Here is a 60948-nt window from a genome sequence, read left to right as displayed (position 1 = left end):
CAACCAATGTGTCTCTCACATCAATGTTTCTCTCTCTTCCCTCCCTCCCTTCACTGTCTCTGAAAAGCAATGGGAAAAATGTCCTTGGGTGAGGATCAACAACAATCAATGGAAAATATTCTCAGGTGAGGATTTAAAAAAATGTTTCACACTATAGTTCACAAAAAAAAAAAAAAAAAAGGAAACTTTTTCAGGTAAGGAGTCAATGCTAAGAGGGTTCATCTCCCAGAACAGCAAGCCTGCCTTCGTGCCCATGGGTAACCAGCTGACTTCAGCAGCAGTTGGCCTTTGGTACCTTCTAGTATTGCTAGCTGGAAAGTGACTGGGATTGTAGTATCTCTTTTGACACCAGAAATTTTTTTTAGTGTTCTAGAGATATAACTATTTTTTAATGTAGTTTTTTTTTTAACCAAAGATAGTTGTTGAAATTGCCTTCCCAGTTTTCTCTAGGTTGAGAAAGTTATTTCCCTCCTACTTGTCCTCTAATATTCATTTTGCATTATTTTCAAAGTAATCCTCCATCTTCAACTCCATAAATAAATGAAAACCAAGCCACACAGTTGGAAATCAAGTTTTGTTTTTATATGAACAGAAGAAGACCATCTAGAAATATTTCAGTTTATTTAAATTGTTAAGTAGAATATGAAACCGAATTTGTAGCTAGTACCAGAGAATGGACTTAACTGTTTGGTATTTAATGAGAACAGCTTCTACACAGGATCCCAAGAGACTTACAGAAAATGGGGCAACGCCCTATTATTAAGCAAATAAAACTCAAACAGATACAAAAATTGACTTATACTCCATTTCCCTTTTTTTTTGATATTTAGAAAGTGCAGAGTTAACAAAAGGTAGCCATATCCTTTCTATGTACAATGCCAATTATAATTATGCAAACAACAAAACTGTCAGTCTGTTACCCAAAAATCCCAGTGTTGAGCTCTCAAACCTTAAGTCACTGACTGAATTGAATAAGGATTAAAGGTCAAAAATAAAAAAAGCTACTGCCACATTCCAGATAAAGGAAGCAACAAACACATCAAAATTAATCTGACAATAGGTTTACCCAAAGCTTTTCAAGAAGCTTAACATCATTTCATTATTCTTAGTGGAACATCAGGGATTATTTGGCAATGCTGCTTTTACTAGTAAACAATGATAAAATTCAAGTGAGGGGAAAATAACTAAGAACCACCGTCAGGTGAGGCATAGAAAATTGTTTTTAGGGCACTATCTGGAAAATGCATGGGTGTTTGTAGCAGATCCGTCCCTGTGCTGTTTATGAGAGCGGAGAGGGCATTAAAATGCTGTCCACGACACAGAAAAGACTTTTCAATGGAAGCTGCTGTCCTAAACTCAGCCTCTGCTAGAAATGAATCATGCTATTCACAATTATTTCAACAAAGGTATCATCTTAGGATGCTAGCAGCATAGCAAACTTAACTTACCCTATCCTACTGATAAGCAATGAAGCAAAACTAGAAAAAATGAAGTGAAAAAAACCGACAGGGTTAGAGATAGCTAGAGATCTTATCTCTCCATGAAAAGCCTTTTGTTCTTTTTCTGAATCCATGGTAATACAAGTTTTCCAAAGGGATGTGAAGAGAGGACTTAAAATTAATAATACACTAAAGTATTTCTAAATCTTAAGGTAAAGATAACTTAACACTGAAAAAGTGTTCCGCGAAGGCCAAATCTCAATATATTTGGCAAACGTGTTAATAAATTCCACTCCTCCTTCCCACCTTTTAAAAACAACCTTTACTGGGCTACCAAACTGCTAGAGGAGTTGCCAAAATGGAGATTACTCAAATTTAGGTTAAAGATTTATTCTAGGAAAGTGAATAGGCTATACACCTAATTAGAAAGACAAACCACAACACCCTCCAAACACTAGTGCATGCAATTAACTCTTCCATTTCATAAACTCAATAGTTAAGACCGGAAGGGAACAAAGAGGGAAGGAAGAGAGGAACATGAAGCCAAACAGCAAATGAAGGAATCTGGGGCAGCAGTTTTAGGGGAGAGACAAAATGAGGGGAAGACACACTAAATGACATTTGACTAGTAGGCAGTTAGAATTTTCTTTCAGTTTACTTAGCAAGTTAAATCAGTGCTTTATGTTAAACTTGACAAACCTACTAGTTTGCCCCTTTCATTTTTAAATAACTCATACCATGAGGGATGGGGGAGAGAGAAGCAAATAAAGGAGCATGCAGGAAGACAAACAAGGAAAAGTGGCCAGGAGAGGAGAACCGAGGAGAAGGATGGGTGGCAGGAATAGTTTTAAATATCAAGGCCACTTAAAATGAGATTCAGCAAACCAAAGCTATTACTTCTGCATTATCCTTTGTCCTCAATTGATTACTTTGAAAATTGCAGCCAAGCAAACCACAAATATCTTAATGTTTATGTCTGGATGATAACTCCTGCACATGCTTCCATCCAAACAAAAAAGGAAAAACCAAAGAAGTTCCTTTCCACATAAGGCACAGGACAAAATTAACCCATTTACATATTCAAGGCGAAAATGAGTGTTTTCCTGGCTTTTGTTTGTTTCTTTTGTATTACATGTCTATAGATTATAGGGACTCAAGCACATTATCCGTGACAGAAAATTCCACTGTTGTACAAAATAAAATTGTTAATTCTAACGTTTATTCTTATACAATTTGCAGAATAGAGTTGAAATGATTGCTATAAGTTTTAATGTTGACAAGAATTGGACTATAATACAACTGAAATGCAGTGGTGAGCTGAGTAAGTACATTTAAAAATGAAGTCACAGACATGATTTTTCTATACATTTTTTTTGAAGAAAATTATAAAGTCAGCAAGCAGTTACAGATGAAAGAACAAATAAAACAGGTGGATTGGATAGTTAAGATGAGGAACAAAAATATCTGTTTAGAGTTAAAAATGGACAGAGTGGTTTATTTTGCAGCAAGAAGAGAGAACAGGGTGGTGGATGGCAACTGATGGAACAGGAGAACGCTCAGCAGCATTTGCTCTTCCAGCCTGTCACGCCTCCTCCACTGCTGATATCTACATTTTCACTGTTGGGCTCTTTTACAGGGGTCTGGAACAAACACACAAGGAAAGTAACCCATGAAAAAAACATTACCACAGATAAAGCAAGACTCAACAGAAACACTCTCATAAATGTTAATCTATGTAACAAAATGCAATTACAGTCACGAGACCCGTGCAAAGTAAAGATCTGGAAGCGTTCTTTTCCGTCTTCATTTTGCCTGCTTTCTCCAAGCTGTGAAATGTCCAGAGGCCTCCCAGCACTCCTTTATAAAACTTCTGAAATCTTCTCTGCTGCTAACACTTTTGCAGAAAGGTTTGTTATCTTCTAGTCTACAGCCCTGAGTACTTAGGACTTAAAAAGCATTATCATCAAGCATATGCATTAAACCAATGTTAGGTCACGCCTAACTTCAGGAAAGTAAAACAGCCCTTTTCTGTGTAGTTACTTGCCTTTTAAGACTGGAGTTTGTATTACGGTATGACTTTTCTTTTATCAACTCAGGAGAGACAATACTGCAAAGAAAGTTGCTAGTCAAAAATCACTACTGTAGCCCAGCCAGACTGGCTTATAGTGGTTGAGCATCAACCTATAAATCAGAAGGTCACGGTTTGATTCCCAGCCAGGGCATATGCACAGAGTTATGGGCTCCATTCCCAGTAGAGGGCATGCAGGAAGCAGCCGATCAAGATTCTCTATAATCATTGATGTTTCCATCTCTCTCTCCCTATCCTTTCCTCTCTGAAGTCAATAAAAATATGTATTTTTAAAACTCACTACTGTATTTCACATCTAATTTGTTAAGCAAGTTTACGTTTAATGTTTTAACTCATATTACTAGATTTAAAGTGTATGAAAATAATGAATGCTACCTCATATTTGGGCCTGCCTACATGGGGAAGATGCTAAACTGAGAGCTGTCTTTATTGGTGCATCCATACTTTTTAACCTTTAATATAATAACAAGAAAGATTTACCTCATGGGGACAAAGATTATATCATGACTATATAGCACTATTCTGTGTGTTTTTTCTCTAATATGTTTTACTGATTTGAGAGAGAGAGAAACATCAATGTGAGAGAGAAACATCGATCAGTTGCCTCCTGTACTCGCCTGACTGGGGATCAAAACCACAGCTCGTATGTGTCCTGAACGGGAATCAAACTGGAGGCCTTTTTGGTGAACAGGCCAGCGCCCAGCCAACTGAGCCCCACGAACCAGGGCAGCACTAGTTTTTAAATATGCAGATTAATGAGAAGATCAGGGAGCACAGTAGGAACAGAAAGAAATACAAACGATGAAGAAGACCAAAATACCCAGAAAGAGACAAGGGTATTTCAACAAGTTTTGTGGTAAGTTCTGTAAATACTGGAATAATTTTTCACTGTGACTCACCTATCTCTGAAATAGAAAGTACTTTCTACCACGTGGTGATTCTGTCCTATATCCCCCTCCTCTTACTCCCTTGGAGTACTCACTATCCTTCCAGATTTATGTGCCAAACATAACCAAAGATGTGTGAGTGTTCGTGCATACACATGTGTTTGGTATCATACATAATCTTGAAAAATAAGATCACACTACATATATTATATGCTAACTTACTTTCTATTACTCAATATATATTAACTATCAAACTTAATATACAGGATGTTGGCAGATGTGAAAGGGCACACTTTTGTTTTGCAGTCATCCTGAATGGAATAACTGATAACTATCTTATGCAGTCTGAACACTCAATCATAGTTACACATAATATTTCACTCCAAAAAAAAGTATAAAAACAGAAAGGTTACCAGAAGCAATGAAACTTTCTCCTATACAATGTCTGTTTCTCCTTTAGGATTTGTGTCAGATTTTTTCTAATTTTATTTGCATATAAATATACCACACACTGAATAGAGAATTCAAGACTCATAACCAAATCTAGTCATTATTATTTTTTACATCACAGATTGAAATGATTCCCTAATGAAACTTGGGGGTAGATTTAGTCTGTTTATTCAGTATATAATATATGCATGCCCTTTACTGGCATGTCTGAGAATGACTATACAGAAGAATTGTGATTCTGTAGCAATAACTTCAGAATACAGTATTGCCGCTTACCTTAAATTTTAAAAAATAATCTATGGAAATGTAAAAGATGTATAAGAGAAATGAATCCAAAAGTAAATAGAAAGCCACCACATAATCAGACAAAAAAAGGGAAAAAAGGAGTAGGAAATTGGGGACTAGAGAGTAAGCATATGTGTTCAGAATATTAACTGAAGTGACTAGATCCTACAGATTTCTAGATGGCTCTGTTCTTCCAGTTCCTTACTTCACTTTGGAGGATTAGATACTGGTGATGCGTAAATGTTTTGAAACAGTAACACTCAAGCCCAATTTTTGTATGTAAATCTAGTACGTTAGAAAAAACTAAGTATTCAACTATGACACGGGGCACCTTAACAGTAGGTAAAAATAGCAGCTTACCTTTCGAAGGATATCTTCAGCTAATGTGAGAAAGGCCTTTTCAATGTTTATATTTGCTTTTGCACTAGTCTCAAAAAATCTAATACCATGCTCCCTTGCAATCTGAAATAGAAACAAAATGTCATCATAAAATTATCAAGTACCAGACTTAGAGGAAATAGTAATATTATGCTAAAGGCACCAGTTTCAACTAGCTATATAAAACAGATTTAAATGGGTTAAGATTAAAACAGTCAAGCTTTTTAAAAATAAATAAACAAAATAAAAGAACCCTCTCTTCACTATAAGAGTTTACTTCAGATATTCTAAAAGTACAGTTGACTCTAGAACTCAGGTCTGAACTATATGGGTCCATTTACACATGGATATTTTCCAGTAGGTAATACAGTATGCCCCCCAAAATGTATGCACACACTCTGAGTAATTATAAAGGCTGTGTTTATTAAAATACATTTTATTTTCAAAATTGAGCTATCAGCTATTAAAGTATGTATACATTTTTTGGGACATCCTGTATATTTGGCCTTTCAGATCCTTGGGTTTTGTATCTGCAGATGCAGAGGACCCCTATGCCATTTTATATATGGGATTTGAGCATCCTTGGATTTTGGTTTCCACAGGGGGTCTAGAACCAAGTCCCTGTGGATACTAAGGGACAACAGTAGTCAAGTTTTTAGGTGGATTTTCGACTGCACAGGAGTCAAGGGTCGGCACCCCTAAACCCCACATTATTCAAGGGTCAATTATTTTACTCTAGGGGCAAACTTAAGAAAAGTTTCAAGTGACTTAAGCAGTATCTAGTTTCTGCTTGTCACAGGCTACTAACAGTCAAACTGAAACAATTGATATATTTCTTTAATGTCCTAAATTTTAAAAATTGAGATCACTAATTTGTCTTTTCCTCTCTTTGTAGTATAAAGCTGAAAATAGTACTGCCACAGAGCTGGTTAGGTATAGAAAAAAATTCACTCAAACGATATGCTACTGCTTCCAACAGCATTTAAAAATCGATGTGAGCAGCTCAGGGTACTCCAGCAATACCATCTTCACAAATTAAGGACAGTACATTAGTTTCATTCAGAACTTTTTACCTGTTCTCCTTTTCCCTTAGGTACAACTCTTTTATCGTCCATATCACACTTGTTTCCTAGTAACATTCTTTCCACATCTTCATTGGCATGCTGAAATGGAATAAAAAATTTTATTTTCACACTACTATGAATTATGGCTTAATATTCCCCCCAAATGACTTTTTCTCAATTTACAGTGCCATTTCAATAGTCTGAAAGTTTTAAACCAATCACCCTGAAACCATCCCAAGCTGAAAGCCTACATAAATTCTTAAATTACCTAGAAAAAGAAACAAAGACATATTCCTGTCAAATATTATTTTCCCACTATATAAGGCTGTCTAGTTTCTAAATATGTTTTCACCAAAAAAGGATTTACACAAAAGATCTAAAGCCTAAATCTCTTATGCATAATCTAAATTCAAGCTGGATCATGATTTTAGATAATGCATTACTCTATAGGATCATTAATTAAAAATTCTACAGAGCCCTTAAAGTCTCAAAACGCTATACTGCTCAGTTAAAAACAAAGGCTCGCTCCACCTAAAAGAAATGCTCAATAATAATGACTTCAATAATGATAGTACAGTATATCCTAAAGATCAATTAGAACACTTATTCTTCTCAAGCAAGTATACAAATGTGTTTATGAAAGGTTTATGCAATTTCTCCATCTTACCTCATCTATGTTTCTAAGCCATTTGCTGATGTTTTCAAAACTTTTACCATTGGTGATGTCATATACTAGCATAATACCCATTGCTCCTCTGTAGTAGGAGGTTGTGATGGTGTGAAATCGCTCCTGGCCTGCTGTGTCCCTGAAATAAACAATAATTTGTGTTGAGCATTTTGATATTCTATATCCTACATAATAATAAACACCTAATATGCAAATCGACTGAACAGCAGAACAACAGGGAGAATGACTGGTCGCTATGATGCACACTGACCACTAGGGGGCAGATGCTCAATGCAGGAGCTGCCCCCTGGTGGTCAGTGCGCTCCCATAGGAGGAGCGCCACTCAGCCAGAAGCTAGCTGACTGCTGGCAAGCCCAATGGCGGTGGTGGCTGCGCTAATGACCCCAAGGGGGATGTCTGCCTGCCGGGTTAGGCCCACACCCCGGGCTGAGGGATCCCCAACCCCCCAGTGCACAAATGTCGTGCACTGGGCCTCTAGTTATAGATAAAAGGTGAAACAGTAGAATAGTTTGGTTAAGACAGAAATATATGCCACAACACAAAATAGAACCACCACTTATTTAATTCTTAAATGGTTAACCATTATGGTTATCCATAAACATATATGTATATATAAAACTTGTTAGTTAAAGAAAATTAATGACCTACCTATATTGGATGAAAATGTGGAAGAGAAAACAGTAAAAAGTGACACATAAAACTCTTAATGTTATTTTTAAAAGAACGCCAGTAGCCCTGGCCCATGTGGCTCAGTTGGAACGTTGTCCTGCATACTGAAGGATTGTGGGTTTGATTCCCAGTCAGGGCACATACCTGGGTTGCGGTGTATATGGGAGGCAGCCATTCGAAGCTTCTCCCTTTTTCTCCCTCTCCCTTCCTCTCTCTCTAAAATCAATTAAAAAACAGATGTGTGTTTGTGTGTGTGTGTGGAGGGGGGATTAAGATTATGTAGGATCTTATCAGCCTCTGCAAGGATTCCTGCTTTCCCTGAGTGAGATAGGAAGTCTATTGGCACATTTGTGCAAAGAAAAACCTGGGTTTATAAAGAATTATTCTGTCTACTGTGTTGAAAATGGGTGTGTGTGCAAGAAGCAGAGTTAGGAGTAATGCAATAACTATCCAAAAAACTGCCAAAATAAATGCCATTTGAGAAAAACCAACTGGGGGGGGGGGGCGCAGGGAGACAGGAAACATCTATATTACTGTCAACAATTTTAAAAATATTAAAAAGAAAAACCATCTAAGAGACATGCTACCAATTCTTCTAGGTTGTATCCTTAAATCATGTTAAACCAGTAAGAGGACACACACACACACACACACACACGCGCGCGCATATTTGCATTTATATATTTATTTACATTCTTAGACTACAATTTTTATCTCCATTACCTTTAACATTATATCAATTTATTAAGAATCATTATAAAATATAGCTCTATGAAAAATTTATCCTGTATTTGATATAATGCCCCCCACCTTACATTATTTTTGTGGGTAACACCCCCTCCCTGTCCCTTTTGTTGCGTTGGTCGCCAAGAAGTTTATAAGCTGGTTTGGCTCAGTGGATAGAGGGTCAGTCTGCAGAGTGAAGGGGTCCTGGGTTCGATTCTAGTCAAGGGCACATGCCCAGGTTGTGGGCTTGATCCCCAGTAGGGGGCACTGCAGGAAGCAGACAATCAATGATTCTCTCTCATCATTGATGTTTCTTCTCTCTCTTCCTCTCCCAAATCAATAAAAATATATTTTTCAAAAAAGTTTATAGGTGCCGAAACCGGTTTGGCTCAGTGGATAGAGCGTCAGCCTGCAGACTGAAAGGTCCCAGGTTCGATTCTGGTCAAGGGCATGTACCTTGGTTGCAGGCACATCCCCAGTAGGGGGTGTGCAGGAGGCAGCTGATTGATGTTCTCTCTCTCATCGACGTTTCTAACTCTCTCTCTCTCCCTTCCTCTCTGTAAAAAAATCAATAAAATATGTTTAAAAAAAAAGTTTATATGTAAATTTTACAAAAGCAAGCATAGTAAACAAACTGTCCTTTAGAGATACTATATTTATATCTTCCATTTTTTGGAATTACAAATTCTTACTTTGTTTTATTAATCTTACCAATTTAGTTACAAAGTACCTTAAATCTGGTGTAATTTATAAATGCTTTCATAAAAAAAAAAAAAAAAAACTGTGTCTCATCGCAGTAGAACTAGTTTAGTTCTTTTTTGAACTGGTAAAAAGTATAAATTAACTAATTATTCTATAACCCCAAAGAGGGGTTAATATTCCCTACTTAAAACCCAGGTTGGAAATGTACTTATCCAAGACAAAGAGTGTAAGGGCCTGGGCTTCCAGCAGTGCCAAGCAGCTGTAGTGTAGGAGGAATAGAAAACTTTCACTTCAATTTTTGTCATAACTAATAACAATTTAGGGAGACCTAACACTACATTCCACTATGGGCACCACCCCAACACTATGTATTATATGCTTTCTTCTTCCTCATTCATTCACCTTACACAATTAGCAAATAATATACACACTTCAGTGTTAAATCTATAACTAAATTCTCCACCAAGAAAGAACACTTTGCAAAAGCAACTAAGTCTACATCAACAGCCCCAGGAGAGGAGATTTTATAGTATAACTAGAGGCCCGGTACATGAAATTCGTGCACGGGGGAGGGGGGGAGGGAGATTCCTCAGCCCTCACCAATCTGGAAGCCCTCAGGGGATGTCCTACTGACGTCTTAGGCCCACTCCCCGTGGTTCTCTGCTCTCTGCAGGGCCTGCCTGCTCCACACCATGGCGATGGGCAAGCAGGCCCTGCTGGGTGCTGCCTTCAGGCCGCACTTGCCTGCTGGGCTCACGTTGCTGGGGCGATGCCACCAGCATCCCGCCCCAGCTGCTATGGGCGCTGCCGTCTTTGTTGCGGAGTGATGGTTAATTTGCATATTACTATTTTATTAGATAGGATGCTGGTTAGTTATGAAATATTAATATAAGAGACAATGAAACATTAATGGCCCCCTGAAAAGAAAAATAATCACTATTTAAGTTCAAAGTAACTTTCTGTTTTGATACATGGCACACTACTCTGTTCTTTAATTTTGTCTCCTCCATCTTCCAAAATCTCTTACACACAAATATCTTCCCTTTTTATATGCTCTCCCTATTAAGATTTTTAAAGCTTTCTAGAACAGATTTTCATTTATACATTTCATACTTTGACACTTTTCAATATCACTATCCACCCCACAAGATGATTTGGCTCCTTGACTCCTTGATCTCAAATTATCCTTTTCCTGGATCTTCATTATACCAGCCCACACCAACTGTTAAGGCAATCTCCAGAGCCCTTGCCCCACTACTGCTAGGCTAATTGGTGACCCTTTGCCCAGGGCTAAAAATAGCCACAGCTGCTTATTCATCCTCAAATTATTTTTAGGTTTGCCCCCACACACGTACACCCGGGTCTAAGGACAGCAGGTTGGTTCAAATAAAAACAGATGTGAACTATCTGAAGAGCAATTAAACATTGTCTATGTTCACAATATTTCTGTATGTCACCATAATACAGGTTTTTACAAAACTACTCACTTAATTTTCCTCTCCTATTAATTTTTTTCTTCTAAGCCTATGTATAATAATCACATTTCTGAAATTGTAAACCAATGACAATAGAATTCTCCTTACATAAAATGACAATACACAGCTAAGAGAATATTTTTCCCAATGACATATTATAAAAGGAGTGATATGTTCTTAGCAACTAAAATAGCTTATTTCCTTAATTGTTAGTCCCACACACAGGGCCAGGGAAGTTGTGTACTCTAGCTGCTATTATGACAGTTATTTTTAGTCTGGGCACTTACAGCGCTGGAACAGGCCAGAGACAACATCAATCTGCTCTGTAAGCCAGAGGCTCCTAATTTAAATTAGAATGTCAAATTTTTAAGACTGAGTTTTATTTTAACAAGATCTGGATTTCCTCATAGATATGTAATTTCTCTATATCCAAAACACCCTGAGCTTAAATTATTATCTTCATTAAAAAAAAAAAAGTCTAAAACAAAAGAAGTCTAAAGCCCGATTCCAGCCCTGCAGAGCTTACAATCCTATGGGGATAGGAATAAACAATAAATATATAATCCTAAATTGTGACAAATGCCAACAAGGTAAACAAGGCGGCATGATAAGGAATAGGGTAAGGGAGGAAGTAATCTAGATAAAATGATCAGGGTGGTCCTCTCTATAAACGTGATACTTAATGTGAGCGAGAAATATGAACAGAAATTAATGAAAGTCATTTAGTCAACAAATATTTATTGAGCATCTACATTTGCCAGGCTCTGTTCTAGGTGGTTATATAACCACAAATTAGACTGAACCCCACCCTCAAAAAAGCTTACACTGTAGTGGAGGGGGGGGGGGAGACAATAAATAATACATTTTAAAAATATGGTAAGTTTTGCCCTGGCCAGTGTGACTCCATAGTTAGAGTGTCACCCACACACTGAAGGGTCATGGGTTCGATTTCTGGTCAAGGGCACGTACCTGGGTTTTGGGTTCGCTCCCCTACCTGAGTTGGGATGCAAGTGCAATGAAAAAAATATCCTCTGGTGAGGATTAAAATAAACAAATAAATTGAGATCTGAATGAGAGAAGACAGGAGGGCAAAGGTCTGATGAAAAGCATTCTGAGCAGAAGGAACAGTTGATATACAAAGATCCTGAAATGGGACCATGCTTGGCATGGTCAAGGGAGGAAAAAAGTGGCCACAGTAACTGGAGCAAAGCTGATGAGAGATGAGGTCGGAAGAGACAGTAGCCAGAACATGGAGTTTTCAAACTGTATTTCTGTTGAAATGGGAAGCCTCTGGAATGCAGTGGCACTTCAGAATGTTCAGCCTACCTCCAGTCGGAAGGAAGTGGGAGGTTAGGGGGTTGAAGGAGGGCTACAGGGAATGTACAAAAGTCCTAATTGGAAAAGAACTTACCATTTTCATGGAATTAAAAGGAGATCAGCTGGGGCAGAAACTATATATACAAAGGAGCACAAAATGAAGTCAGAAAGGTAGGCAGGACCCTCTGTAAACTGTATTAAGAAATTTGGATTTGAAATTTGGACTTTCATTTGAAATGAAATGGAAATTTAAAACGGTTATAAATAGGAGAAGGAATGACAACCATGATGACCAGATTTAGACTTGAAAAGGTTATTACTCTGGCTGTTCTGTGGAAAAATTACTGGAAGAAGGCAAAAGGGAATTAGGACCTGTTACAATGATTCAAAGAAGCAATAGTGGCTTCTACTGGGGTGGGTAACAATGGAAATGGCAAATTGTATATGGATTCTAGATAAATTTTAAGAGGTTTGCTAAATTGGGTGTTGGGGTTAAAGGGAATGGAAAGAATCAAAGATGACTCCGAAGTCTCTGGCACCTTACGAAGGTAAACAGTTAATTCTTCTACAATGGGACACTAACAATTTTTAGTGACTGGGGCAAGCATTTCTGACCACCCCTCCTTAAAAAAAAAAAAAAAAAAAAGGCTAACTTGAAGCAACTATGGCTGTTTTCCTGACAGGACCCACTATTCCATGGAAAATATAGTGGAACTTTCTAGAGATCTGGGATTTTAAAAGCTGCAGATACTTCTCTATCAGCCAAACAAGCTAATTTTGGGCCTACAGACATGTGCGTTACCAGGGTGAGACCCATCTCCCATTCTTATGCAACAGATAGACTACAAGTCTCCTGGGAAGAAAACAAGAAGGGAAGATCATTTGAATAAAGAAAAAAATAAGACATTAATGAGACATGAATTGTGTGTCTCAACAGAAATTAAATGAACATTTCAGAATAAATTATTGCTGTGTTAAATACACACACACACACACACACACACACACACACACACACACAGCTTTAAGCACAGACTGAAGTTTCCAAACCTAACCTTCAATCACAGAACAGAACTTTTCATGCTGAAGCCAGAATCTGAATATATGCTTTTAAACTAGAAGGAGCCCAGCCGGCATGGCTCAGTGTCGACCAATGAACCAGGAGGTCACAATTCAATTCCCAGTCAGGGCACATGCCCAGGTTGTAGGCTTGATCCCCATTGCGGGGTGTGGCAGGAGGCAGCCAATCAATGATTCTCTCTCCCTCTCCTTTCCTCTCTGAAATCAGTAAATAAATATTTAAAAAAAGGTGGGCAGAGCTGGTTGAAATTCAGAATAACTGACATCCTTTCTTTCCTTGAGATAAGCTTTAGTTATAATGAAACAATATGTTTCATTTGCTGAGTTATTTCTCAAAGTAAGGAAAACTCAATGGTCATCAAGTGGGTTATGTTTCAAAGAGAATCATTAAATTTAGAAAACATTTTAGAATGTTTAAATTTTATTTAAATTTGTATTAAATTTTAGATGTCATAAAGATTTTACTTCTAATTACACCATCAGGTAATGAAGACATTTTGGTTAAAAATAACCTACTATTAATTATTAGCTTCTAATTATTAGCTTCCTTTAAAAGGGAAGTAACTTTTTGAAACTGTCTTTTGGATTCTGAGACATTGTTCTCCCCTTATTCTCCTTTTCACTAAGTATGGCTTTGCAATCTCCTTTGCTAGCTTCCTCCTCTAAAATATAAACCCTAAAATAAAATATTATTCTTAGGGTTCTCTCCTCATAAAAGGTGATTCCCAAATAACAGCTATGATTTATTGATCATTAGCTATGCATCAGACACTGCTCTAAGTGCTTTACATGTATCACTCATCCTAATAACCATTGTATGATAGGTCCTTCTACAATGAAACCCAAGATGAATGCAAACTTAACACCACTGATTTGCAATGAAGAAAGAAAAGGACAGTAACTGGAAGGAGCAGCAAAAGCAATTAACAATGCCACTCTTGTCCGGCTGGTGTGGCTCAGTGGTTGAGTGTCGACCCAAGAACCAGGATGTCAAGGTTCAATTCCCCATCAGGGCACATGCCCAGTTGTGGGCTGGATCTCCAGTAGGGGGCATGCAGGAGGGAACCTATCAATGATTTTCTCTCATCATTGATAGTTCTCTCTCTCCCTTCTTCTGTCTGAAATCAATAAAATATATTTTTAAAAAAACAATGAAAAAAAGAATGCGACTCTTAACTCTATATTCTGAGCAAGTAATGAATTGTAGCTCTGACATTTTCAGGCTATAAGACCTTGGTTAAATTATGTCAAAATGCCTGTTTCATTATCTGTAAAGTAGAAACAATCCAAGAGAAAATAAAGCATATGCTTATACAAAGATTTATAGTGGTTTTATGGTGAATAAACAAATTGTCACATACCAAAAATGAAACACTATCAGAAATAAAAAGTAATGAACTTACTGATACACATAAAATCATTGATAATTTTCAAAATAATTATACTGAGTAAAAGAAGCCAGATAAGTTCCCCACAAAAAGATGAAAAAAACAAAAGAACACTGTATGACTGAATTTATGTCCAGTACTAGAAAATGGAAACTAGTCTACAGTGACAGAAAGCAGAGGAGTGGTTGCCTGGGGAACGGGATTGGGAAGAAGGAGAGATTACAGAAGCTTGAGGAAACTTTTGATGAGTATGTTCATTACCTTGATTGTGATATGTATTCACAGATTTATACACATCAAAACTTACCAATCCACACACTTGAATATACAGTTTATTATATGTCACACTTCACAGGGAAATTGTACTTAATAGGTTAAAACACACATGTAAAACTTAATATTCACTGAAAATTACTATTATAATTTTAAAGTCTATGATTCATACTTGATACAAATTTAAAGGATTTTATTATACTTCTATGGAGGGCTATAAAAATTAATAAAAATAATGCCTATAAAGTTACACGTTAAAGGAAATAAATATTTCAGCTTAAGCCTGTCAAAGTATCAAAAGGATTATATTAACTTTTATATTGAGTGTGAGCAAAGTATTGTGCTAGAGGCTTTATACAGATTATTTCATGAAATCCTTATAACAATCTTTTGAGAATCCATTTTCCATATGAAGATATAAGAGGCTCACAATGGGTATGTAACTTGCTGAATGAAGTTCATAAGGTAAATGGAAAAGGCAAAATACTCAGCTAGATCTCATGGACTCCAAAATCCATGGCAATAATTTTTTTACTTCACTGAAAGGAGGTCACCTGATTGCTGGCTTTAGAAAGGGAAGTCTCACAGAATCTAAACAGGTGACAAGACCTTCAGACTTGGAATTCTACTACATCAAGTGAGTAAATTAGTGTCACTTACCATATCTGTAGCTTGATCTTCTTTCCTTGTAATTCAACAGTTTTGATCTTAAAGTCTATTCCTACAACACAGGAAAAAAAAGGTAAATTGTATCTGGCTCTGAACTGAGCTATACTAAAATTAACTGGAATAAAACATACTTTTAAAATATGTTTGTGTATGTTTGGCTCTAGATAGTCATTAAATACCCAATTCTGAGCAAATGTGTCAAATTTTAAACCGGAGTGGTAATATATAAGATCCAAGATGGTAGAAGAAATAGCTATAGAAAAAGAATGAGTTCTTAAAATTAGGAAACTTTTAAAATGTACAATTTAAAATATCTATTGCAAAGGAATAAAACGTTTCTTACTAGGGAAAAAATATAGACTTCCTAGCTTGCAGAGCAAAAGAAAACCGTAAGGGATAAAAAGGGTCATTTCATAATGACAAAGGGATCAATTAATTAAGAAGGCTTATGCATCTAATAATACAGGGCATCAAAATACACGAAGCAAAAGTACTGCAGGTCCCACAGAATCTGCTATTTAAACAACCAAAATCTCCAGCTTGGTCCCATTATGTTTGCCATACCCAAGGTAAAAAGGGCCACTTGCCTAATATTTATAAACCTCAGATTACAATGTTTACAGCCTCAGACCATGCCTACACTTGCCTGACTTTAAGATATACACCTACCTGTTTAAGATATAAACCTCATTCAAGACTCCGTGAGTTTCCCTCTCCATCTCACCTTGTCTATTTTCAAACTAATTAGCAGTAGTTGAAGCAATTCCTCATTCTTTTCTGCACAAAAATTCTCTTGGTGTGTCTAGCTCCATGGCTATTCATCAATCTTCATTACTGGTTTCTCCTCATCACTCTGACCTTTTCTAAAAATTGCAATGAGCCCTGTCCAGGTCATCCCGATACTCCAAGGCTGCGGGCTCCATCTCAGGTCAGGGCACATACAAGAATTAACCAATGAATGCATATATATCCTCTCTCTAAAAATCATCCTACCTAATAATAGACAAATATGCAAACTGACCATACCTCTGACACACCCACAAGCCACTCCCACCATCCAATCAGAGTATGCAAATTAACCCAACCAAGATGGCTACAGCCACAGAGAGCAAGGTTTCCTAGGTAACAGAGGAAGCCAAGCTTTCCGCCTGCCCTTGCCAGGCCTAAGCCTCCACTCAAGCTACAAAGTTTCAATTATAGAAGGTAAACAAATTCAAACAGAAATGGCGGCAGAACGGAGCTTGAGAGAGCAGGCCAGGGTTGCTCCTGGCAACAGGGGAAGCAAAGCTTTCCGCACACCCTGGCCGGGCCCACCCGCTTAAGGCTACAAAGTTTCAATTATAACCCCAACAGAAATGGCTGCCGGCCTGTGGAGGGAGCCCCAGGATTGCCTCTGCTCCAGGCTACAAAGTTTCAATTGTAGAAGGAAAATAAATTCCAGATACCAGGGCCTCCACTTGGGTTGCCAGGGGGCGTGGCCGGCCTGCAAACCACCACAGGCCCCTCGCTCAGGCCGCCCCACACCCCAAGGGAACCCCACCCTGATCAGGGACACCCTTCAGGGCAAACCAGCTGGTCCCCACCCCTGTATCAGGCCTCTATCCTATCTAATAAAAGAGTAATGTGCAGATTGATCATCACTGCAACACACAATATAGCTTCCCCCATGTGGTCAAAGATCCTGCCCCCATGTGGACACAAGATGGCCACCACAAAATGGACAGCAGGAGAGGGCAGTTGGGAGGCACCCGGCCTGCAAGGGAGGGCAGTTGAGAAGGATCAGGCCTGCAAGGGAGGGCTGTTGACAGGGACCAGGCCTGCAAGGGAGGGCAGGTGATCAACCCTGCAGGAGAGGGCAGTTAGGAGTGACCAGGCCAGCAGAGGAGGGAAGTTGGGGGCAAACAGGCTGGCAGCAGAGTGGTTAGGGGGTGATCAGGCTGGCAGGCAGAAGTGGTTAGGGGCAATCAGGAAGGCAGGCAGGCAAGCAGTTGGGAGCCAGCAGTCCTGGATTGTGAGAGGGATGTCCGACTGCCCGTTTAGGCACGATCCCACTAAATGGGCAGTCGGGCCGAAACCGGTTTGGCTCAGTGGATAGAGCGTCAGCCTGCGGACTGAAAGGTCCCAGGTTCGATTCCGGTCAAGGGCATGTACATTGGTTGCAGGCACATCCCCGGTAGGGGGTGTGCAGGAGGCAGCTGGTCGATGTTTCTAGCTCTCTATCCCTCTCCCTTACTCTCTGTAAAAAATCAATAAAAAATATATATTTTTAAAAATGGGCAGTCGGACATCCCTCGAGGGGTCCCAGATTGGAGAAGATACAGACTGGGCTGAGGGACAACCCCCCTCCGTGCACGAATTTCGTGCACCGGGCCTCTAGTTCAATAAATAAAAGTAAAAATTGCAGTGAACTTCTCTTTTCTATCTGATTCCCTTGATTTTCCCAAATTTCAAGGCTTTAAATTCCACACATACACTGATAACTCTCAAATTTGTATCACAGCCCATATCTCCTCTGAACTTCAAACTTAAGATACCCAACTGCTTATTGGCTATCTCAAATCCCATCTTCACAAAGACTAGCAGAAGTGCTAAAATAGTCGATAAAGCCCTACAAATTTTGACCCCCATCCCCACCCTTCCACCTTGCCCTCATCACTTTTAATATCATCTTGCTCTGATCTAGCTAGCTGTATTGGCTTCCTTGTTGTTCCACACATAGAACAGGCAGGTTCCTACCTCAAGACCTTTGCATATACTTATTCCCCCAACCTGGAATACTCTCCTCTATCATGGCTCCTTCCCCTAGCTCCCCTACCCTAGCTGCAACATTTCCCCATGTCCCCCAACCACATGTCCAATGTCTGTTAATACTTCCTTATCTCTCTTCCTTACTTTTCATCTTTAACATTCCTCAAATATACTATATATATTTACTTATTCCAGTTGTTTATTATCTGTCCCCCTTTGCCAAAATAGAGGATTCTTAAGAATAGGGATTTTTGTCTCTTTAATTCAGTTAAATTCCCAGTACTTAGAGCTATGCTTGACATATAAGCAGGCATTCAAAAAATATTTGTTGAATAAACAGCTAAATGATGTTTTCTAGAGAAAGTAAAAGGGTACCAGAGAAGACATATAGAAAATATGGTCCCATTATGTTTCACCCTCAGGAAAAGAACAGAAAAAATGACATATAGAAAATAATTTTAAAATTATGCAAGAAAACTTAACAAAAAAAAGAGAATATTTTAGACTGAAAGACCCACAGCCAAGTGCCTAGCATCCTATCCTATATAATAAAAGCCCAATATGCAAATCGACCGAACGGCAGAACGACTGGTGGAACCGGTCGCTATGATGTACACTGACCACCAGGGGGCAGATGCTCAACGCAGGAGCTGCCCCCAGCCCGCAGGCCCCAGGCCAGCCAAGGCAGGTGCCAGTGGGGGCCCCCATATCGCCCCACCGGTTGCCCCACAGATCGGCCCTGATTGCCGCCCAGGCCTAGGGACCCTACCCATGCATGAATTTTGTGCACTGGGCCTCTAGTATGAATAAAGTAAAATCTATACCAAGTAACAGCATCATGAAATTTCAAGACATGAGGAATAAGAAACAAACTAGGCTAACAAAACAAACTAAATCAAACAGTCAAGAATGACAACTCTGAAAGCCTCAAAACTTCTTAACAGCAACACTAGAATCAAAAATGCAAAGGCCATCTGGGCCTTGAGGTTTTATTCAGAAAAATTTTAATTAAGAGTCAATTTCTTTTTTCTTTTTGTTAATCTCACTTGAGGATATTTTCCCACTGATTTTTAGGAAGAGTGGAAGGGAAGGGGAAAGAAACATTGATGTGAGAGAGACACATCGATTGGTTGCTTCCCATGCACACCCCAACCAGGGCCAGGGATCATGCCCTTGACTGGAATTGAACCCTGGACCCTTCAGTCCACAGGCCAACGCTCTATCCACTGAATCAAACGAGCTAAGGCAAGAGTTAATTTCTTTAATACATGTCCACTTACTCTATCAACTACTAAAGAAGAATGGTGAAATATCCAACTATGTAATTGTGGATTGCCTATTTCTCTTTCCAACTCTGTCAGTTTTTGCTTCAAGTATTTTGAAACTCTGTTATGCTATACTAGAGGCCCAGTGCACGAGCGCACCGCGGGACCCAGTGTCAAGTCCTACCGGCGCCACGGGACCCCATCAATGCACCTCCTGGTGACCAGTTGTTACGACCACTGGGTTTTTATTATATAGATAATAAAAGCGTAGTATGCAAATTGTCCCCTTGACTGGGAGTTCAGCCAGGGAGCGGGGTCAGCCGGGGGAAGGGAGGGAGGCCCCGGCAGCAGTAGGTGGCCGGGGGAAGGGAGGGAGTACTTGGCCAGCAGCCACTAGGGACCTTACCAGTACACGAATTTCATGCACCGGGCCTCTGGTTAATCTTTGCACTCAGATGTCGAGTGTGACTCAACACGGTTAGCATCGGTAGCAGCTCTTTTTATACTCTTTGAATGTATCAATAATTTGAAATATAAAAAAATCCAAATAAATAATTTGTATGAAAAGAAACTCCAGTTTTTTATTCTACTGCCGTGCTTTGTAAAATCTGGGGTATTTAAAAAATCAAATCCCGAGTAGAATAAAGAAATCGAGAAAAAGCAAGCGAGTGCAAAGGGTTTTAAATATATAAATATGACAAATGGACACATTTATCATTGTCAAAAAAAAACAAAACCCTTCATTCCTTAAAATATACTTTGTCTAATATTAATATAGCCACTTAAGTGTTTTATTAGTAGCTTATTAGATATACATTTTTTTAGTGGTTGTGCTAGGGTTTGTAATATACATCTTTAACACCACCATCTACCTTCAAACAATTTTATATTGCTTCTTATATAAATACTAGCATTCCCGTTGCAGGAAAAATCCTGCAATAGGATTTCCTGCTGCACTCTACCCCGCCTCCGTTCCTCCCTGTCGCCCGCCCCGCCTTCTCCGCCAGCCCGCCTGCTTTTCCCTTCGCCCCCAACCCTGACTTCGCTCCTCCCCCCACCCCCCACCCCCCGCTTGCTTGCTTCTTCGAAACTTTACTCCCTTCTGCAGCTCTTGGCTTCTTTCAATGCTGTCTTAACATGCAAATTAGCCGCCATCTTTGTTGGGGTAATTTGCATACTCGTCCTGATTGGTTGGTGGGCGTGGCTTAGGTGTAGCGAAGGTGCGGTCAATTTGCATATTTGTCTATTATTAGATTAGACTAGAACTTTACAGTAGCATACTTCTATTTTCTCCCTCCTATTATAGGGCTTTTTAAAAAGCTGTACTTCTACTTGTTATATGTCTAAATTTTACTTTTTAAAACATTAATATTTTTGCTTTAAACATTCCATTGTCTTTGAAATAAATTAAAATTTGAGAAAAAATTTTTTTCCTTCTCCAAATTTTTATCATTTCTTATCCTCTTCATGCTTTGTGTAGATTTGAGTTTCTATCTGGAGTAATTTTCTTCAGCCTGAAAAACTTCCTTAAACATTTTTAATAGTGTGCAAGACTGGCAGCAAGAAATTCTCCCAGCTTTTGTTTGTCTGGAAAATGTCTTTATTTTGCTTTCATTTTTGAAAGATATTTTTGTTAGGATTGTTTTCTAACTTGGTAGTTTTTTCCTTTAAATGTTACTCCATTGTTTTCTGACTTGCACTGTTTCTTTCTTTTTCCCCTTTTCTCCCTTTGAGAGAAATGTAAATTTAAGAAACTTTTTATTTTAAAATGATTTTACAGAAAACTTGCAAAAATAGCAGAGTTCATGTATACTTTTTATCGATCTTCTCCTAATGTTAACACTTACACAACCATTTATCAGAAACAAGAAAGTAACACTGGTACAATGCACCTTTTCTGAGCACTTCTTTGTTTTCTGGCATTAACAATGTTCCAGGAACATCTTGCATTTCTCCTACCTCAACTCTGGGAAATCAACCAGTTCTTTGAAGAGCCCTGGTTACTTTTATTGAAGATTTGTAGAGCCCGAGATCTGGACACTAAGCATGCTCTTTGCTACCAGAGTGTCATTACTTTGAGGACTTCCCACAAAACAGAGGAAATATATTTATGTATACTAATCCATGCACATACACATATCTACAATTCCATACCTATCTGTATGTATATATAAGATAATCAGTTCATACTTACACCTCTGATTGCAATCCAATAGCACAAGACTTCATCTAGACTCTCCTTTTCTTGTAACCCTCTTCTTTAACAATTAGAAACCTGGCTCTCAGTATTTAAAATTTGTTTACTTATATATTCAATCCTAGTATACAGTAAATCCTCTCTTAATGTAGTCAATAGGTTCTTGGAAATTGGGACTTTGACAGATGCCATTCTCAGAGGGTCACACCCACTCAGACTTGGACAATTAATTACACACCAATTCACCTAACATGCACATCTTTAGGATGTGGGAGGAAACCAGAGTACCTGGAGAAAACCCATTTAGACATTGGGAGAATATATAAACTCCACACAAGACAGTGATCCTGGATTTTGCTTCTCATCAATGTTGTAATGAAACAATGTTGAACAAAACTTCATTTTTTGAGGACCTGCTACATATATAAAGTAGTTTCAGACTTGCTAACTAACTAATGCCCTATGAGAAACTAGATTTGTTACATACTTGTATACAATTTTCTTTTTATCTTTAGTCTTACAATATCTAATCAAAATACTATTTCCTAAAGTTACTTTGATTATTCCTTCTCTCTCCTCAGTGCGGTTGTTATTAATTTGTAATAGTTTCAATTGCTGACTTACATTGTTTTTTCATGAAAAGTTTATTTTTGTCGTGTGTGTGTGTGTGTGTGTATTTCCCCACCCCCACCTCTGGCTTAAGATTTCTCTTTATAAATGGTTGGATTAGGATATGACCCAATGTATCCTACCTAGGTTCATTAGGTCTATGGAATTATAGCTTTCATCATATTTGGAAAATTTTCAGCCATTGTTTCTTCAAATATTTCTTCTGCAACCATAGCTCCCCACCCCTGAGTCTTAGATCCAAATGCACATATATTAGACTACTTGACAATGTCACACATCACTGAGGCTCTTTTTCCCCCAGACTCCCCCGACCCATGCTTCATTTTTAATAAGTTTCTATTACCCTTTCACTGATCTTTTTTTCTGCAGTGCCTAATCTGCTATTGAGCCCATCAGCTGAATTTTTCATTTCAATTGTATTTTTCAATTCTAGAAGTTCTAATGGGTCTTTTTTACATCTCGTCTTCTCTCATGCTCACATTTTCCTTTAAATGCAACATCTGTCTTCTAAATTTATCAAACCTGTCATTTCTAGGTCTATTTCCATTTACTGATTTTTCTACTAGTTAAGGGCTACATTTTTCTATTTCATCATTATGTCTAGTTATTTTGTCAATGCATAAATTTTTTATTCAAATAAATTTTAAACATCCGTTGCTTTTTAAAAATACATTTTTATTGATTTTAGAGAGAGAAAGGAGAGGGAGAAACGGAAACATCAATTAGCTGCCTCCTGCATGCTCCCCTACTGGGGATCGAACTCACAACCTGGGCATGTACCCTGACTGGGAATGAAATCGGCAACCTCTTGGTACACAGGACCATGCTCAACAGAGATACACTGGCCAGGGCAATGTATGGATTTTTTAAATGTTAAGTTTTGTTCAGGTAGGCAGCTAATTTAGTTGAGAATCACCATAATCCTTTTGAGACCTGTTTTTTCAGCACAGTTTTAGAGTAGGGCTGGAGTAGCCTTTTCTCTCAAGTTACTTTAGCCCTACTCCTAAGGAATGCCATTTCTGGGGTCTCTCCCAGATGGCCCTGATATTCAACGAAAGCTCTCCACTCCAGCTGGTCAGAACTAAAATATCTTCTAACTCATTATAAACCTCAATACTTTTACCAGCTCTCTGGTAATTGTTCTTCCCCCAATAGCTGTTGTTTGTCCAGCCCACGGAGCCCCATGCAGCTTAATATCCAGCCAAAGACTCAAAGAAACTCCTCTGCAGATTTCTAGATTTGTTTGTATAGCCCCATCTTCAATGGTAATTAATTCCAGCCTCCCCAGTCTCTCATTTCTATTTCCTTGGCCCACCAGGCCTGCCTTGCTTTGTTTAGATCCTGCACTGGAATCTAGTTTAGACAGCCAGGGAGATAGAGCTCAATTTGTTTTCCTTCTCTTGGGGATTGCAGTCCTGCCCTGCCTGTTACCAAATTTCTTTTAAAAAAAAGGTGTTTCATGTGTTTTGTCCAGTTACCTAGCTGTTTATGGTCAAAGGGTAGTCTAGTACCAGTTACTCTGTAATATCTAGAAGTGAAAGTTCTCAACAGCTTTACTGTCTTCTAAAGATGAAGCAATCCTTAATCTCTTTTGGAATATGTTCAAAATAATTTGAGAACCCAACGAAAATCATGGATCCTTTGCTCAGTCCCTCTGCCTTCTGTTGTTTCATGGTGTTATGATTTATCATTCTTTCAAGGTTGTAGGGCCAATTTTTATTTCCTGAAAACTTGCAAAGGTTGGAATTAAAATATTTGAGCCAGGGAAGTCTGTGTTTTTTGTTGTTGTTGTTTGTTTGTTTTACTTTTTCACAGAGTGTCTCCTTTGATCAAAATTCAGGAAAAAATCCAGCTACTATTCTTTCTGCACATGTGGCAGCAGAGATTTCTCATATTTTCATGGCAACATACTGGCAGTTTGATACTACAGATTGAAGAAACAAAGCCTAAGTAATCTGGACTTTGTACCCGATTTCTTAATTTGCTTTCTTTCATTATATAATTATTAAAAAGCAAATTATTTTATTTTACTACTCCAGATCTAGCCACCAGCAACAGTGACAGTGAATTATAAATATGTATGTGTGGTAGTCTTCCTTATATGTGGAGGATACGTTCCAAGACTCTCAGTGGATGCCATGGATAGTACTCAGGTTAGTACCAAACCCTACATATATGGTGTTTTTCACTATATTTATGATAAAGTTTAACTTATAAATTAGGCACAGTAAGAAATTAGTAAAAATAGCTAATAATAAAAATAGATAATATACTGCAATAAAATTTATGAGAATGTGGTCACTTGTTTTAGTAGATCCCTTGCTGAAGTCTTCATATATATAGGCTCAATGCTTTCTGGTGCAACAAACTGCTCTCAATTGGGAATGCATTTTCTGTTCATGTCTTCCACACACAAAAACTTAGTGCCTTTTCCATATTAACCAAGCATTTAATCATGCACTGTGGCCATATATTTTTTTTTTTTAGTTAATGCAAAAGCAAAACTAGCACCATTTTTTTTCCTTCTTCACAATTTCAAGGATAGCAGATTCGTTCTTACTAGATCTTAGCAACTTCAGCATACAATTTTTTTTTCTTTCCTTATTAAGTCAAGAACTTTCACCTTTTCACTTAAAGAAGTACATTCTCCTTTAAGTCTCTCTCTAGCATATCTGAATTGCCAGCATCACTATTCTTGAGTTTGGGGGCCACTGAGTAAAATAAGCGCCTGTGATTGAGCAGCAGTTGATCTGATAACTAACAGCCACGAAGTGACTAACTGGAAGGTCTAGTACACAGGGCTGACACTCTGGACAAAGGGATGATTGACTGACTTCCTGGGCTGGATGGGGCAGGACAGGGCATTGTGAAATTTCACCATTGCTACTCAGAAAGATGTGTGATTTAAAACTGATCAATTATTTCTGGAATTTTCCATTTAATGTTCTTGAACCAAAGCTGACTGCAGGTAACTGACACTGCAGAAAGCAAAACCATGGATAAGGAGGGGCTACTGTATTTCACATACATACCTATTCATTCTTCTCTAACTGCTGTTAAAAACTGGCACTTTCCTAGATTACTAGTCCTTGGAGCATAAGCCAGTCCTGTCAGGCCAGATGCATGTGAATAAATACCACCTCAGAAATCACCATACTCCACAATAAGGTACTTACTGATTTAAGTAATGGAGGAGGTTGAGAAGGTAGAGACAGAGGGTAAACAGGAAAGAAGAGCAGTTTAAGGTGCTTGATATTTATTAAAAATCTACTGATCAGAATGTAAAGGTCCATTTCTGAACTCTCATCCATTCTAATCCCCTGATCTGTATGTCTATCTTTATACTAGTCCCACAGTGTCTTGATTACTATAGCTTTCTTGTAAGTTTTGAAGTCAGATAGTGTGTCTTCAACTTTGTGCTTCTTTTTCAAGATTATTTTGGCTATTCTGGATCCTCTGAATTTTCATGACTCTTAGGAGCCACTTGGCAACTTCTACAAATGAGTTAGCTAGGATTTTGGTAGGAATTGCATTGAATCTGCAGATCACTTTGGGCAGTACTGCCATCTTGCCTTCTGATCCACGAATACTGGGTATCTTTCCATTTGCTTAAATCTTCTTTAATCTCTTTGAACAGTGTTTTCAGTATGCAAGTCTTGTACTTCGTGTTAAATTTATTCCTAAATACTGATTGTTTTTGATGCTATTATAAGTGGAATTACTGTTTTAATTGTTTTGTTTTTTATTGATTTTAGAGAGAGAAAGAGACAAAAATCCATCAGCTGCCTCCTGCATGCCCCCTACTAGGAATTAAGCTGGCAACTAAGGCATGTGCTCTGACTAGGAATCGAACCAGCAACCTTTCTGTATACGGGACAACATTCAACCAACTGCACCACACAGGCCAAGACCCATTTATAGACTTTTAAAAAGCAAAACATTAAAATTACAAGTGACAACAAAAGTCATTCTAACAAAAAATAATTCCATCCAAGTAAACAAAACACATTACATTACACAGTAATCTATATCATAAAAGGCCTGTGGTTGTGACACCGTAACGGCGGACCAACCAACCAACCGATCTCCAGAAGTCCTGGAGCACCTCTCGGGCCCTCCCCCCGCCCCCCAAACCCCCAGGGCGCCAGCAGCGTCTGTGGAACATCATGGGGCACTGGAGCATGCGAGGCGTCGCAGGGCGGGGCGCCAGCAGCATCTGCGGAGCGTGCGAGGCATCATGGGGTGGTGGACATGGTGCTGATGGCAGGTTAGGCCTAGGGGACCCTACACGTGCACGATTTAATTGTGCGCTGGGCCTCTAAGTCTATAATAATAAAAGCATAATATGCTAATTAGACTGGACAGCCTAACAACCTTCTGGACGTCATTCCAGATGTCCTTCCTGATGAAGCCGTAGCAGCGGGGGCCAAAGCAGAGGCGGTTAGAGGCGATGAGGCAGGCAGGCGAGCAGTTAGGGGCGATGAGGCAGGCAGGAGAGTGGTTAGGGGCAATCAGGCAGGTGAGCGGTTAGGAGCCAGCTGTCCCAGAATGAGAGAGGATGCAGGCCAGGCTGCGGGAGTATCCCGCACGAATTTCGTGCACCGGGCCTCTAGTATATAATAAAGCCCCCAAATTGCTGAATCTCTAGGTATAAGTCAAGATGAAGAAAGTCTCATTTGTTATGTACTAATTTTAGAGAAATTCCCTTAATTCATAAGATCATTAAGATTCTTAGAAGTAGTATAGAGAAGACAGCTGGGAAATCTGATAAATTCCACAATACTAGTTAGTAGACAATAATATAAAAACAAGAAGAGCAACACCATAAAATCAAAGAATTAACATGTTTCTCTGTGCACAAAAGATATGCCTTTTGTCACCCTGCTATAAAAAGTTAAATTTTCTTATTCGAAAATGTGATTATCTGTTAGGTTATATACCATACATCAATAAAAAATACAAGTCCAGTGTGGATTCATTTTAAAAATTAAGAAAGGCAGTATGGAGCACAATAATTAAGAGGACACTGGCAAACATGGTCTCTGGCTCTGCCGCATACTAGCTGTGTTGCACTGGGTGAAACTTGAACCTCTCTAGACATACCTCTGGTTTCCCCAACTACAGTATGAATTATGATTTCCAATACGTTGTGAGGATCAAATGAGTCCATGCGCAGATAGCCTATTATGTTAAAAACCCCCCAATGAAGCTATTAAATTGGTTCTGAATACTACTCTAGCTACTCAACTTCAGCCTTCTCCCAGTCTAATGCTTTGCCACTAGTGAGATAAACTGTCCATCCCTCCTTGCGGCCTGCCCTTATCTTTTTCTCCTGATTAGGCATCTTAATCCAGTCCAAACTGTATCCCAGATAACAGCAAACAGCATGACTCTTAGGTCAGCAACTCTCTTGTGAATTTTCCCCGAATTTGCTCACTTATCTCCAAAACTTTGTCTGCTTTCCACCTACCATTCCCTTTTATGGATATTACAACTTGTCACATAATAAAAGTTATTTTATTTTTAAAAATATATTTTTACTGATTTCAGAGAGGAAGGGAGAGGGAGAGATAGAAACATGAATGATAAGAATCACTGATCGGCTGCCTCCTGGACGGCCCCTACTGGGGATGGAGCCCACAAACCCGGACATATGCCCTTGGCCGGAATCGAACCTGGGACCCTTCAGTCTACAGGCAGACGCTCTATCCACTGAGCCAAACCAGCTAGGGCAATAAAAGTTATCTTAAACTGTTAAAAAATGAGTTCATATACTATCTCTAAAGGCCACCAAATTGTCAGAATCTAGGACTTTTTGATTAACTGTTTCAAATTTATTAATACATAATGCTTACTCTCCACATAATATCATGACAACCTGTCATTTGGTTATGATACTCTTTAAAAAAAAATATTTTTAAATTGATTTCAGAGAGGAAAGGAGGGGGAGTGAGAGGTAGAAACATCAATGATGAGAGAGAATCATTGACGGGCTGCCTTCTGCACGTTTCCCCACTGGGGATCGAGCCCACAACCCAGGCATATGCCCTTGACCTGGAATCGAACCCGGGACCCTTCAGTCCGCAGGCCAACACTCTATCCACTGAGCCAAACTGGCTAGGGCTGTTATGATACTTTTACATCGGAGTATTTTGCAATGGTATTTGTTTATTCTGTATTAGATAAAAAGACAACTACTTTACATTTCTGCTAAGTTATTGGGCTTCCACAAACCTTTACCTCCTCCTCACCTCTAGCTTTCAGCTCAGATTTTGTTTTGTCTATAAAACAACAACAAAAACCCTTTCAAGCAACCTCTTCTCTAGCTTATTTATCAGATGACAAAACATCTGCTTAAACAAGTTAAATCTGCACTGATTCATTTAGGATACCACCAGCCAAAGCACAAAACCATTTCATTCCAACAGAGTAGTGGAATTTGAACATTGTTGGTATGTCTCTTGCCAAATAGTTCCAATAAAACAGTGTAAACTTAGCTACAAAGAGAGAATGCAAATCCAGTAAAAGATGTAGTGAAAAATGATAGGGGAGAACTACTGAGCCATTGACAAATGAGGAATGAATATAGGACTAGAAACAGAAGAATGATAGCACAAATGGACTTAAAAATAAAATTACATGAACAAAATATTAAGAGTCCCTTAAAAATGAATGTTTTAAAATATATTTTAATGACTCTATGTTCACACTATAAAAGTCAAAAATAAGTTTAAAGGATCTTATTTATACAATTTTGTCAGAAAGTATGCCAACCCACACTAGAGTCTCTCTCAGTGCTAAATGCTAACTAAGAATTAAAATTACAATCTAAATTTTGTCAAATACAAGATAAAACCTGCTTTCATAAGTTTCATTTAATTTCTCTACAAGTTCCAAACATTTTTGTTTTCCATCATTTGCTAGAAAAATGTTTACTATTTTGAATGCATTTCCTTTAAATGACTTTTCTCAGTACCATTATTTCATATTATCCTATCATTTCACTTTTCATTTATGTCAGTCTCTCCTACTTGATTATAAACTGAATTAGAAACCAGAGAAGTAATGAAAGAAGTATACCACCAAATCTCAAACTTTTTGTTCTGAAGACCCCCCTATACTCCTAAAATTACTAAGGATCCCAAAAAGTTTTTGTTTATGTGGGTAGTATCAATTTATATTTACTATACTAGAGATTAAAACTAAGGAAAAAATATATTTTAAAATAATAGACCCATAAATAAACTTTATATGAAAAAAAAAAATTTCCAAAACAAAAATAAACTAGTGAGAAGAGTGGCATGATTTTATAGTTTTGTAAATTTAATGTCCAGCTTAATAGGCAATTGGATTTTCATATCTGCTTCTGCAATCTGTTGCAATATGCTATTTTGGTTGAAACATATGAAAAAAGTCTAGTTGCATACAGATATGTAGTTGGAAAGGGAGGAGCATTTTAAGAGCCTATTCAGATAATTCTAAAAATTCTCCTGGGACACTATAAAAGTCAATAAGTGATAGTTTCTTAGAGATTAGTTGCAATGTGGAATGTGAAACCATATCAATGAATATTTCATATTACATTAAATCCATCTGTTACTTTATACTTTGATTGGATCTTTTTTATCCATGCATGATTTTATAACATCATGTATTGGTCATTTGGAAAATATTGGTTCACTACACAGTTCTTCCAAATGTTGACACATCTCATTACACAATACCAAAAAAATCATATTCATTAATATTACCATGGACATCATCAGGGGAATCTCCTAAGTACTGGAAAGCTGTCAAGCTCATAGAGGGAGACAAAAATTTTCCAATAAGAATGTATTGTCAGATGAAAAATGTTTTTAAATATATGAGATCATAGAGAGGCATAGCACAAATCAGAAATTCTTAATTTCAAACCGCCACTAAAATACAAGGAGGTGCATCAGTGGTCCTAGCCATAGTGTACAGTATTCTCTTGAGAAATATGTATTAACTGATATACTAACTGCTCTCCAAAAAAAAACTTATTAAAAACAAAATATAAAACATAAAACTTCTCCAAAAGAGGTATGTTTGCTTAGCTGGCTTTAATTAAACCCTGCCCACACAGTCTGAGAAAAATGACTCAGCAAGACTCAGCCCATATGTTAACAAGAGTTAAGAGATTAACACTATTAAGTTAAACACATATTTCTCTAACATGCCCAATTTGCAAATATAGAAAGAGGCTCAGAGGTTAAATGACTTGCTCAAGCTCACAAATTAAATTAACTCTGATTAGAACCCTGCCTCTTGGCTCAATATTCTAATATATTTGGCACTAAAAGACCATTTCCAGGAAAAATTAAAGGCTCATGGTCACTGATAGGTCCTTTTACACAGTCTCTCATGCTCCTTAAAGATTAAATCACTCAATGTATATATGAGTTTAAATACATCTTTGATAAATCTTTAATTAGAAAATTCAACCACAATCCATTCTGCATATTATCTGGGCCAGCCATCTTTTTTTTAAATTTAAATGTCACATTCCTCTCAAACCTTCGATGGGATTCAAATCCTTAGCTAGGACTACCAGGCTCTGCATGATCTGGCCAACACCTGCTCTTCAACATCTGTTTTTGTTCTCTCTACCTGACTCACACCAGTAACACAGATCACCTTTCAGTTTTTTAACTCAATAGCCTACTTTACTCACCAAGGACCTTTTTTGTGACTATTTCCTCTGCCTGGGATGTCCTTCCTCTCCTTACACTTTTCTCCTACCTTACTTCTAATAACATCTCAGATATCGGCATAAATGTCAGTTTCTTAGGAGAGCATTTCCTGATCCACCTTCCCATGCCCTGAAATAGATTAAGAATAAGAACCTCCATTTATTCTGATTTCACATTTCTGGTTTGGTGTTTTTGTTTATTTGATAAATATTTATCATCCCACCAAACTGCTGCAAGTAAGGAGATCACTAAATCTGTTTGACCAGAAGAGTCTTTATTTGTCATGTTTTCCAACATACTGTCCACATGTATTAACTGCCTCAGATTTTACACTTTTAACACAGTTGCTTTAAAGTAAATGGAGAGGGTTTAGTAGACCTTCAATTGGTACTAAAAATTCTGCCAAGGACTTATACTGTTATGTGAGACAAATGTGCAATGTAAAACAGTAACACGTGGGTTAAATCTAAAAAGATGACCAGTGATAACCTGTCCCTATTTCCCAATCCTCTACAAATGCAAAATACATTTCCCCTTCCAGCACAGCAAGCTGATATCAATGTAATAAAAAAAAACAGCCAACTCCTTCTGGTCTTAACAGATGCTAGGAGGAGAATGTTTAAAACTGTTGCTTCAACAAAATGCAAAAAAAGTCATCAGGTTACCAGTCAATGGAATAAGTAGAAAACATGGAAAATTATATGTATACATGAAATGTGCATGAACAGTCCTTTCAGGATATACAGAGAGTATAAATGCATTGGCTACAATGATTTTATCATTATTTTATAGTGTATATCTGTAACTAATCTAGATATTTTGCAATAAGCTTTTTCAACAATTTACTCAGAGAAAGTTTATATTTAAAGTGACAACACTGACATAAAGAAACAAATATGAAGAAACATCAGCATTTAATCCAAAAGTTAGTAGTTACTGTAAGACTGAACTGAAGATGAAAACATACAGCTGCAAAAGATGCCTTTACAAAACATTCTTATAAGTACCACGCGCTAACCGATTGCGCCACTGGAGCTCCTACAAAACATTCTAATGCTTAACTTTAATCACATGAGTGTTCTGAAATGATTTTTCATTTTTTCAATTCTACAATTTTTTGCTCATTAAAAAAAGAAGAATTATTCATCTGTTAAATTCATTACTATAAGAACTTGACAAAGAGATCAAAGATGCAAGTGTATAACCATCACGTTTCAAAAAGAAAAACCATCATCCCATTAATAGCATGGTATCTTTTATCCAATTCATGGAATCAAAATAAAGCTTTTGGAAGTTCATTGTGTTTAAAGTAAAACATCTGATATTGTACTGTGAATATTATTTGTGAATTCAATAAAAGGTATGTAACACTAAAGGTAACTTTTTTCTTTTAGTGATAATGAGAACACAAATTCTAGTGGTTTAGTATCATGGTAAAAACAGAGTTCCCATTAAGCAAAAAAATAAAATAAAAAATCCTACAGAACAAAAACCATACTTGGAATGACTGTGGAATACACATTCTATATAATAAGAGCCTAATATGCAAATTGTCCCCTCAACCGAGAGTTCAACCAGGAGTTCGACCAGTGGGTGGGGCCGGCCAGGGGACAGGGGCTGCAGGCTGTTGGCCAGTTGGCCCCGTCCACAATGGACCCCCTCATCCTGATCGGGGGCGGGGCTGGCTGGCCAACTGCCTGCAGCCCCTCCCCCTGGCTGGCCCTGCCTGATGGGCCCTGATTGGGGCAGGCCGGCTGGACCCCACCCATGCATGAATTCATGCACCGGGCCTCTAGTTATTCATAACTGCATACAAAAAGGTTACAATATGCTACCAACTAAAAGATAAGCTAAAATTTAGAAATAGAGACTGAACTATAAAATTTATTATCAACCCGATAATTACCACACACTTGAATGCAAGGCAGCATACGATTTCTATTGCATGTGTTGCCAATCATATTTTGGTAATGTTTGAACCTGTAAAGAACTACTTTGTACATGTTCATAAATGAGTCTTCTAAACTTTGTTTACATTTTTAAATCAGTTGGAAGTATTAAAGTATTCAAAGAATTGAAATGCCCAAAACATCTTCAGGTTTTTAGGTCTCTGGTAAATTGCAGTCATTGAAAATAAAAGCTTGCAAACAGGAAGTACCAAATCAAAGCATCCACAATCTCCAATTTATCAACCCTAAAATACAACTTAGAGGACTGCAGAAAATTCTATTTTTAAAAAAGCAACAAAACCATGTGAAAAAAAACATTCTTCAGAAAAATACAAGAGACATGGCATTAGAGATATAGCTAATAAAGTTATATGAATATGACAAAAAGAATATTCTTCCTGGATCATGATTTTAACAGTCGAATACTGTATTGATAACTGAAAAAAAAAGTTTGCTCTAACGAATACATTCATATTTTATATTATTTTATTTTTTTGTTAATCTTCACTAGAGGAAAACATCTTTTCAGGAAGGAAGGTGGGGGGAGAGGGGAAGAGAAACATCAACTGGTTGCCTCCGCACACAACCCACCAGAGGATGGGGAGTGAACCCAGAAACCCAGGCACATGCCCTTGATCAGGAATTGAACCCAAGACCCTTTGGTGCTCGGGCCAGTGCTCTAACCACATAGCATATTGGCCAGGGCTACATTCATTAAAAAAAAAATAATATTGTCTATTTAAAAATGCATACCCAGGTTTTTGTGTGCATGTTTTTTAGAGGGGTTGGGGGAGCGACAACAATAGAGGGAGAAATGTTGATTTGTTGTTCCACTTATTTATACATTCATTGGTTGATTATTGAATGTGCCCTTACTGGAGATCGAACCTGCAACCTTGGTGTGTCAGGACAATGCTCTAACCAACTGATCTACCCGGCCAGGGGCACATACTCACTTTTTAAAATAATTTTTGAAAATTGTTTTTGAATAGACAAAATACAGTATCAAATATTTCAATAAAAATCAGCCCTCAACACAAGGGTTTGTAGATATACACGTTTCGACAAATGATGTAACTATCTTTAGCACGCTCTTTTACTCTCAATAGTGTTCCAGTTTGGATGATAAATTCTATGATCACTCTAGTCATTAGGCATACTCAATTTTGTTCATGGTTTCCCCAAGACCTAGCACAGTGCCCACAGTGCTTCCTAACTGAACAGCTCATCCCTTCAACCTTTCCAATAGTTTATACAGATTAGAGACCTGATATAAATGGATTCACAAATAAGGGGGAACCCTTCTGTCACCTACTATAAACTATTTCAGTTAAAGATATTATCAGTTACTAGTTGCCCAAGTTAGAAACCTAACTGATCCCTTGCTCTCACCAATCTTGTCCCCAACATCTAATCATACTAACTCAAATCTATTTCTTTTTTAAAAATATATATTTTTATTTCCAAGAAGAAGGGAGAGGGAGTGAGAGATAGAAACATCAATAATGACAGAGAATCATTTATCGGCTGCCTCCTGCACACATCGAGCCTTCAACCTGGGAATGTGCCCTGATCAGGAACCAAACCATGACCTAGTTCATAGGTAGACACTCAACCATCGAGCCACACTGGCTGGGCCAACTCTATTTCTTTAATATTTTAATGCTTACCTTCCTAGCTCAGCCCCTCATCATCTCTCTCCTGGATTCTACCCAGCATTTTACAAATCTTCTGCCTCCATGAACTCCCATTTTAATAGTTTAGTATGCATCTCTTCATCTTCTTTTTTACACAAAGTATATAAAGCACACTTTTTAAGCAGGAAAAAGGTCATATCTTTTATCTGAAATTACTGTCCTCTATTTCAAACTTTTGATACCTTAGAAAATCCAAATTCCTTAACAAGACTTTCAAGACCTTCTACAATCCAGCCACAATTTATATCCTGTATGGCTTCCACTCTAGCCTCTTTATACTACCTGCAATCTCCAAACATACCATGTACAAACAGCTACATTCCTATTCTGTTCCCTCTACCTGAAAATAGTCCTCAAACCCTGCACCTTACTAATCACGCTTTAAGGCTCAGCTTAAATGACCTGCTGTGAGGCCTATACTCCCAATCAGAGCTTACCAGGCCCTCCTGTTTCACACATAACATCTTTACATAGCTTTATTATAATTTTACACATTTTACTGAACAGTTAGGTGAGCAACAGGATCACTAAATTGTGAGCTCTTTGAAAGAGAAACTTTCATATTTTTTTTCTTTTCATCTCTATACAAGCATCATGCCCTTTATACAAAATACTAGAGGCCCAATGCACGAAATTCGTGCAAGGGGCTCGGCCCTCACAGCCCTGGCTTCGTCTGGAAGGACATCTGTAAGGTCGTTCGGCTGTCTGGTCTAATTAGCACATTACACTTTTATTATTATAGATAAACCCAACTAGAGGCCTGGTGCACGAAATTCATGCACGGGTAGGGTCCCTAGACCTGGCTGGAGGTCAGGGCCAATCGGGGCCTTCCTTCCCCCTGTGCCATCCCCTGGTGGTCAGTGCATGTCATAGCGAGTGGTCGAACTCCCAGTCAAACTCCCGAGGGGACAATTTGCATATTAGGCTTTTATTATATAGGATAAGTGCTTACTGAAATAATCAAAATCCCTTGGTATCACATTGGTTGAAGACTTTTCACCATAATCCAGATTTCAACTGCTAACTCCAAAATTTAATCACAAGGAAATATGTACCTCCATTATTTTTATTGTCAACAATTTTCTTTCTGTAATACTCTATCAAAAGAGATAGAATAAGCCATTAAAAGTGTTTCCCAAATCACCACTTTCTAAAGTACTATTTTAACTTAAAGGTCTGCTGTATTTTCATTTACAACTATTTTTTAAAAATCTGGAAATTACCAGACATATGCTATGAACTAAAATTTAGCACTGTTCTAATATATTTTAAGTAAATACAGTTAATTTGAGAAAAAATTAAAAGCTCTTCCTCAGTTTGTTTGCCATTGGCAAAATTATCACATGCCCAGCAAGAGTAATAGTCTCCGAATTTAAGTTATTAACAGAACCCAGATAAATGTCCTTGGAACTTCACAAACGAATTACTTTTTTCTAAAAAACAGAACCAGTCTTTCTGAGGTATGAAAATGAAATAATTTACTTCAGATTCTGAGTATTCACTCAAAAACTGAATACCAACAAATGCAAAAATGGAAAATAATAGGTCATAAGAGTTAATACATAGTAGGTAATAAATAATTTAATAAGTATTATGCTCATAATAGGTACATAAAAACATTTCTGACAAAAAATTAACATAAATACCATACAGGTACAGAAAGGTGTCGATTTTAAAATCTACAAAACAACATATGATTATGCAATTCCAAGCTGGCATGGGACAACACTGTTTTCAAGGAAGATGTGTTTTAAACAGTCAAAAACAAATTAACAAAAATTTTGAATTATTTACTCTTGAAATTAAGTTAGGCTATAATGCTTTCCTTAAAATTAATATTTAAAGCCCTGGCTGCAGTGACTCAATTGGTTGAGCGTCATCCTGTGCATGTAAAGGTTGCCAGTTCAATTCCTGGTCAGGGAACATACAGGAGGCAACTATCTCACCTCACTCTCTCTCTCCCCCCGCTTCCTTCCTCCCCTTCTCCTTTGCTCTCTCTAAACATGTCTTCCAGTGAGGACTTTTTAAAAAATTATAGATAAATAAAAAGTCCACTATTCTTAAGGGAGGCATATTAAGTTTAGAGCATGCTGACCTCTTCTTGGAAGTCCATCTTAAAGGTTAGGCATAAGCCAGTTTCACAAGGTGCTATTTATGGCTCTGACATTTACACATCTGTGCAAACCCTTTTGAATCGATTTAAAATAAAGAGATTACTTAATTAAAGGTATTCTTCAATATGGAAAAATCCTTATGTTTATCTTCAAAACTGGCCCATTCACATTTCAAAGGAATCCTCTGACAATCTTAGTCCTTGAGGATTGGTGTACTTTATCCAGGCTCATATTTTGTTTGTATATTCACTCTCAGGCTTCACTTTTCCCTTGATGCATCCAATTTTTAAAATACTTTTGAATATAAGAAGTAATTTTTGTTATTTTAAAATAAATAACTTACCCAGCATCCTGTGGAACAATTATTCCACTAAAATTAAAGCCTGATTATACATATGGCACTAAAACTTAGTCTTTTTAAATTATGGAAATGTATATATATAAAAGCCTAACCGACCTGCCAACTGTTCGACCAGCAGACCAGTAGCTATGATGTGCACTGACCACTAGGTGGCAGATGCTCAATGCAGGAGCTGCCAAGTTCTCAGGTGATGCACCCATAACCAGAGAGGAGGGAGCCCGATTCCGGGGTGCGTTATCTGAGAACCGCCCTCTCGCAATCGGGGACCCCTGAGGGCAGTGGTCAGCAAACCGCGGCTCGCAAGCCACATGCGGCTCTTTGGCCCCTTGAGTGTGGCTCGGCGTTAGAACCACTTCTTCAAAATAGACTCGCCCAGGCCGAAAACTGACTTCTGCGCATGGGCCATGAAGTTTCAATCGCACTGTAGGTGTGCGCCCGCACGTGGTATTTTGTGGAAGAGCCACACTCAAGGGGCCAAAGAGCTGTGGTTTGCCGACCACTGCGTCAGGGGATGTCATAGAGCTGGTTTCGGCCTGATCCCCACAGGCCAGGCCGAAGGATCCCACCGGTGCATGAATCCATGCACCAGGCCTCTAATATAGTTATAATAGAGCAGTGATGGGCAACCTTTTGAGCTTGGTGTTTCAAACTTTGCCAAAAAACTGAGCATAACTCGGGTAGTGTGTCCCTTTGAGGAAAAAACATTATTTCACGATATTTATAGTTTAAATAACATAAATGTTTTATCCTCGGCATGCGGCCACCTCAGCGGCCGCGTGTCATCAAAAATGGCACTGACACGCGTGTCAGAGGTTCGCCATCACTGTAATAGACTATATATTGGCTTGATAGGGAATATTACATAGGCATATTAAAGAAACCACCAGATATCAATTTAACAAAAAATTGGGATAAAGAGTGGGATGAGATTATAAAAGGTTAAAATTTTCGTCTAACATTAAATTATGACTCAAGAAATGGCAGTATAAGCATATCACTTGAAAATACAGAGGTATGTAATAGAACAAAGAGAGCTAGAGGATACCCGGGGATAGAGGGAATAGAACAAGAGATTGCTTTCTTGGTTACGGTAATTCTTTTAGTAATATTTTATTTCAAATGTGTGTGTGTGAGTGTGTGTGTGTGTGTGTGTGTGTGTATCATTGATAAAAATTAATTTTTAAAACCTTTCAGAAAACACAGTATAAATTATTATAAAAGGGTCAATTTTCACTCCTGCAGTATCATACAGAATCTCTGAAGCCTTCAGACCACCTGCATCATCTGAGATTTTAAAAAAAAAGCCTGCCATATGCAAAAGACCAAAGGCTCTCGTGTAAACGAAAACTATAAAACTTTTAGAAAAATATCTTCAGGATCTAGGATCAGACAAAGTTATTAGACACCAAAAGCATGATCCATAAAAAGAAATATTAACAAATTAGACTTCACAAAAATTTAAAACTTTTGCTCTGTGAAAGCCCATATGAAGAAGACAAGACAAGATGTAGACTGGAAAAAAATATGTGCAAACCACATACCCAACAACGAATTTGTATCTAAAATGTATAAAGAACTCTCAAAATTCAACAGTAAAAAACAAACAATCCAATTAGAAAAATAGGCAACTGACTCAAACAGACATTTCATCAGAATATATACAGAGAGCAAATAAAGACATAAAAAGATTTCTCAACACCTCTGGCCATCACAGAAATTAAATTTAAACCACAATGAGATTATTATTACACACTTACCAGAATAGCTAAAATATGAAATAGTAACACTACCAAATTTTGGTAAGGATACAGAGCAATTACATCACACACACTGCTGATGAGAATGTACAACAGTACAGGTACTCTGGAAACAGTTTGGTAGTTTCTTATAAAACTAAACTTGTAATTACTATATGACCCACTAATTGCAGTACTGGGCATTTATCCCCAAAAAACAAAAACTTATGATCACAGAAAAACGTATGCAAAATATTCATAGTAGCTTTATTTATAAAAATTGGAATCAGCCCAGATGTTCCTCAATGGGTGAATGGTTAAACTGTGGTGAATGCATACCATGGAACACTACTCAACAATAAAAAAGAACTACTTATGCACACAACTTGGATGAAACTCCAGGGAATTATGCTGAGTGAATAAAAGCCAATCTCAAAAGGTTACATCCTGTATGATTCCAATTACATTACATTTGTAAAATGATAACATTTTATAAGTAGAGATCAAATTTTTGGAGGAAGAAGTAGGGGGAGGAGAGAAAAAGAATCTATCTATATAAAACCCTAATATGCAAATAGACCGAACGGCAGAACACCTGAACAACCAGTCACTATGATGTGCACTGACCACCAGGGGGCATGCACAGAACATAGTGGGCGTTGACTGCAGTAAGATGGTGGAGCAGGTGAGCGGGGGTGCCAGACCAAGGCGGGGCAACTTGTCGCTGTCATCGGGGTGAGCCTCTGGTGGTCACTGAAAATTCTTTGCTCCCGCATGCCGCGGTCCCGCCTGGCGCTCATACCTGCTGTTGGCACCAAAGCCACCACTCGCACCCACTACCAGCACCCAGCGCCAGTCCCTATCGCTCAGCGCCATCAGTGGGTGCAAGCAGGGCCAGTATCATCAGCACGTGGGAGCAGCAGCAGCAGGAGCTGCCAGCATATGGGGACCAGGGGCCGCAGCAGGAAGAGCCAGGCAGGGCACAGAGGATGGGCCGAGACCCGCCACTGTGCCCACCACAGCCTCACAGCTCACAGCTCCTTTCAAGGTGCACAAATTCGTGCACTGGGCCCCTAGTCTATAATAATAAAAGCGTAATACGCTAATTATACCAGACGTCCTTCCGGATGACCTTCCAGATGAAACTGTGGTGGTGGGGGCTGAGGCAGAGGCAGCCGTGGCAGCAGCAGGGGCTGAGCCCCTTGCACGAATTTCGTGCACCAGGCCTCTAGTCTATACTAATAAAAGGGTAATATTCAAATTGGTCAGGACACCCTCACAGTAATGACCAAACAGCAGGCTGTGTGGGGCGACCAGGCTGGGGGTGGTGGTGGGGGGGTGACCAAACAACCAAACAGCAGGCTGCGTGGGGCAACCAGGCTGGCAGGGGGCAGTGAGGGGCAACCAGGCCAGCAGAGGGGGGCAGTTGGGAGTGACCAGGCCGGGGGGGTGGGGGGGCAGTTAGGGGCAACCAGGCAAGTGGGGGGGGGGGCAATTGGAGGTGACCAGGCCAGCGGGGGCAGTTGGTAGTGACATGCCAGCGGGGGGGCAGTTAGGGGCAATCAGGCCAGCAGGCAGAGGCGGTTAGGGGCAATCAGGCTGGCAGGCAGGTGAGAAGTCAGGAGCCAGCGGTCCTGGATTGTGAGAGGATGTCTGACTGCCGGTTTAGGCCCGATCCCCAGGACATCCCCCGAGGGGTCCCAGATTGCAGAGGGTGCAGGCTGGGCTGAGGGGACCCCCCGCCATGCATGAATTTCATGCACCAGGTCTCTAGTATAGTTATAAAAGAATACCCAGGCCCGGCCAGTGTGGCTCAGTGGTTGAGCATCAACCTATGAACCAGGTCAAAGGCAGATGCCCGGGTTGTGGGCCAGATTCCCAGTGTGAGATGTACAGGAAGCAGCTGATTAATGATTCTCTCTCAGCATTGATGTTTCTATTTCTCTCTCCCTCTTCCTTCCTCTCTGAAATGAGTAAAAATATGTTTTAAAAAAAAAAAAAAGAATACTCAGGATCCTTGTCCCTTGGAACTATTTGTTCAGTATCTTGACTGTGATGGTGACTTATACAAGTGATAAAACTGTAGAGAATTTAACACACACACAAGTAAAAATGAGGAAATCTGAATAAAAATAGTGTACTACAACGAATGTTAATATCTTTGTTGTGATTAGTTTCACAAAATGTTACCATTGAGAGAAACTAGGCAAAGTGTACAATGGAGCCCTCTGTATTATTTTTTACAACTGCATATGAATATACAATTGCCTTAAATAAAAATTTCAATTAAAAAAATCTGCATAAGCATTGCTATTGATATGAAAAAAACAAATCAACACTGTCCTCTGTTCTGATTTTGATATGTTGTATTTTTTGAGTCTCCAGAATAACATTTTTTCCATTTTCTAATGTTTTACAACCTTGGATGCTTTGTTTCTGGGTCATACTGGAAACTTAATGTTCCATCACCAGTTGCTGTATTCCTCAAAAACATATTATTTTTCATCTCTGGAAAAAAGAATAAATATCAAGCAATCACTTTTGCATGTAACCCTATATGGCACTGTCATCAAAAAAATTTCTCATTTTGGATTTCCCTTCAAATGAGTTTTCTTCACCAAATTTTTATTCTAATAATCTTTTCAAATTCCTTTTCTTATAATCCATATTACTTACTCCATTAATTTCCAATATTTATCTATTTAAAGGAAGCAAATCCATGACCTTTTCAAGACTATCAGTTTTATGGATTTAGACAATGTTCTATTAACCCCAACACCCTCTGAAGCTCCTTTAAACTTCCTTTATGACATATCTCCATAAGCAGTTTTCCCATGCAGATCTCACTAGCCAATCAAACAATTTATATTTTGTGCTAAATAACTATTGTAAATTAACACAACAAGCCTCTGCTTCTCTATTCACCATAGATGCTACCACAGAAAAAACTGGGCAGCCTTGTACTTTTAAAAGTTAAAACAGAATGCCATTATTTCTTCTATCATTCTTCCCACTTTACAAACCAAACAGGAATATCAGTATTTCCTTTGCCACATCTTGTACACCATTATACACTACAATTCTTGAAAAGAAAATAATTATCCCTAACATTATCAGCTCAGCTCTGCTATGTTATGCTCTAAATTTGCAAAGAACAAGTAACCTGAACAAATGGCTTGGTATTTGGTGCTGACTGGTTACTTCTCCACTTCTGTCAAAAAAACAGAACAAAAATACTGCAACTCTACTTTTCAAATTGAAATTAATGACTAGGAGAATCATCCTATCAATTTTTCCATATGCGTAAAGTAATGAAATTCTTAGAATGAGAAACAGGGCTATGAATAGGATTGTATATAGATTCTAGTCAAAAGTTTTTCATATAATATTTTAGAAAATTACTTCACCTGCCTGTTTCCTGACTCTTAAGATTCATTGTAGGGAGTTTTCCTGCATTAATATTCTGTGATTCTAACATTCCATGGAGTTCGATGTAAGTACCCGTAACAAAAACACAAACTTCCTTCAATATCTAAAGATGTAGACAGTGATATTAAGCATGGGAAAGTACCATTGGATCCTCTGGACTCAATGACCACTGGTTAACACTAGTTATCACATGGAATAGTGAGGAGCTAGCTGTCTGTAATCAGATGCTCTTTAGAGAGCTGGATTAAGTGTTGAATAGTTTTCATTTGTTTGGTTTTGGGTGTTTTTTTTTTTTTGTAGTAAAATATACATAACAAAATTTACCATTTTTTTCAATTGAAGTAAAAAAAACCTGCCGTAACATTAAATTTACCATGTTAACCATTTTAAGTGTTAAGTATATTCACATTGTTGTGCAACAAATCTCCAGAACTTTTTCATCTCCCAAAGCTGAAACTCTATAACCATTCCTTATTTCACCTCCCTTGCCCTCGGGGACTATCATTTTACCTTCCACCAGTCTACTTTCTGTTTCTATGAATTTCACATTAGATACCTATAAATGGCATTTTAACAATTTTAAGTGTATAATTCAGTGGCATTAAATATATTCATATTGGTATGCAACCATCATCACTACCCATCTCCATAACCTTTTCATCTTCCCAAAATGAAATCTGTACCCAATAAGCAATAATTCCCCATTAACTAAAACTCTGTACCCATTAAGCAATAAATAACTCCACATGACCCAGTTTCCAGGCCCTGGTAACTACTTTCTACTTTATAAATGTGTCTATTCTATGTACCTCATATAAGTGATTGCACATATTTGTCCTTTTGTGTCTAGACTGTTTCACTTAGCACAGTGTTTTCAAACACTGTGATAGCATATATTGGAATTTCATTTCTTTTATTTTTTAGGCTGAATAATATTCCACCTTATGTATAAACTACATTTCATATACCCATTAATCCCTTGGACATTTGAATTATTTCTACATTTTGTCTATTGTGAATAATGCTGTTCAACAGATAATAACAAATGTTGATGATGACATGAAGATATTGAAACCTGGGTGCAGGACTAATGGGAATGTACAACAGTGCAACCACCATGGAAAACAATATGGTGATTTCTCAAAAAATTAAAAATATAACTATATGATCCAGCAATTCCATTTCTAGGTATATATCCCTAAAAGAACTGAAAGCAAGCACTTGAACAGGTAATTGTACGAGGAAATTCATTTTTTATAAGTCAGTCATCCTAATCGGTGTGAAATGACATCTCATAGTGGTACTGACATACATTTCTCTAATGATTACTGATGTAGAACATCTTTCATGTGCTTCTTGGTAATTTGTATATCTTCTTTGGGAAAATGTCTAAATAGTTTTTAACCAATCCTAAAAATATGTGTTGGAATGAAAGAAATCCCTTAGGCACTCTGGCATTCCTGCAGCATGAGCCACTTGCTGCCTGAGTATCACAGCAAAGCAGACATGTTTAATATGACAAAGGTTTTACTCATTTCTCTAAAAAGTAGCTTCTCCATATAAAATGGGCTCAGTTCAATTTAACCAACCAGTTCTTAAATGCAGATTAGTGAAACCATCCTACTCTTCTAAAGCTTAGTAAAAACACCCAGAAAGACATCAAAAAGGATGCATTCGTTTTACTTTTCCTAGGAGCAAGAGACTTTACCAATTTAATTTCTTACACAAAGCCCAGAGATTCCATTTCCCATGAAAGATATACCCTATGGAAAAAGTAATAATAGCCCGGCCAGTACAGCTCAGTGGTTGAGTGTTGACCTATGAACTAGGAGGTCACGGCACATGCCTGGATTGCAGGTTCGATCCCCAGTAGGGGGCATGCAGGAGGCAGCCAATCAATCAATGATTCTTTCATCATTGATGTCTCTTTTCTATCACTTTCTCTCCCTTCCTCTCTGAAATCAATAAAAATATATACATTTTTAAAAAGTAATAATAATCTAGAGGTGGAAGGAGGAGTAACAATACCAAAAGGTATACATTCAATAAAACAGCCCACCAAAAATTTCTACTTTGGGACAAGTCTATGTAATTGCCATTATCACTAAAGGGTAATGCTTTCCTGAGCTTTACTGCCAAGAGGGTTATGGTCAGATCATCCACTGAAATCTGCTCATTCAAAACCAGTAACTCTATTTAGCAAATACTTCTCAATCTTTAAATTTCCAAGACCAGTTTTACCCTAAAATTACTCTATTAGCCAAACAGCTGATATTCTTAAGTAAAATCTGATCCCAATCTACATCACACATATAATACTCAGAAAGTAGGTAGACAGGAAAATATTAAAATAAAACCAGCCCCAATTCTGTGTTAGCGAATCCTGATTGTACTACCTGTCTGCCTGTTTTCCATCATTATTTATCACGCACCCATGAAATGCAAGGACTCTTCTAGGTGCTTAACATCTATCAACAAAAAAAGAAGACAAAGATCTCTGCCCTTGTGGGAGTTTCTACTGTCCTTCTATTCACTTTGAAATTAGTGAGTGTGGAACATACCAGTAATTTGTTTTTGCAACCATCTGAGTATCATACATAATTTCTGATATAGATGTGTGGAAACTGAAAGTATACAGAAAAATTTAAATACAGTGGTCTTTGTGAGCACTGTAAGCACCATAAGCCTATAAAAATTATTTTGGCCAAGAATCAATAACCAATAAGTAACTGAAATAGCTGTGCCTGAATAAATGATGGCTTTCCTTATATCAACAATTTGGCCCCTCTGAACTGCAAGATAACAACTTCTATTCAAACCTCAGGAGGTTTTCACAATTAGGTGACAACTCAAATTTCACTATCTCTGTATATAAAAGCCTAAACCACTGTTCGACCGGTAGCTATGACGCGCACTGACCAGAGCAGACGCTCAATGCACAGGCATGAAACATGGAACAGACTGATGAATCTCAGAGGGAAAGGGGGGAGAGATTAACCAAAGATCTTATATGCATACTAGAGGCCTGGTGCATGGATTTGTGCACCGGCGGGTTCCCCCGGCCTGGCCTGGGGGATCAGGCTGAAACTGGCAGTCTGACATCCCCTGAGGGGTTCTGGATTGCAAGAGGGCACAGGCCAGGCTGAGGGACCCCACTGGTGCATAAATCCGTGCACCAGGCCTCTAGTCATTTATGATTAGAGAATATTTTAGATTTTTTTTTAAAAAAAGCAAAATGAAACAGAAAAAAACCCTAGTCAACGGATAAAATTTTAAATGTCCTAAAAGTAGTGTATATTCAAAGTACTTCTAGTTATCTGCACATTAGGCAATTGGCTAATTTAGACAAACTATATAGACATGCACTGTCCAATATGGTAGCCAAGTGCCACACTTAAAATGTGCCTAAATTAAAATGAGCTGTAAGTATAACATACACACTGAAGAAAAAGAATGTAAAATATCTCAACCATCTTTAATATTGATTACAAAATAAAACATTTTGAATAAAGTAAGCAAAAATATATTAAATTCTTCTTTTAGTGGTTTTTTTTTTTTTTTTTTTTTTTGGTTCATCTTCACCTAAGAATATTTTTTCCATTGATTTTTAGAGAAAGTGGAAGGGCTTTATGTGCCGAAACCGGTTTGGCTCAGTGGATAGAGTGTCGGCCTGCGTACTCAAGGGTCCCAGGTTCGATTCCGGTCAAGGGCATGTGCCTTGGTTGCGGGCACATCCCCAGTAGGGGGTGTGCAAGAGGCAGCTGATCGATGTTTCTCTCTCATCGATGTTTCTAACTCTCTATCCCTCTCCCTTCCTCTCTGTAAAAAATCAATAAAATATATTAAAAAAAGAAAAGAAAGTGGAAGGGAAGGATAGGGGGGGACGGAGGGAGGGAAGGGTAGGGGGAGATGGAGGGAGGGAGGGAGAAAGAGAGAGAGAGAGAGAGAAACATCTATGCGAGTGAGAGAGACAAATCAACTGGTTGACTCCCACATGCTTCACTCCCCAAAGGCTTGAACCTGCAACCCAGGCGTGTGCCCTTGACTGGGAACAGAGACCGCACCCCGAGCTCTAACCACCAGCCAGGGCATCTTTTACTTTTTTAATGTGGCCACTAAAAAATATTATCTTTGTCGCTCACATTTTATTTCTTTTGGACAGCACTGGTTTAAGACAAAAGTAGCCTTCCAAACCTGCACACAGAGCTAATACATATTAGAAGTGTACTCAGAATTTTATACTTACTTATTCATTTCTCAACTTACACTATTCAACAAACCATATAAAAAAATCAAACATATCAAACATTTTTATATCAAAATGCGAAAGTCTCAGAATCTAAAGTGAAACTGTTTAGCAGAGCACTCGCAAATATGAGGGTGGCCGCTTGTGTAGGACATTCAATCCAGAAAGTAATTTGTTCTGCCACCCTTGAGCAGCAGAAGGGTCACATATTCTATATATAGCTAATATGTACCGTGCCCTTAGTGTGCCTGGCACTGTGCTAGGCGCTTTACTCACATTGACCCATAAAATCCTTATAACTATCCTATGTTGTAGATACTATCATTAACACTAAAGAAGAAACTGAAAGAGAGATTAAGTAACTTGCCAAAGTCCCATTAACCTGCCAAACAATTCCAACCCAGCAGGCTTTATCCAAAACCATCACACTTTTTCCCACGCAGAAGGACTGCACAAAAACATTATGTCATTACCTTACAGGATTATGTTCTAGTGGAGTGTGCACCCATTACAAAAAAGAGTGGAGTAGATGGAGGTAATGCTTTGTTTCCTGCTCTCCACCCAACCCTTTTCAATGGCAGGTTAAAGTTGATCACAGGAATTAAATCCTTGATCTCACTACAGGTTTCTTCTCCGCTCCCTTTCCCAGAAAGGCTCTATCCCACCCCTCTAGTCCAATTCCTATCTGTCATTCAGGCTTCATTTTATTTTATTTTAGAGAAAACGAGGAATCGAGAGAGAGCTAGACAGAGACTGACATCGATTTGTTGTTCCACCCATTTATGCATTCACTGGTTGTCTCTTGCATGTGTCCTGCCCGGGGATCGAACCTGAAACCTTGGCATATGGGGATGACGCTCTAACCAACTGAGCTTCCCAGCCAGGAGGCTTCATTTTAACATCATCCCCACGCATGCCAACACAGACTTTCCACGATTGCGGCTAGTCACCCTCCTTCCTATGCTTACCCCTAATGTAGCGCTTGGCACACTCCCATGTGGCTGTCCTCACTAGGTTGCTCCTAAAGGGGTCTCTTATCATCACTTATCACTAGCGCCTAAAACAGTGCCCAGCATTAGGTACTCGATAAATGTTTGCTTAACTATCTAATCACCTAACTCAGCCACAACTAAAGTGGAATATTAAAAGTAAACTCAGTGGTAGGAAGTGCTAACCCACAGGCAGAGACAAGTTCTAAGTTTCACGAAATTTATGAGAGGTCAAGAGAACAGTAAGATACTCAGGAAACAATTATTAGGCTGTCACTCCCCCTCCAAAAAAAAGGGGGAGTAAAATAATATGTTTTAAATGATCACTTGCTCAATTCATGTCAATACAACTTATTTTATGAGAATGAATTAAGTAGTTGATATATATGTCATAAGAGATCCAAATCAACGACTTCAATAATGCTATAAATTGTATGAACTCAGCTTAAGCTTGACAATTTCCAGAGTTCAAAGAAGACTGCAGTTACTTTTTAAAATCATCTAAATATAAATCTAGTTACACTAAAAAAAAAAACACACACAAAAAACAAAAAGGAGTTTCATTGCACTGTCCCAAGACCGAGTGCTGGCCTTCAAGTGACAGAGGCAACCACGTGCCCTTTAAGGTATTCATTGGGGGTGGGATTCACATACAATTCATTTAACACAACCTGTGCTCATGCCACGAACTTTCCCCAACCCGAGGCCAAAGGGACTTTCCTAGAGCCTTCCCTTTTCTTTTCCTAAATGGGAAACCGATTTTTAAAAACAGGTCCCTCTTCAGAATTACAGTAATTCTGAAACATGAGGTGAAAGTACATTAGAAGCCCTAGGGTTATATGACGGGCAAAATACTTTCCTGCAAGTTCCAGCGTAAAGTTAAAACAGAAAGTTTGGGGGTAAAAAAAAGAGAAGAAAAAAAAAAAAACACACAACCTGATCATCTCCCTTGAGACTGCTGCTTCCGTGGTCGTCTCAGAAGGCCCCCGTGGAGGCAAACACGCCGGGGTCCCACCCCGGGCACGAAGCGCCTCCGATTGTCTGACACATCAATGAATTAGTGCACGGAGGCCCGACCCTCTGTTCCCCCCTCTCATTTGCTTTAGGGATTCCTCGCACCAACCCTCCCGTTGACTCTTAAGTTCTGACCATATGGCATCTTCTCTTGACCCCCGAAGTATAAACCAGGCCTTGACCAAATGACGACCAACTGCTTCCATCCCCGCCATTCAAATAAAGCCCTTCCCGACATCGGCATCGAAGGAAGGCCACATAAATCGGGGGGAAAAGCCAGGCCGGTCGCTTCAAGAAACAGTAACCAGTGCCTGCTGCCTACTCTGTGACAACAGGCGCGGAGCAGGAGGGGAGCCCCGAAAGCAGAGGACCCCGCCCCAGCGATGCCCGAGGCCGATCCAAACAGTCACTTGGGTCTGTCGCCCAGGATCGGAATCACGGAAACAAAGGCGTGTGCGACGGGAAGCAAGATGTCTGGAGTGTAAAAAAAAAAAAAAAAAAAGACACGGTTTGCAGCTCCCCAGGCCACACACCACCCTCCCCCTAGGTCTCTCACCTATGGTGGAAATAAAGGTGGTATTGAAGGCATCATCCGAAAAGCGAAAAAGGACGCAGGTCTTCCCCACTCCCGAGTCCCCGATCAGGAGCAGCTTGAAAAGCAGGTCGTACGTCTTCTTCGCCATTGGGAGGAGCGGCTCGGGCGCTCGCCGCTGGCGGCCCCAAGGGATCGGTCCCTCTCACTGTGGCCAACTCCTCACCCGGGTGTTCTCAGGCCGGAGGACCGGGGAAGCGTGGGGAAAAAAAAAAGAAAAAAGGAGGGTTCGAGAAGGCGCGGGCGACCTACGAACGGCCTCGTCGAGGAAGCACCGACGGTGGCGCGGCGGCGTTCGGTGCTTCCGAGGGCGGCGACCGCGGCTCCGCAGCCTCTCCCCCAGCCGCTCTGCCCGGTTCCGGGGAGTCGGTCGGGACAAAATGGCCTCCCCTCCCCCCCTCAGGGCTGCTCGGCCGGGACGCTCCCACGGGCGAGCCAGCGAGCTCGGCCGTCGAGGGAGCGCGGAGCGAAGTGAAGACACGTCTCTCTCCCCACCCCCGAGCCGAAACCCCGCGCGAGGACTCGGCGATGGCAGCCAAGGAGGACCCCGAGCCGAGAGCTCAGCTACATAGCCACAGGAAGCCGAGCCGCCCGGCCAGAGCCACCTTTTCCCCGTGCCCTCTCACGCCGGCGTGCGCGCTGCCTGACTCACGCAAGGACGTAGGCCCGCCCTCCCCTCGCGCCCTCGTCCTGCGGTCCGCCTCTGCGCACGCGCGCCGGGGGACGTGGGGGCAGCCGGGGGCGGAGGGGGCGGAGCGCTGGGTCTCCCAGCCTCAGCCTCCGGCCCGGCAGAGGCGGGAGGGGCGGGGCCAGAGAGGGCGAGGCCACGGGCGCGCTCCCTGTGGCCGCCCGATAGGGTGCGCGGCGGGACGAGCACGCCCCGCACGGGTGGCGCTGCGTAGTAACTGCGCAGGCGCGATAGGCTGGAGTAGCCCCCTGAACCCTCCCCTTCTCCCGCCCGGGGGTCGCCCTGCCCGCTGCGCTGAGGATGCTCCGGGCTGTGGGTAACCGGGGGTCGAGCTGCTCTTGGCGCAGCGACCGGCTTGGCGGCCCTGGGTTCCTGTATAGCTGAACCTGGTGAACGCAGCGCCTCGGTCATTGAATCCTTTGCTAACATGCGACGCATCCCGGCGTGCCTTCCGTCGTGGGCTAGTCGTGACAGGGGAAACAGGAAAGCTACCTCCCGTTTCACTGAAGGAGCAAAGAGCTGGCGTTCAAGAGGTTTGAAATGGAAAAGCTGGCCACGCTGCTCTGGCTGGCATGATGTCATCGGCCTTCCAGGGCGAGGAGTGGAAGGCTGAGGAACACCCGGGCGCAAGGGAGAACCTTCCCACCACGTGGAACCTTCGGGTCTGTGCTGTCCATGGAGAACCCGCTCCAGGCCTGGGCGTCCATTTAGAACCCGGAGAGCCCAAGAGCGCTGTACCGAGAAGGCAGGTCCCCTCCCTCCCGCCAAAATCGAACCACCGGTGTCCAAAGCTGAAGGATAGTGAAGCCAACCCCAACCGCACACTGTCTCTTCTTGCACTTTCCTTTCATACGCCTTACATCCTTCCTCTCTCCCATCAGTCTTAAGTATAACGGCTACCCTTTCCTCTTCTTCCTTTCGGTAATTTAAATATTCATACTCCAGCCCAGGCCCGGCATGGCTCAGTGGTGGAGCCTGGACCTATGAACCAGGAGGTCAGGGCTGGATTCCTGGTCAGGGCACATGCCCGAGGGGTGGGCTTGATCGCTTGTGGGGCGTGCAGGAGGCAGCCAATCAATGATTCTTCTATCATTCATGTTTCTCTCTCTCCCTCTCCCTTCCTCTCTGAAATCAATCGATTAATCAATCAATATTCACACTCCTGCCCTACCAGTATCGGTGTGCTTCATGGCTCCAAGAATGAAGCAGAGTAGTTGAACCTGGGCTGGTTCAACCTGACACAGGAGAAAACTTGAGACATCTGAAAAGCAAGAAACGGTATTGAAAACTACATTTTTACACACACACACACACACACACACACCACCAAAATGTTTGTGTATTTAATATATAATTAAAATTAGTCTTTCAGGCAATTATTCATATCTCAGTCACCCATTCTTTAAAGACTTGTTTTACATTCTTCCTTCAAAATGGCCCCGTAAGCTTCATTACTAAAGATGCTTGTCTTCTCTAGTACATCTTGCTCTTCAGTTTGTTTCTGTGCTCGCTCTTTTTAGTCTTGTCATTTAAACATGATTCTTTCTTTCAATTGGGAATGTCTTATTATGATAAGGCCAACAGTTCTAAAATAGGCTAGCTATGGGAATCACAAAATGAGCGATGGTCAGTGCTTCACAGTTTTATTATCAACTCAGAATCAACCCTGAGCACCTCAGGAATATCTTGCTAGCTTGAGTCTTTCAAAATAAGTTCTATGGACTCAAGCCTCAGTGTTGTAACGCATTTTAGAATTGTTACGGCTTTTAAATGTAGAGAGCCTAATTAATTTCCCTATATAAATGTTGGGGGTAATGGGCAGCTAAAAACGAAAAACTTTTAAAAAGTATTCTTTATACCATGTTTTCAGCAGTTTCATTAATTAGAGCCTTTTCTCCATTGACTCCAAACTTTAAGAATTAATTATCCCCCGGTTGGCGAGGCTCAGTGATTGAGCATCAACCTATGAACCAGGAGATCACGGTTCCATTCTCCGTTGGGGCACATGCCCGTATTTTTTTTTTTTTAATATATTTTATTGATTTTTTACAGAGAGGAAGAGAGAGGGATAGAGAGTCAGAAACATCGATGAGAGAGAAACATCGATCAGCCGCCTCTTGCACACGCCCCACTGGGGATGTGCCCGCAACCAAGGTACATGCCCTTGACCGGAATCGAACCTGGGACCCTTCAGTCCGCAGGCCGACGCTCTATCCACTGAGCCAAACCGGTTTCGGCAACACATGCCCGTATTGTGGGCTCAATTGGTGCAGGAGACAGCTGATCAATGATTCACTCCCGTCATTGATGTTTCTATCTCTCTCCCTCTCCCTTCCTCTCTGAAACCAATAAAAACATATTTTAAAAAAGAATTATACTTCTTAATAAAATTTATTTGTTATTGGGTTAGGATCTTAGAATTTTAGGGCTGTCATCTCTTTTAAATCATAATTTAACTTGTGCTCGTAATTTACAGATGAGTCTAAGGCTCAGAGAGGTTAGGGACTTGTCAGAAATCACACTGTTAGTGGCAGAGACAACACTATATGGGCAAGGGGAAGGAGAAGCAAACCTCCACAGGACGCCATATTGCATGAAAGTGAGACTTGGGAGGCTCTGCCAGTACTTAATGTTTGGCTTCCCTAAAGTTAAAGGTTTTGCTGGAGTGAGGCCTAAGCTTCGAGCCATATCTACACTGAAGGCAGCTGGAGTGATCAGGCATGGAAGACCCCCTGATACTTGAAAAAAAAAAAAAAAGAATAAAATGGGGGTCTATGTAGACCTAAAAGGTAAACCTAGATATGTGAAGTAATATTTGAAAAAGTTTCAAACTAAATGAAAGAAAGTGCCAATTTAGTACTAGCTTAGGGTTTATGCCTTTTTCAGATTGCTCTGTAAAAAATCTAGTCCAAATATTTGCAAAGCCAAGAAAGAAAATTGGTATGTTTATATGTTTATACTATTAATTAAGGTGTTATTTCTATATTTTTCTAGAAAATGCACAGCTGGCCAGCTCATAGTTCCAGTCTTCAGGATCAACTCTCAGGACCTGCCTTATAAGAAATCTCTGCCTCAAGAGGTATTGACTCTGGATCATCTTTATCCCTCTTCCTATGTATATTTTCCAGTCTCCTTTTATCTGATTTCTTCCTCTTTAATCTCTCCGCCCCTTGCTCTCTCTGTTCTTCTTAAGAATGGAGTCTTCCCTTGAATGGTAGCCCCACTGCTATGTCATCACCTTGCTGTAAAACCTCAGGGACTATGCCTATTTATATATTGCCTATTTGCTATGTCGGTATCCCCAAGCTTCTCCCAGGGACTTCCATGAGATACTAACTACTGATTGCCAAGAGGCTGCAACTTTTCTCATCACCATAGCCTGCCAATATCCTGCTCTGTCTGCATATCTTGATTTAGTCCTACCTCCTGTTAGAGAATTATTGCCCCCTGAGCCTTCCAAGCCCACCTGATGAGTTTGTTCTAGTCTCCTCCAGGGATACCTCAGTGTTGGCCTCCTCAGTTGGCACTTAAGGGGCTCCAGGCCCTAGCCAATTTCCTATCCTAGCTTTCACACACTAGTCTCCAGACAAGATGAACTAGTCCTCTTTTTCACAGTTACTATAAATCTGCTTGATTTCATGCTTAATTTAATGTGGTTCTCTGTCTACAAAATGCATTCTCCTCACCCCAGCTACATCTCCTCAGCCTTCAGCTGAGCCTGTCCTCACCATAGCCTGTCTTCCCCAACACTCTTGCGAGAAGGAACTCGTTTCTCCTTTGAACTCCCATAGCACTTTTAAATATCAATTATGTTTCTCCTTTTTATTTCACAAGTAATATATATTTATTCTTAGATACTTAGAACCTGCCAATAAGGAAAACAAAAATTTTTAATTATTAAAATGTCTACCCCCAACCAAAGGGACAATTACCAGAAGGGAGGGAGTGTGGGAGGGTGCAAAGGGGAAGGGAAATATAGTCAATAATATTGTGATAAGTTCACACAGTGACAAATGATTACTAGAATTAATGGGGTGATCACATTGTAAGGTATAAAAATGTCGAATCACTATTTTGTATACCTGAAACTAATATAATCAATATAAGATTGTATATCAGCTATACTTAAATAAAAAAAAATAAATTTAAAAAATAGAAAATACTTCTACCGCCAGAGATAACCACTATTAGCATTTTGGTGAATAGCCCTGTGAATATTCTTCTGCCTATAGCTCTCTATTTAGACAAATCTTACGACACATTTTCTACATTTTATGAAAGATACTTGTGTACATATCTTATTTTCTCAAATTGGAATCGTCTTGAGGGCTGTGATTGTATATATCACTTTGTACACTGCCTTAAATATACTAGAAAATCAAAACATGCTTATTGAAGGAAAAAGAAAATGAAACTCAGAAAGAGATTCACTTTTTGTTTCCTGGAAAACAATACTAATTTGGAGAAATTTTCAAAATGTTGGGGATAAATTGAAAATTCAAAAGTAATGGAAAGATAAAACTCTTGGAGGAATGTTTTATTTATTTATTCATTTATTTAAAAAAATATATGAAGAACTCACCTAACTCCATGATAAAGTTTATTTCTGTGAACAAGAACTAGTGTTAAGGCTAATAGAGCAATTGTGACATAGTGAAATGAACACTAAACTGGGAGGCAGAAAACTTACTCACAAACCTGTTCTGTTACTGACTAACTGTGACATTGGATGATTCACTTAACCTCACTAAGCATATTTTTTCTTAATATGTCAAAAGGATATAGTACTTCATGAGGTTGATTCAAAAATTAAACAAGATAATACAAATTAATGTGCTTTATGTAGCATAAAACACTATGCAAATATAGTGATTAGCATTATCATTAAGAGGTCAGAGTGATGAGACCTAACTGGTTTGGTGGACTGGAGGGTCCCAGGTTCGATTCCTGGGTCACATGCTCGGGTTATGGGCTAGATCCCCAATAGGGGGCATGCAGGAGGCAGCCGTCAATGATTCTCTCTCATCATTGATGTTTCTATCTCTCCCTCTCTCTTCCTCTCTGAAATAATTAAAAATATATTCATTAAAAAAAAAAAAAGGAGGTGCCCTAACCAGTTTGGCTCAGTGGATAGAGTGTCAGCCTGTGGACTCAAGAGTCCCAGGTTCGATTCTGGTCAAGGGCATGTACCTTGGTTGCAGGCACATCCCCAGTAGGGAGTGTGCAGGAGGCAGCTGATTGATGTTTCTCTCTCATCGATGTTTCTAACTCTCTATCCCTCTCCCTTCCTCTCTGTAAAAAAATCAATAAAATATATTTTTTTTTTAAAAAAGGAGGTAAGTGATGAATTGCATCATAAGGAAAAAGAAAGCAGAAAAATTACAAGTGAGAATACTTATAAATGATCAAAGCAGCAAGCCATACTGGAAGAAAAATGGTGTCAAAGAAAGTTGAGCTAAGAACAGGAATAGGTGAGAAGAAGGAGAAGTGAAAGATTAAAACTGGAAGAAGCAAGAATTGGAACTGACTTGAGTTGCCAAAATTCAAAGGTATCATCAAAAGGAGTAATGAGTCAGGCTGGTGTGGCTCAGTGGTTGAGCATTGACCTATGAACCAGGAGGTCACAGTTTGATTCCCAGTCTGACCGTATGCCCGGGTTGTGAGCTGGATCCCCAGTGTGGGGCACGCAGGAGGCAGCCAGTCGATGATTCTCTCTCATCATTCATGTTTCTATCCCTCTCTCCCTCTCCCTTCCTCTCTGAAATCAATAAAAATATATTTTTTTAAAAAAAGGAGTAATGAGACCAAAAGAAAGAAATTCAGTGGCTAAAGGCAGAAGAACCTCACAAACACACACACTAAAAACTTCATACCATCAACTCCATCAGATCAATCCCAACTCACCTATGTTGGAGCAATTGGTGCAGCACAGTGGTTAAAAACATGGGCCTGGAGTGGACTAAACCTAGGGTTCCACATCTGTCTCTTGTGAAATAGAGACCTTGAGTAAGTTACCTAACCTCCCTGAACCTGTTTTCTATTCTGCAAAGTGAAAACAAGATAGAAATTGCTATAGGGTTGAGTGAAGATTAAAGAAAGACACTGCATTTGGCCATTAGTTAATGTTCAGAAATGTTATTACCAGCACAAGAACTGAGAAAACTTTCCATTTGAGGACCAGGGGAGTCCTGGAAAAGTGAGGAAAGAGGGCTGCTCAAGGAGAGACTTGGAACCCAAATGGAACAGAAATTAATTCAACTTTAGCTATTTCTCTAGAAAACTGTACCTTCAAATGTCAAGATCTAGAGACAGACCCATCATACCTAAAAAGGCAATGACAAGCCCTAACTGGTTTGGCTCAGTGGATAGAGCGTCGGCCTGCAGACTCAAGGGTCCCAGGTTCGATTCCGGTCAAGGGCATGTACCTTGGTTGCGGGCACATCCCCAGTAGGGGGTGTGCAGGAGGCAGCTGATCGATGTTTCTCTCTCATCGATGTTTCTAACTCTCTATCCCTCTCTTCCTCTCTGTAAAAAATCAATAAAATATATATATATAAAAAAAAGGCAATGACAAGAGGAAAAGGCTTTAACTCTTTGTGAAGCCAAGCAATAAGAAGCTACATTTATGACATATAGACTCATGGCATGATATAATGGAGTCACAGTTGAATCCCTGTTCTATCTTGAATCCCTGTTCTAGCTCATTTTAACTGATCATCTTATATAATTACTACTCACTCGAACTTCAGTTTCCTCATCTGGAAAGTGAGGTTATCAGTAACTACCAAAGCAAGCTATGGTGAAAATTAAAATATTTCATGCAAAGAACCTGGCAGTGGGACTAGCAGTTCCTTAAACATTGGTTCTCTTCCCCTTATAAGATGTAAATCATCTGAGGAACTACTGTTGTATCTCTTATAACATCTAGCCTCATGTCTTGCACGTAATAGGGGCTCAATAAATATTAATTAGAATCAGTTACATCTGCATTAGAAGAAATCCTGGAGGCCATCTAAACTCATTTCCTGCTCCATGCATAAATGCTCTAACCAACCACAGGCCTGTCCAGCCTCTGTGAATACTGCTTGTGAGCCTCCTGATGCCAAGAGACTGACTTCTGCCCAGCCAGCGTGGCTCAGTGGTTGAGCATCAACCTATGAACCAGGAGGTCACGGTTCGATTCCCAGTTAGGGCATATGCCCAGGTTGTGGGCTCGATCCCCAATGTGGAGTGTGCAGGATGATTCTCTCTCATCATTGATGTTTCTGTCTCTCTTCATCTTCCTTCCTCTCTGAAATCAATAAAAAAATATAATTTTAAAAAGGACTGACTTTTGACGGAATGGTGTTCCTATACTGCTCACTATGCTTCCCTGTCACATCACCCATTTGCTTCAATTCTGTTCTTTGAAGCAACATAGAATAAACCTTTTCCCACATTCATGCGATAGCTCTTCAACTATTTGGAGATAGCATTGGTATTTTCCTCTAAATTGCTCCAAGTGAACTTCCTTCATATAAGACAGCACACCATTCTGGTTTGCATATGACCCTCTTGGAATGTGGCATTCATAATTGAGCACTGTGCTGGAATTGAGGACATAACCCTGTGGAAATGCCCGGATCAGGCTAACATTAGTAGGTTATAGAAATAAGGGCCGATTGGGATACTCCCTAAGACTGAGTCACTGTAATACCTGATTGAGAAGAAACCACCTTCCAGATCAAGCTTACATTGTAACCATTCTTTAAGTTACTAAAACTTTCCAATAAGTTATAACAAAAATCACACCTTACGTATACAAATTAAAATAGACAAAAGAAAGGATCGGCAACTCACAGAAGTATAAGAAAAATATATGAAGAAATACTCAAACTCACTTGTAATTAGATAAATTTAAATTAAAACAACATTAAGATAGTATTCTCTGCCCATCAGAGTATAAAAAATTAGAAAGATGGATATACCAAGTGTTGGTGAGGATGTAGAGCGATAAGAACTCTCATGCATAGATGGTAGGAGTACAATCTGGTTCAGCTATTCTGCAAAGTAATCGGCCAATATTTAATAAATGATATGCATACCATGCCTGGGTGTGTCCAAGAGAAATTCTTATCGCGGCTTTGGTTGTGGCAGCTAGATGTTGAAATCAATCTAAGCATCTGTTACTAGGGGCATAAATAAATAAAATGTGGTGGATGCATATTGGTTAGTCCAGATCCCAAAGGGCTGGCTTGCGTTTGAAAATTGGCTAATAGGGCAACTCAGACCCAAGTCAAGGTTGTTATCACTTCAGTTTTCTAATAAATTAGCAAACAAGCAAAGCAAAGAACAATGTCTTCCTAGTTCCTCACAGAAACAGGCCAAATTCTGGTGATCAGTTCAGGCCATTTAGAGGGAAGAAACTGCTCTAATGAGTTCAGAGTCAAGACTAAGTGTTTGTAAGATGAGGCTTGGGGAGCGTTTGGGTCAGCATTCTAGTGTCTACCATCTACCGTGTAAGAACATCCTCTATTGTACAGAGAATTGAGCCTATAGCATCCCTGTCCATGGCTTAGCCCACATGCTATAAAATACTGTATAACAGTAATAAGCTAGTAACCAGCTGTACATGCAGCAACATGGAGAACTGAAACAAAAAAACAAAAAAAAACAACCCAAAATGATTTATTGTACAATGCCATTCATGTAAATTAAAAACATACAAAACCGTACTTTATGAGGATTCATATATATTTAATAAAATACATCAAGTACATTAGAGCAGGAACCCATGGAGAGGGAGGGCAATGAGAAAGGGGAAAGGAAAAATATGAAATGAGATAAAATGAGCAGGACCTCGCACAGATTAAAAATGTCAGTGGTTAGTGTGCTAAGAAGCGAGGATGATTAGTTCAGTGCTCTTTCTACCTCCCAGATCTAAATTAAAAATATATATATATATTTTTTTATTGATTTTTTACAGAGAGGTAGGGAGAGGGATAAAGAGTTAGAAACATCGATGGGAGAGAAACATTGATCAGCTGCCTCCTGCACACCCCCTACTGGGGATGTGCCAGCAACCAAGGTACATGCCCTTGACTGGAATAGAACCTGGGACCCTTCAGTCTGCAGGCGGAAGGAAGCTCCATCCACTGAACCAAACCGGTTAGGGCCAGATCTAAATTTTTAAACAAAACAAAAGTGAGGAAGGGATTAAATTGTACACGGAGATAGAGGAAATTGATATGGATATGCCTTACATATGTCAGATTAATAGCAAAGTGAGAAAAAAACTAAATATTTGATTTGGTTTGATGAAAAGAATACAGATTCTAACTGTCTGCTTTTATGCCTGATTGCCACGTAACCTAACATAGTTATGCAAATTTAAAAATTTGTGACAGATTTGTTTGATCACATTGATTTGATTATGGAAGCTCAGACTTCATGGAATTGTCTGTTCACGAAGCTTGGTGCTCAGCTCTCAGCTGTCACCTGTCAGCCCTTGCCCAGCCCTGTCTGGTTCCAGCTCTTTGGACTAAGCACCTAGTTATTTGCAGGCTGCCCCACCTCTTTCCTGGAGCCAGAAAGAGGGTAGAAGCTCAGGGTGTCAAAAGCCTTCATGCTACATACACATTGAATTAGACACTGTCAAGATTAATACCTGAGCGCAGCCATCTCTGTTGTCCAAAATACCGCCAAGAGGAAGCCAGGTCCTTGCCCGTGTAGCTCGTGCATCCAGGGTTCCACTGCCTTTTGTCCTGCCTCAGGGCATTGGTGACCCTGACAGCCACATGGAGATCCTGATTCTCTGCCTTGTTCCTACCAGTGCCGGTCTCCCACCCCTCACCCACGTTCACTCACTTCCTTGGGTAATGAACATTTTCCAGATCTTTGGCTGCCCAGCATTGAATTTCCTTCCTTTGACTAGGAAACTCTCCACCACAGGTTTTCAGTATGCAGAGCCCTCCTCCCACTGGATTCCCTTCCTCAGCACCTACCTCACATTGTACCCCTAAATACTCATCTAGGCTGTGGAGACATGAGCTGGGCTCTACCAGTCTGATGCACCGGACTAAAACCTTGACACAAGGGCTAAGGACACAAAGGAGGAGGCACCATGGGGCATGTACTGAGCGGGCGATAGGGTACGGCAGCACCACTTTGTTTCCAGGGCACCTGTGTATAATATAATATGATAGCTTATATTATATTTGATAATATAATCAATCCCCAGAGCCGGATGCTATCCCAGGTCCAGTGCTGGCCATAGCTGTGCTTCGGGCTGCAGAATCTCTTGGCTTCCAGTGGGGACAGTGATGGCCTCATTGTCTGGCCTCAGCAGACTGCATCTGGGGCCTGTCTCTGCTCCCCAGTTCTTCAGCCTGGTTATCCAGTCTTCCCAATAATTCTGAGAGCTTCCCAGCAGCCTTTCCATACATTTATTTTCTGCTCCTATTTGCCAAAGTCGATTTGTGTTGCAGCCAGGATCTCTGACTGACATACTTGTTTCTGGTAGAACGCCTAGGTGACTCCCATTTTGCCTGGTATTCCCACCGTGCCCACTTTCTCTTTCCCATCTTCTGCTGACCTTGCCACTTGGACCTGCCACACCTCTGCTTAATCATGCCTCCGTCTGCCAGTCTCTCTCCCAAGTCTTCCGTGCATTTGGTCCCTCCTCCCCATGTCTCCACCGCCTCCCTCTAAGCCCCTGCCCAGGACTCAGGCGTCCTATGCTCCCAGCCCATTCTGAGGCCTGGAGAGCTGGGTGGTCATCCTAACCCTGTCGTGATGTCAGCAGTAGCCCTAGTGCTGACGGGAGAGAGTCCTCGGATGCTAGATGGAAGGGTCACCAGGAGGAAAGAGGAGCACAGGGAGAGAAGTGGGAAGGTAGCAGAGACTTTTCCTGTTTTTATATTTTACCTAATAATGTAAGTTGTCGTTTACTGAGTTCCTGCATTGTACTGGCCCTTTATATGCATGACCTCACCTTAATACTTGGAGGTAGGGACTACTAT

The 60948-nt window shown here is 39.7% G+C and overlaps 1 protein-coding gene across 2 annotated transcripts; it reads right to left on the bottom strand.

The window, feature by feature from the left end:
* Positions 1 to 560: 560 nt before the first annotated feature.
* RAB10 (RAB10, member RAS oncogene family) lies at positions 561 to 49900 on the bottom strand. Of its 2 annotated transcripts, XM_054727876.1 has the most exons (7): positions 49225 to 49310; positions 41411 to 41498; positions 15571 to 15631; positions 7260 to 7398; positions 6602 to 6691; positions 5511 to 5612; positions 561 to 3079 (listed from the first exon to the last, which is right to left on the bottom strand). In XM_054727876.1, the coding sequence occupies exons 2-7, from the start codon at positions 41433 to 41435 to the stop codon at positions 2996 to 2998; spliced, it is 501 nt and encodes a 166-aa protein (XP_054583851.1). In that variant the 5' UTR covers positions 41436 to 41498; positions 49225 to 49310; the 3' UTR covers positions 561 to 2995. The 2 variants fall into 2 exon arrangements, with proteins under 2 accessions (XP_054583851.1, XP_008160572.1); XM_008162350.3 differs by lacking the exon at positions 41411 to 41498 and having other exon boundaries at positions 49225 to 49900.
* Positions 49901 to 60948: the final 11048 nt, after the last annotated feature.

The sequence above is a fragment of the Eptesicus fuscus genome, chromosome 16, assembly GCF_027574615.1.
Source record: "Eptesicus fuscus isolate TK198812 chromosome 16, DD_ASM_mEF_20220401, whole genome shotgun sequence".
NCBI classification, from domain to species: Eukaryota; Metazoa; Chordata; class Mammalia; order Chiroptera; family Vespertilionidae; genus Eptesicus; species Eptesicus fuscus.
The sequence above is the reverse complement of the archived record's forward strand: the minus strand, read 5'-3'. Positions and strand labels throughout refer to the sequence as shown.

Coding starts and splice junctions, on each gene's coding strand:
- RAB10 (XM_008162350.3), bottom strand. CDS start 49,351: ATGGCGAAGAAGACGTACGACCTGCTTTTCAAGCTGCTCCTGATCGGG. Junction 15,632..49,224: donor CACCTTTATTTCCACCATAG/GTGAGAGACCTA, acceptor CCTGTGTTGTAG/GAATAGACTTTAAGATCAAA. Junction 5,613..6,601: donor CTAAGGGAAAAGGAGAACAG/GTAAAAAGTTCT, acceptor TTTCTATTTCAG/ATTGCAAGGGAGCATGGTAT.